At 44.6% G+C, this 65,683-nt stretch overlaps 1 protein-coding gene across 2 annotated transcripts; it reads left to right on the top strand.

Annotated features, from left to right (window-relative positions):
* Positions 1–2,855: 2,855 nt before the first annotated feature.
* Positions 2,856–29,243, top strand: REST (RE1 silencing transcription factor). 2 transcript variants are annotated; one of them, XM_056569621.1, is made up of 4 exons: positions 2,856–3,104; positions 10,154–11,038; positions 14,755–14,838; positions 23,003–29,243. In XM_056569621.1, the coding sequence occupies exons 2-4, from the start codon at positions 10,162–10,164 to the stop codon at positions 24,991–24,993; spliced, it is 2,952 nt and encodes a 983-aa protein (XP_056425596.1). In that variant the 5' UTR covers positions 2,856–3,104; positions 10,154–10,161; the 3' UTR covers positions 24,994–29,243. The 2 variants fall into 2 exon arrangements, with proteins under 2 accessions (XP_056425596.1, XP_056425590.1); XM_056569615.1 differs by having other exon boundaries at positions 2,857–3,072.
* The last annotated feature ends 36,440 nt before the right edge of the window (positions 29,244–65,683 follow it).

The raw sequence follows: 65,683 nt of genomic DNA on the forward strand, positions 1-65,683 counted from the left end.
TATCTACTGCTCTCTATGACCTCATATATACTGCTCTCTATGACCTCCTATCACATATATACTGCTCTCTATGACCTCCTATCACATATATACTGCTCTCTATGACCTCCTATCACATATATACTGCTCTCTATGACCTCCTATCACATATATACTGCTCCCTATGACCTATCACATATATACTGCTCTCTATGACCTCATATATACTGCTCTCTATGACCTCCTATCACATATATACTGCTCCCTATGACCTATCACATATATACTGCTCTCTATGACCTCATATATACTGCTCTCTATGACCTCCTATCACATATATACTGCTCTCTATGACCTCCTATCACATATATACTGCTCCCTATGACCTCCTAATCACATATATACTGCTCTCTATTACCTCCTATCACATATAAACTGCTCCCTATGACCTATCACATATATACTGATCTCTATGACCTCCTATCACATATATACTGCTCCCTATGACCCCACTATCACATATATACTGCTCCCTATGACCTATCACATATATACTGCTCCCTATGACCTCCTATCACATATATACTGCTCTCTATGACCTCCTATCACATATATACTGCTCTCTATGACCCCCTATCACATATATACTGCTCTCTATGACCTTCTATCGCATATATACTGCTCTCTATGACCTTCTATCACATATATACTGCTCTCTATGACCTACTATCACATATATACTGCTCTTTATGACCTCCTATCACATATATACTGCTCCCTATGACCCCCTATCATATATACTGCTTCCTATGGCCCCTTCTCCCATTATACACTGTTTCCTATGCTCCCCACATACTGCTACCTATGACCTCATGTATACTGCTCTCTATGACCTCCTATCACATATATACTGCTCTCTATGACCTCCTATCACATATATACTGCTCTCTATGACCTTCTATCGCATATATACTGCTCTCTATGACCTTCTATCACATATATACTGCTCTCTATGACCTTCTATCACATATATACTGCTCTTTATGACCTCCTATCACATATATACTGCTCTCTATGACCCCCTATCACATATATACTGCTATCTATGACCTTCTATCGCATATATACTGCTCTCTATGACCTTCTATCACATATATACTGCTTTCTATGACCTTCTATCACATATATACTGCTCTCTATGACCTCATATCACATATATACTGCTCTCTATGACCTCATATATACTGCTCTCTATGACCTCCTATCACATATATACTGCTCTCTATGACCTCCTATCACATATATACTGCTCTCTATGACCTCCTATCACATATATACTGCTCTCTATGACCTCCTATCACATATATACTTCTCTCTATGACCTCCTATCACATATATACTGCTCCCTATGACCTATCACATATATACTGCTCTCTATGACCTCATATATACTGCTCTCTATGACCTCCTATCACATATATACTGCTCTCTATGACCTCCTATCACATATATACTGCTCTCTATGACCCCCTATCACATATATACTGCTCTCTATGACCTTCTATCGCATATATACTGCTCTCTATGACCTTCTATCACATATATACTGCTCTCTATGACATTCTATCACATATATACTGCTCTTTTTGACCTCCTATCACATATATACTGCTCCCTATGACCCCCTATCATATATACCGCTTCCTATGGCCCCTTCTCCCATTATACACTGTTTCCTATGCTCCCCACATACTGCTACCTATACCCCCATATATTTCTAAATTTACCCCTATATACAGTTTATATGCCCCTCATCACATGTACTGGTCTCCCCACCTTCCTCACAGCCCCCTCCCCCATGCTTTTCCCTATTACCTCCTCCTCTTTGTACACTGTATGGTAAAGGACCTGCAATGACATCATCAGGAAGGTCCTTTACCATACAGTGTGAGTGTCTATTCTGCCCTGTGTGCTTTCTGAAGCCCGGGGTCCCACAGGGCCACTCTCACTTTACTGTAGTCTGCTGCAATTTGCATAAAACCGCTGCATTTTTGCTGCGATTTCGTGGCAAAATGCAGTAATGTTCCTCTAGAGTTCAGAGGGCCCTGGGAAATTGCCCAGGTTGCCCCCCTAAAACTGTCCCTGGTTCTGGGTAGACAAGTCTTGGCAAGAAGTGAAAACAAGGAAAAATGAAGGACTGACTCAGAGAAGACGTCGCCTGTGATTCACTACAGAACCCTTGCTGGTATCTAGCTCTATACGGTCAGTTGGGGAGATTTATCCAAACTTGTTCAGAGGAAGAGTGGTGCAGTTGCCCATAGCAACCAATCTGATTGCCTCTTTCATTTTCCACAGGCCTCTTTAGAGGCCTGTGGAAAATGAAAGAAGCAATCTGATTGGTTGCTATGGGCAACTGCACCACTCTTCCTCTGCACAGGTTTTGATAAATCTCCCCCAGTATGTGGGAATATTGGCCAATTTTTTGGCCGATTTTTAGGGTGGTCTCACAGTAACCAGAATAGGATATATTAGATTATAGCAGAGTGCAGTAAAGTAAAGTCATTTGCAGCATAGTGTTTCACTGCACTGCATTCTGCTATAATCTAATTAGAAATATAAAATTATTAAATAAAAATCTAATTGGGGGCGGACTCCTGAACAGGCTATTGGGGGGGGGGGAGCTTTGAGCCCTGTAAGGGGCCCCGAAATTTCTAATGGCAGCCCTGCTGACCAGTCATAACTTGACACATCTGTATAACATATCAAACGTTTATGTTCATGATAGTAATTCTACCAGTGTGAGACTATTATAGCCCACTGTTGTGTGCCAATTTGGATGTCTCATAGAAACACCAGCAACCCCATCCAATGCCCCTTCCAGAGGTCTGCAGGTAGAGCTCTGCCACCCAGCGGCGCGGGGACGCGCACGCACACAAGAGCTGGAGACGTGCACGTCCACTGCCGTCGTTGCACAGAAGGGAGGGGGAGTGTGAGTGCGGCGTGTGTAGGAATGTGAGAGTGGAGACTCTCGTACTAGAAGCGTCGAGCAGAAGGCCCCGTCCGTTGTGTGCTGGACGCCGTGCTGAGTGTGAGGTGAGTGCCCGGTGCCCGTACATGGCAGGCAGGTACGTGTGGGCGAGGTTTGGTGACTGCAGAAAACTTCAGCTTGTGTGCGCGGCTCAGAGTCTAGGCCAAGTTTGCCTCAGCCCCTCTCTTGCCCCCCGCGCTCTGGGCACGGGCAGCACTTGGCTGTGAGGGTCGTGTCTGGCAGCGGCTGGAATGGTCGCTGTCCGCTGCTGGCCTTGCTGTTTGTGAGCGGCAGCGCCGAGCTCTCTGGGAAAGGCGCTGTCCAGGGCTGATCTCGGCCTCGGACTTCTCTTCTCTGTAGTCTTTCCACTGGAAAGTGCTGACATTGGGTGTGACCCTAGTGGGGGCAGGGTGGCAGCTCAGTGCCCGCCGGGTGTACTGTGGAGTGTTTAGTGACCGGTGTGGAGGGATCACCGAGAATGTTGTGTGCTCTCCCGCCCCGGTGCTGATCTGTGCCCCCGGGGATGTCGCCTGCTCCCTCCCTCTCCTCCTCCTGGGGGGGGGGGGGGGGTAAAGTTAGGAATACGCCGCTCATGACTCCCCCCTCACCCGCTTCCGTCCTTTGCTGCCCTCCGAAGTTTGTTTGGAGCTGGCACATTGTGTAACTCTGCGGCTTCCTATGTGTACGGGCCATGAGCGAGGCCTGCTCTGCTATGAGTCGGGCATTGTGGGGGAACATGGGCGTGTGTGAAAGTTTACTTAGTGGAGCACAAGGAGCGGAAATGGCTGCAGAACACTTCATAGGGGGAGATCAGAACATGGCCAGAGGAAGAGGGGTGCAGTTGTCCATAGCAACCAATCAGATGGCTGCTTTTATTCTTTTAACAAGGCCTCTGCAAAATGAAAGTAGTGATCTGATTGGTTGCTATGGGCAACTGGGCAACTTTTCCTCTGGACAGGTTTTGATAAATCTCCCCCAAGTGACTAAGAAATGTTCTTAGGGACTAGACATGATCATAGGAACTCATCCAAGGGACTAGGACATGATCATAGGGACTTATCCAAGGGACTAGGACATGATCATAGGGACTTATCCAAGGGAGTAGGACATGATCATAGGGACTTATCCAAGGGACTAGGACATGATCATAGGGACTCATCCAATGGACTAGGACATGATCACAGGGACTAGGGCATGATCACAGGGACTCATCCAAGGGACTAGGACATGATCATAGGGACTCATCCAAGGGACTAGGACATGATCATAGGGACTCATCCAAGGGACTAGGACATGATCACAGGGACTCATCCAAGGGACTAGGACATGATCACAGGGACTCATCCAAGGGACTTGGACATGATCACAGGGACTCATCCAAGGGACTTGGATATGATCATAGGGACTCATCCAAGGGACTAGGGCATGATTACAGGGACTAGGACATGATCACAGGGACTCATCCAAGGGACTAGGACATGATCACAGGGACTCATCCAAGGGACTAGGACATGATCACAGGGACTCATCCAAGGGACTAGGACATGATCACAGGGACTCATCCAAGGGACTTGGACATGATCACAGGGACTCATCCAAGGGACTTGGACATGATCATAGGGACTCATCCAAGGGACTTGGATATGATCATAGGGACTCATCCAAGGGACTTGGATATGATCATAGGGACTCATCCAAGGGACTAGGGCATGATTACAGGGACTAGGACATGATCACAGGGACTCATCCAAGGGACTTGGACATGATCACAGGGACTCATCCAAGGGACTTGGACATGATCACAGGGACTCATCCAAGGGACTTGGACATGATCACAGGGACTCATCCAAGGGACTTGGACATGATCACAGGGACTCATCCAAGGGACTAGGGCATGATTACAGGGACTCATCCAAGGGACTAGGACATGATCTAAGGGACTCCCAAGGGACTTGGACATGATCATAGGGACTCATCCAAGGGACTTGGACATGATCATAGGGACTCATCCAAGGGACTGAGAAACCTTCTTAGCACATCAAAGTGGCTGCCTTTCATGCTGGACCTCGGGTTTAGCTCTTACCCATAGGTAACAAATGTTACTCACAGATGGCTATAGTCTTCAGCCACCATTGATGACAAAAGTCATGTGACCACACCACCCAAAAGCTCTGGTGGTACTGAATGCATATAGACTCTGCTGTCACCTGACACAGTGTCACTGTCATATATTTTACGTCACATGCAATACTATAAAATTGGAGGCACATTGATGTATAGTATGGGCCCATAGCACAGTATTTAGTGGATAAATGTAAAGTTATGCATCTGGGTACTAATAACCTGCATGCATCGTATGTCTTAGGGGGGATTAAACTGTCAGAGTCACTGGTAGAGAAGGATCTGGGTGTACTTGTAGATCACAGACTACAGAATAGCATGCAATGTCAGGCTGCTGCTTCCAAAGCCGGCAGGATATTGTCATGTATCAAAAGAGGCTTGGACTCAAGGGACAGGGACATAATACTCCCCCTTTATAAAGCATTGGTACGGCCTCATCTGGAATATGCTGTTCAGTTTTGGTCACCTGTCCATAAAAGGGACACTGTGGAGTTGGAAAGGGTGCAGTGACGCGCGACTAAACTAATGGGGCATGGAACATCTTAGCTATGAGGAGCGATTAAAGGAGTTACAATTGTTTAGTCTTGAGAAGAGACGTTTAAGGGGGGATATGATAAACGTATATAAGTATATAAATGGCCCATACAAAAAAGATGGAGAAAAACTGTTCCAGGTTAAACCCCCCCAAAAGACGAGGGGGCACTCCCTCCGTCTGGAGAAGAAAAAGTTTAGTCTCAAGGGGCGACACGCCTTCTTTACCATGAGAACTGTGAACTTATGGAACAGTCTACCTCAGGAACTGGTCACAGCAGGAACAATTAACAGCTTTAAAACATGATTAGATACATTCCTGGAACAAAATAACATTAATGCTTATGAAGAAATATAAAATCCCATCCCTTCCCCAATATCGCGCCACACCCCTACCCCTTAATTCCCTGGTTGAACTTGATGGACATATGTCTTTTTTCGACCGTACTAACTATGTAAGTAGCCCTGTATTGGGCAAGCAGGGCCGGACCGACTTCCCTTTATTTTTATTATATATATGTTAAAAATAAATAATAATAATAACTATATTTGGTATTGGTGTAATCAGGCTGACCTAAAGTATTAAAATAATATGTACATTTGACCACAAGGTGAAAAAAACGAAACCCCCCCCCCAATTTTTATTTTATTTTTTTTTAATTTCACTTCACAAAAAAATTTTTGTTTTTGTTTCCGAGCATAAGTTATGGAAAAATGAAAGGTGTCATTACAAAGTATAATTGGTCGCGCAAAAAACAAGCCTCATATGAGTCTGTAGATGGGAATAATAAGAGTTATGGCTATTGTAGGACGAGGAGGAAAAAACTAAAGTGCAAAAACTAATAAAGACCTTTTATTTTTTATTTTTTTTTATTTCCACACCCCTGCACCCATCAGGTGATAGTCTCATTATTATTAAGTTCACAACAATAGGACTGATTCCCTGAATTGTCAGACAAACTGTAAAGTCACATCTCAGGAACGGAAGGGCATATCAAGAAACTGTAAATGTGTGGTTAGGGCACCCTAAGCTATTTAAAGGGGTATTCCATGAAAATACTTTTTTATATATATCAACTGGCTCCAGAAAGTTAAACAGATTTGTAAATTACTTCTATGAAAAAAATCTTAATCCTTCCAATAATTATCAGTTGCTGAAGTTGAGTTGTTCTATTCTGTCTGGCTTGTCTCAGGAACTGCACAGAGTATAAGAGGTTTGCTGTGGGGATTTGCTTCTACTCTGGACAGTTCCCGAGACGGGTGTCATCAGAGAGCACTTAGACAGAAAAGAACAACTCAACTTAAGCAACTAAAAAGTACTGAAAGGATTAAGATTTTTTAATAGAAGTAATTTACAAATCTGTTTAACTTTCTGGAGCCAGTTGATATATAAAAACGCACCTCTTTTATAAGTGGCACATGTTTGGATACATTTGTATGTGTGGGTGCTTTCCAGATGCATATGGCAAGCAGACACTACAAATTCAATGTAAATGTATTCTGAAGGACCAGTTTTAATAAAATGAGTAGTAAATGAATAAAGTGTGGAATACAAGTACCGTAATGTGGAAGCATTTATTAGCAGACTTGGACTCTTATAGACTTCGGTTGCCCTTGAACTTCCCAAGCAGTTGCTGTTCCTTTACTTAGTAATGTTGTTTTGTTTGATATGTTAATTGTGACAGACAACCCCCTACCCCATGAAATTGAATAGAAGACTGACATAGCTCCGGCCCACCTTCCCTGGTAGTTTGGTCATAGACAAAAGCTAAATTGCCCATCAATCAAGAATGATGCTCCAACATGACTTCAGCCTACACTGGTTTAACTGATTTGAGCGTTATGTGCTGGGATGTTTTCCATTGGACAGAATAGTATTTTTACCCCATGGAACAACCTGAAGCTTGCAAGTGTGTTTCTACCTTGACCTGCACAGAACATTATGGAGGCTTTAGGGTACATTCACACGTACGCAGATTTGATGCACAGGGGTTTCTGCTGCAGATTTCAATGTAAACGAAATGACTGAGCACAGCTTCTAATCGGCAGTTTCAAATCCTGCGCATCAAATCTGCGCAGGATCCTGTATGTGTGAACGTACCCTTAAAGGGGTATTCCAGGCAAAAACTTTTTTTTTATATATCAACTGGCTCCGGGAAGTTAAACAGATTTGTAAATTACTTCTATTACAAAATCTTAATCCTTCCAATAGTTATTAGCTTCTGAAGTTGAGTTGCTGTTTTCTGTCTAACTGCTCTCTGATGACTCACGTCCCGGGAGCTGTCCAGCTCCTATGGGGATATTCTCCCGTCATGCACAGCTCCCGGGACGTGACATCATCATTGAGCAGTTAGACAGAAAACTTCACAAGCTAATAACTATTGGAAGGATTAAGACTTTTTAATAGAAGTAATTTACAAATCTGTTAAACTTTCCGGAGCCAGTTGATGTATATAAAAAAAAGTTTTTTGCCTGGAATACCCCTTTTAACCTCTTAAGGATGCAGGGTGTACCTGTACGCCCTGCGCCCGGTCCCGGTATATAAAGCAGGGTCACGCCGTGATCCCACGTCATAGAGGGTCAGTCCTGGCGGCTAATGAAAGCCGGGACCCTGGGCTAATAGCGGCACTGATCGTTGTGCAGCACGCTATTAACCCTTTAGACGCGGGTTCAAAGTTGATCACTGCGTCTAATGTAACACAAATGCACTCCCGACAGCTCAGTCGGGCTGATCAGGACCATCATGGTGAAATCGCGATGTCCCGATCAGGTAGAAAGTGAGCGGAGGGTGCCTTACCTGCCTCCGGCACGTCCGATCGGCGATTGATTGCTCCAAGCATGTTAATGCATGGCAGTGATCTGTGTAGAAGGTAAGTGTATGCAGTATTATAGCCACTAGAGGGGGCTATAACACTGCAAAAAAAAAAAAATATAATAATGTGAAAAAAAAAGTTAATAGAGATCATTTAACCCCTTCCCTAATAAAAGTAAGAATCGCCACCCCTTTTTCCCATTTTAAAAACAAAAAAGTGTAAATAAAAATAAACGTGTGGTATCGCCGCGTGCAGAAATGTCCGAACTCTAAAAATATATCATTAATTAAACCGCACGGTCAAAATTCCAAAGTCCAAAATAGCGTACCGTATATCCCGGCGTATAAGACGACTTTTTAACCCCGAATTTTCTTCTGAAAAGTCGGGGGGCGTCTTATACGCCGGGTATTGGGGTCCGGCATAGGAATGCTTATGATTATCGTGCCGGCTCCTGTGTGCGGCTGCATGCGGGGGCCGGCCAGAGCATGTACAAACTAATAACTGTATACTTAAACTGTATACTGTATACTTATAAACCAGGGTGCCTCCAGCTGTTGTGAAACTACAACTCCCAGCATGCCCGGACCGGCAAAGTAATTAGTTTTTACATGCTCTGGCCGGCCCCCGCCTGCAGCCGCACACAGGAGCCGACACGATAATCATAAGTATTCCTATGCCGGACATCCCCGTGTCCCGAAAATCTTTTCGGGACATAAGGATGTCCGCAGGTCACTTACCATTCCCCGCCCGCCGCGCGTCCTCCTGCGGTCTTCCTCCGGTCCTTCTGCGCTTCTCCACTGCTCTATGGTTGTACGCACGGGACGTCAGTGACGTCCCGTGCGTATAACCATAGAGGCGCAGGAGGACCGGAGAAGGACGAGCGTGGCCGGGGCCTGGTGAGTGACCGGCGGCGCGTCATCTACAGTGTTCCGATCACCGCTCCACTGGTCCTGGGACTGCTGCTATGGTCCATAGGCCATAGCAGTAGATTGTGACCCCGGGCCGGAGGAGCGGTGACCGGAACACTGTGGGGGGCAGTACACAGACATACAGCCTCTAGCCATACACTCTATATGGCTGGAAGTTGTATGTCTGTGGGGGGAGCTGCCTACTATCGTGGGGGGGGGGGGGGGAGAGCTGCCTACTATTGTGGGGGGGGGAGAGCTGCCGACCTAATGTGGGGTGGGGGGGAGCTGCCGACCTAATGTGGGGGAACATGCTGCCGACCTAATGTGGGGGAACTATAAGGTACTGTACATTGCGGTAGGAGGGGTAGTCTTATACGGCAAGTATATCCCAAACTCTATTTTAACTGTAAAAGTTGGGGGTCGTCTTATACGCCCAGTCATCTTATACGCCGGCATATACAGTATTTTTGGTCACTTTTTATATCATGAAAAAAATTATAAAAAGCGATCGAAAAGTCCAATCGATACAAAAATTATGCCACTAAAAACTTCAGATCAAGGCGCAAAAAAATGAGCCCTCATACCGCCCTGTATGCAGAAAAATAAAAAAGTTAAAGGGGTCAGAAGATGACAATTTTAAACGTATACATTTTCCTGCATGTAGTTATGATTTTTTCCAGAAGTATGACCAAATCAAATCTATATAAGTAGGGTATCATTTTAATCGTATGGACCTACAGAATAAACGACTTTTTTTTCTCTCCCCTTTATAGTGTTCACCATGGCTACACAAATGGTTAGCCAGCCTAGTGGCAGCAACTTATTCAACAGTGGCAGTTTTGGCATGGGCGACATGTATGGTTTGCATGATCTTTCTAAAGCAGAAATGGCAGCTCCACGGCTCATCATGTTGGCAAATGTTGCTCTGACTGGAGAAGTTCCTAATGGCTGCTGCGATTATTCCTTAGATGAGGACAGGCAAATGGCTGAATTAAAAACTGTATATGAAAATAGTTTTTCAGACAGTGATGGGGAAAGAATGGAGCTAGAAGAATCAAACATGCCAAGTGAGTCTGACTTGTTTGATACTATGGATGTGGAACCCTCTGAAGCCCAAAAAGAGAAAGTGTGTGACCAACCAGCCACCACCACAGAAACTAGGTTGGAAGTGGAACCAGAAAAAAAAAGTGAGACCCCTCCTTCCCGAACTGAAGAGAAAACAAAATGTGTAAAAAGCAAGCCTTTTAGGTGCAGGCCATGCCAGTATAAAGCCGAATCTGAGGAAGAGTTTGTTCATCATATAAAGGACCATAGCGCCAAGAGGTTCATTGATCATGATTCCAACAAAAATGCGCAAGATTCAGGCTCTTCTTCGCCAGAGGAAGTGGACTTCTCAAAAGGACCTATCAGATGCGATAGATGTGGCTATAACACCAACCGATTTGATCACTATTTGGCCCACTTAAAGCACCACAACAAAGCTTCTGACAATGAGAGGGTTTACAAGTGCACCATATGTACCTATACCACAGTAAGCGAGTACCACTGGAAGAAACATCTTCGAAATCATTTCCCAAGGATTGTTTATACATGCTCACAGTGCTCTTATTTTTCTGATCGCAAAAATAACTATATTCAACATATAAGAACACACACAGGTAATATTTCACAATGTATGCTTTTCAATGGGATGTGTGAATAAACTCTAATGGTATAGCACCACAATACGGCAAAACAGCATACTATGTATAGAACTGCCTTTGTTTTACTGCAGTTGCAGTTTTGCCTGCATTAGTTGTAAAACCATTTTAAAATGTGCAAAAGACATGCAATCTTGCTTACTGTGTGGTAATGGATCTATACCACCCCATGTGAATACACATTGATAGGGGTTTTATGGCAATATAATGTTTAAAAGGGTCTGGGTGTCTTTAAAAATTAGAAAATATTACTCACCAGCCCAATTCCCTGCCCCCGCTTTTCTAATGGTTCCCAGGTCCTGCTGAAATGCCTGCTCGGCCAATTACAGGCCGCTGCATTAATACACAATGGTATTACATCTCCATACAAGCCCAGGGTTTTTATGAAACTGTAAGATGGCACCAATAAATGTCTATGATCATATTGGTCTAGTATGAATCATACGGGTTTCTGATTTTTATACACAAGGATGCAGAATCTCTTTCTTGCCAGATTTATAAGGATTCTGTATCACGAAAGTATGGTCTTCTAGAAGAGCAGATCTCTGAGCATTTGTTAATACAGAGGCAACATACAGCAGCACAAATAATTTCATGGCTGGGAGAGGGGCTAGGAGGGGAATTAAAAAGGCCAGCAAGGGGAAGAAGATACTCGCCTCTCCACAGTCTTTGTGTGCACACAGGGTCGCCACTTTAATAATCTTGCACCTAAGTGGGGTACCAGAACTCCAATCGTGAATGCTCTGAACAAGGTCACTTAAGGCGAGATTTATCAAAACTCATCAAGAGGAAAAGATGCTGCGTTGCCCATAGCAACCAATCAGATCGCTGCTTTCATTTTTCACAGGCCTTTTCAGAAATAACAAAAAATCTGATTGGTTGCTATGGGCAATTCAGCAACTTTTCCACTGGACAGGTTTTGAGAAATCTCCCCTTTAGTCATTTCCCAGCTTTTCTGTCTGAGTCAAGACTCGGATACCTTGGGAAAATTACCCGAACTTGACTGTTTGAATCATTAAATTCGGCCTGTGCCGATTCGAGCACAGATAAGTCAGCACATGTTTTTGAGATTCTGTCTTTTAGGGGTGTGAATCGCCAAGAATTTGGCGATTCGAATCGCGATACCAGTGTGGCGATTCGATATATCCTGATATATCGCGATACCGTCTAGGTGACGATACATCGCGATATATCCCGATACATCGCCCACCTGGGAGCATTCATAGATCCCAATAGACGCCGCTGTCAGCTTTGACAGCGGCGATCTAGTACTCCGGTGCTCACTTTTCTCATGTTATCCCGTCCGGGCTGCAAAATAAAATAAAACGCACTTTATCTTACCTGCCAACGAGCCCCCGGAGCTCCGGTACAGGTGTTGGGTCCCCGGGCTGTATTCTTCTTACTTCCTGTTAGTCCGGCACGTCACATGGAGCTTCAGCCTATCACCAGCGGAGGCGGGACATCGCTGTGGCCAGTGATAGGCTGAAGCTCCATGTGACGTGCCGGACTAACAGGAAGTAAGAAGAATACAGCCCGGGGACCCAACACCTGTACCGGAGCTCCGGGGGCTCGTTGGCAGGTAAGATAAAGTGCGTTTTATTTTATTTTGCAGCCCGGACGGGATAACATGAGAAAAGTGCGCACCGGATACTCCTTTAATAGCCAGCCGCGGCGATTGCCGCATACTGGCTATTAGCGGCGGCCCCCGGCTACTGAAATCAGCCGGGGGTCGCGTAGTACGGAGCGGGCACGAGTCGGAGCCCGCTCCATACACCCAGAGCGCCACCGTGTCAGATCCGGCCTGCCCGGCTCCACAAATGTGGAACTTTTATCTCCTGATGCCCGGGACATGACATGCTGTTCCGGGCGTCAGGAGATAAAAATTCCACATCCCTAAAAGAATCGATTCAAAAATATTTTGAATCGATTCTGTATCGGCAAATGAAAAAATCGCGATTATCGCGAGAATCAATTTTTTTCTTACATCCCTACTGTCTTTTAAACGATTTTGATGAATTGGGCCTTATATCCTGTAAATCCTGTCATAACATTATATAAGGGGGCATTCGACAAAAAAAAAACACTCCCATAATTTTTTTTCTTTATATATTGCATTTTCAGTCTCTGTTTCACCTCTTTTGGAGACCACATGTCTGTCAATAAAGCTTCCCTTAGAGTCTGCTGTATGGGCTGGAAAAAGTTTTGTATATTAGCCAAAAATGCCTTTTTGGCTTGTGATAAAACTTTTTTTTATAATGGCTATACTATTGATCTATGCAAAGTTTGCAAATGGTAATGCCTATTTAAAGTACCTGTCGTTAGCAAAAACTTTATAATGTAGATAATAACAAAGGAAATGTGGGCAGGACAAGCAGGGCTCTGTGCAGGCTCCTGGCTTGTCAATCATCCTGCTGTGTGAGCCAGGAGCGTGTCAGAGTACAGAGCCCTGCTTGTCCTCAGGGTACAGAGCCCTGCTTGTCCTCGGGGTACAGAGCCCTGCTTGTCCTCGGGGTACAGAGCCCTGCTTGTCCTCGGGGTACAGAGCCCTGCTTGTCCTCGGGGTACAGGGCCCTGCTTGTCCTCGGGGTACAGGGCCCTGCTTGTCCTCGGGGTACAGGGCCCTGCTTGTCCTCGGGGTACAGGGCCCTGCTTGTCCTCGGGGTACAGGGCCCTGCTTGTCCTCGGGGTACAGGGCCCTGCTTGTCCTCGGGGTACAGGGCCCTGCTTGTCCTCGGGGGGGGGGGGGGGGGGGGGACAGGGCCCCGCTTGTACTCGAGGGGGGACAGGGCCCCGCTTGTCCACGTGGGGGACAGGGCCCCGCTTGTCCACCTACACTTCCTGTATTTGGTCTCCTCACAGAGACACACAGGCAGTAGATACAGGGAAAAAAATATACACATTTAATATTTAAACATTTTAAAATTGTATATTACAACTAAACAAAATTGTATTTTTTACATTATATAAAACCTTTTTACTAATGACAGGCACACTTTTAAGGTTTATTTATTGTTTAGTGGGTCACACGGGTGTATGGCTCATTGTTGGATTATGTAAACCGAGCCTAATGATACGTCGCGCTTAAATAATCTGCTGCGAGTTACCTGCAACTGAAATTCTGCTTGTAGTTTTTCTGTTGTGGAAATCCACAAGCGTAATTTCCACATCGAAAAATCCGCAAGCGGATGATGTTACTGCCGATTGTAAATGCACCCTTCATACTTGCTTTGTGGCATTTATAATAAGGCTGTGTGTACACCTCATAAAGTAGCATACATACGGCACTCACATCGGCATACCTGTGCCAAGTCCATTTATTTCAGTGTATTCACTCTGAATTGGACTGAAAACTGTCACTACTAGACTGTTAGGTCTATTGAAATGAATCCCCAAACTGTGTGGTCATTACACAACCAAGACAGATTTCATCCTTTGAATGTTAGAATTGAAGTTTATTTATAGAAAAGGGAAAATTGCCTTTACAAGAAAGCGCCCTTACTGCCCATAACAAGCACAGAGCCGTTTCTTTTCTCATTTTCCTTTTAACAATTAGAAGCTGAATGCACACAGCATCTATTTGTTTGTATGTCTTTTGTGCATTGCATCATTAAAGTTTTTTTATTTTCTGTATATTTTAAATGTCTTCAACTGAATTGAGTTCTATTTTATTATAGGTGAACGACCCTATCAGTGTGTTATGTGTCCGTATTCAAGCTCACAGAAAACTCATTTGACCAGACACATGCGGACTCACTCAGGTTGGTAACCGATAAGGCCTTAACCCCTTAAGGACCAGGCCATTTTACACCTTAGGACCAGAGCGTTTTTTGAACATCTGACCACTGTCACTTTAAGCATTAATAACTCTAAGACGCTTTTACCTATCATTCTGATTCCAAGATTGTTTTTTCGTGACATATTCTACTTTATGTTATTGGTAAAATTTTGTCGATACTTGCATCGTTTCTTAGTGAAAAATTCCAAAATTTGATGAAAAAATTGAAAATTTTGCATTTTTCTAACTTTGAAGCTCTCTGCTTGTAAGGAAAATGGATATTCCAAATAATTATTTTTTTTATTCACATATACAATATGTCCACTTTATGTTTGCATCATAAAATTTACGATTTTTTACTTTTGGAAGACACCAGAGGGCTTCAAAGTTCAGCAGCAATTTTCCAATTTTTCACAAAATTTCCAAAATCACAATTTTTCAGGGACCAGTTCAGGTTTGAAGTGGATTTGAAGGGTCTTCATATTAGAAATACCCCATAAATGACCCCATTATAAAAACTGCACCCCCCAAAGTATTCAAAATGACATTCAGTCAGCATTTTAACCCTTTAGGTGTTTCACAGGAATAGCAGCAAAGTGAAGGAGAAAATTCACAATCTTCATTTTTTACACTTGCATGTTCTTGTAGACCCAATTTTTGAATTTTTACAAGGGGTAAAAGGAGAAAATGTATACTTATATTTGTAGCCCAATTTCTCTCGAGTAAGCACATACCTCATATGTCTATGTAAAGTGTTCGGCGGGCACAGTAGAGGGCTCAGAAGCGAAGGAGCGACGAGGGGATTTTGGAGAGTACGTTTTTCTGAAATGGTTTTTGGGGGGCATGTTGCATTTAGGAAGCCCCTATGGTGCCAGAACAGGAAAAAATACCCACATGGCATACCATTTTGGAAACTAGACCCCTTGAGGAACGTAACAAGGAATAAAGTGAGCCTTAATACCCCACAGGTGTTTCACGACTTTTGCATATGTAAAAAAATGTTTTAAAAATGTCACTAAAATGTGTGTTTCCACCCAAATTTCACATGTATGCAAGGGTTAATAGCAGAAAATACCCCCCAAAATTTGTAACCCCATCTCTTCTGAGTATGGAGGTACCCCATAAGTTGACCTGAAGTGTACTACGGGCGAACTACAATGCTCAGAAGAGAAGGAGTCATATTTGGCTTTTTGAGAGCAAATTTTGCTCGGGGGCATGTCGCATTTAGGAAGCCCCTATGGTGCCAGGACAGCAAAAAATACCCACATGGCATACCATTTTGGAAACTAGACCCCTTGAGGAACGTAACAAGAAATAAAGTGAGCCTTAATACCCCACAGGGGTTTCACGACTTTTGCATACGTAAAAAAAAAAAAAAATTTCACTAAAATGTGTTTTCCCCCCCCCCAAATTTCACATTTTTGCAAGGGTTAATAGCAGAAAATACCCCCCAAAATTTGTAACCCCATCTCTTATGAGTATGAAGGTACCCCATAAATTGACCTGAAGCGCACTACGGGCAAACTACAATGCTCATAAGAGAGGGAGTCATATTTGGCTTTTTGAGAGCAAATTTTGCTCGGGGGGCATGTCCCATTTAGGAAGCCCCTATGGTGCCAGGACAGCAAAATAACCCCCACATGGCATGCCATTTTGGAAACTAAACCCCTTGAGGAACGTAACAAGGGGTACAGTGAGCATTTACCCCCCACTGGTGTCTGTCAGATCTTTGGAACAGTGGGCTGTACAAAATTTTTAATTTGCGCAGCCCACTGTTCCAAAGATCTGTCAGACACCAGTGGGGGGTAAATTCTCACTGCACCCCTCATTACATTCCGTGAGGGGTGTAGTTTCCGAAATGGGGTCACATGTGAGGTTTTGTTTTTTTTGCGTTTGTCAAAACCGCTGTAACAATCAGCCACCCCTGTGCAAATCACCTCAAATGTACATGGTGCACTCTCCCTTCTGGGCCTTGTTGTGCGCCCCCAGAGCACTTTGCGCCCACATATGGGGTATCTCCGTAGTCGGGAGAAATTGCATTACAAATTTTGGGGGGCGTTTTTCCCTTTTACCTCTTGTCAAAATGAAAAGTATGGGGCAACACCAGCATGTTAGTGTAAAAAAATTTTTTTTTTTACACTAACATGCTGGTGTAGACCCCAACTTCACCTTTTCATGAGGGGTGAAAGGAGAAAAAGCCCCCCAAAATTTGTTAAGAAATTTCTCCCGAGTACGGCGATACCCCATATGTGACCCTAAACTGTTGCCTTGAAATACGACAGGGCTCCAAAGTGAGAGCGCCATGCGCATTTGAGGCCTAAATTAGGGACTTGCATAGGGGTGGACATAGGGGTATTCTACGCCAGTGATTCCCAAACAGGGTGCCTCCAGCTGTTGCAAAACTTCCAGCATGCCTGGACAGTCAACGGCTGTCCGGCAATACTGGGAGTTGTTGTTTTGCAACAGCTGGAGGCTCCATTTTGGAAACAGTGGCGTACCAGACGTTTTTCATTTTTATTGGGGGAGGGGGGCTGTGTAGGGGAATGTGTATATGTAGTGTTTTTTACTTTTTATTTTATTTTGTGTTAGTGTAGTGTAGTGTTTTTAGGGTACAGTCACATGGGCAGGGGGGGTTACAGCGAGTTTGAGCTGCCGCGCAAAATTTGCTGCATCGCAAACTTGCAGCCTGATACTCACTGTAAGCCCCCTGCCCGTGTGAATGTATCCTGTACATTCACAGTGGGGGGGGACCTCCAGCTGTTGCAAAACTACAACTCCCAGCATGCACAGTCCATCAGTGCATGCTGGTAGTTATAGTTTTGCAACAGCTGGAGGCACACGGGTTGGGAAACACTGAGTTAGGAAACAGACAATGTTTCCCAACCAGTGTGCCTCCTGTTGTTGCAAAACCACAACTCCCAGCATTCTCAGGCATGCTGGGAGTAGTAGTTCGGCAACATCTTTAGAGCTAGATGTTGCCGAACTACAACTCCCAGCATGCTTGGAGTTGTAGTTTTGCAACATCTGGAGGACTACAGTTTGCAGACCACTAATACAGTGGTTCCCAATCTGTGCCCTTCCAGATGTTGCAAAACTACAACTCCCAGTATGCCAAAACTGTCCAGGCATGCTGGGAGTTGTAGTTCTGCAACATCTGAAGGGCCAGATGTTACAGAACTACAAATCCCAGCATGCCTGGACAGTAAGGGCATGCTGAGGATGTGTAGTTTTGCAACATCTGGAAGGGTACAGTGGTCTCCAAACTGTGGACCTCCAGATGTTGCAAAACTGCAACTCCCAGCATGCCCAGACGCCAAGGGCTGTCTGGGCATGCTGGGAGTTGTAGTTTACAGGGTCCCTTTACAGCAATGCATGTCGCTTTACGGCGACGTGCATTGCTGTAAAGGGCCCGACCGCGGCTGAAGATCAACTCACCTGTCTCCTCCGCCGCCGTCTTCATCGTCTGGATCCGAGTCTTCAGGGACGAGGTAAGTACCAGGGCCGGTCCCCAGCACTCCCCCGTCCCCCGCCGCGTCCTCCGGTCTTCCTCCCGTCCTCTCCGGACTTTCAGGGGCCGGGCAGGGCGGGAGGAAGTAACCGCCCCCCCCCCCCCCTGCGATTGGTCGGTTAACTAACCGACAGATCGCAGGGTATAGGAGGAGGTGGCAGGCTTGCCACCTCGCTCCGATACTCCAGCATGGTCCTGGCTGTCTGTGACAGCCGGGATCATGCAAAACTACCGGGCGGTCGGGTCCCAGAGACCCGATCAGCCCGGTATCGCCGCAAATCGCAAGGGCGATTTCCCTTGCGATTTGCGGCGATCGCCGACATGGGGGGCCTACATGGCCCCCCTCGGCGTATGCCCTGGATGCCTGCTGAAGGATTTCAGCAGGCATCCAGTTCCGATCTCTGCCCGGGGCGCGGCAGAGACCGGAAAATGCCATGACGTTGTGGAACGTCATTGGTCCTTAAAGCCCAGGGTGCCATGACGTTCCACAACGTCATTGGTCCTTAAGAGGTTAATATATTGTTTGTGTATCCTTGAGATTAAAAGTAACATATTGACCAGCTATTGTACTGATATCTGTTTTCGAATTTGTAAAAAGTGCATAACAGTACACAGGTACAAGTTGTGTCCTATATATGTTACCTCCTTCCAGGTGCACAGAACAACACACAGCCGCACTCAGGCAGTTAATCCACGGATAAGGTTTCTCCCATCAGAAGACAAATCCATATATATATATTTTTTTTTAAACGAACGTGTTGGTGTTTTATTGCATTTATGTAGTCCATGACGACCTTTTAATGGATTTTGAATAAAGCTGGATATCTTAAAAAATTCTCCAAGTGCCGTCTTTGTCTTCTGATGGGAGAAACCTGATGTATCTTTTGACTTCTCTTTTGTACTTTCTTTTATTGGAAGTTATCTCTGAAGCAGGATTATACTAAGCCAAAGTGGACAGTTCTTCCTTCTAGATTCTGCCTGCTGAACAGTAGGTAAAATGGCTGTTTAATCCTGTTGTTCTGATCTCTCAGCAGAGTTTGGTGCAGAAATGGGATTTTACATGCATCATTCAGTAGTTGCTACTTCATGTAGTTTTTGGTGAGCGGAGTGTAAATAGTAGAGGTGTGCTGTAAGGAAAGCGTGTACAGTGGTCCCTCAAGTTACAATATTAATTGGTTCCAGGACGACCATTGTATGTTGAGACCATAACTATGCAAACCTAGTAATTGGTTCTGAAGCCCCCAAAATGTCATCCAAAAATAGGAAAATGTGAGGATTAAAGAAAAATAAGTACATAATAAATACAGATAAAGCAAGATCGTACATATAAAAGTAAGAAAGAGCTGCTGGGAGCTGTAAATCACTGTCTGTCAGTGTTTCCCAACCAGGGTGCCTCCAGCTGTTGCAAAACTACAACTCCCAGCATGTCCGGGCATGCTGGGAGTTGTAGTTTTGCAACAGCTGGAGGCACCCTGGTTGGGAAATGCTGGCCTATGTAGAGAACAGGAGCTTCTTCAGGGTTCTGTACAAAATACACAATGTCCTAATAAAAAAAAAAGTAACAAGAAGCCGCCCTCACCTGGTGTCCAAAGGAGCAGCTATCCCTGGTACAGGTAAAGAGTAGTACAGAACATGTAATGCCTCCCTGTACTGCAGGGGGCGCTACCAGACAGTCAGTGCATTCACTTCAGTAATACATGGGTTTTACCAGTAAAATGTCCATTCTAATTGGTTTCTTCTTCCGGGTATTGACATGTTTCACAGATCTGGACTGTTCGTAGCATTCTATGTTGAGTCTGGTTTCACGTTACAATGGTCCAGAAAAGACAATTGTATGTTGAAACTATTGTATGTTGAGGCCATTGTAATTTGAGGGATCACTGTATAATGGTTGTAAAATCTCTTTACACCACATTTGGTTTAGCTGTCAAGATGGGTTTTACAGTACAGAGAAACCACCTATTGGTGACACTAGGGAGACAGTTCTTCCTTCTAGAGAAGATTTTTAGCACTTGAACCAAACTGAGATGGCTAGAAAGTTGAACTGGAATTGAGTAACCTCACTGGACTCAAGTTTTTTTTTTTTTTGTACTTCTGGTTAAACTAGATTTGATGAAAGCCATATAGTTCCTTAACTAAGGTGTCTCGCAACCAGTGGTTTGCCTCCAGCTGTTGCAAAACTAGAACCCCCAGCATGCACGGACAGCGAAAGGGCATGCTGGGACTTTTAGTTATGCAACAGCTGGAGGTACACTACTGCAACTCCCAGCATGCCCTTTGGTAGTTTGTGCATGCTGGGGGTAGTAGTTATGCAATTGCTGGAGGCACCCTTTTTATAGAAAAAATGTGACACTTGCTGTTGCATAATGACAACCCCCAGAATGCACAAACTACCAAAGGGCATGCTGGGAGTTGTAGTAGTGCCTTCTGCTGTTGCATAACAACAACTCCCAGCATGGACTTTTGTGCATACTGGGAGTTGTTGCTGAGCAACTGCAGGAGGCCAGCCTTACCTCTTGCTGCTACTCTGCCAGATCCTGCCTGCCTGCCACCGCCGCTGATTCTGCTCTGGGGGCCCCGATCCCGACGCCGGGGATCGGGGGCCCCCACTCCAGGTACATACTCCCGGCACCCGCTTTCGCCCTCCGGAGTAGACACCCCCACAACAGGAGTCCTGGTTCCCGGTAACGGCCAACGAATCGGGACGATCGTGAGGTGGCACCAGTGCCACCTCACTCCTGCTGCCATAGGGTGATAGATGCCGTGATGGACGGCGCCTATCACCCTTTTTTTCTGGGTCACCAGGGACTCAATTGACCCGAAATTGCCACAAATCGCCAATCTGAATTGATCGGCGTTTTGTGGTGATCGCTGAAATGGGGGGGAGGGGTGTCTCAGGAAATCCCGGTCTGGTCCCGGTCTTGGCGGGGACCGAAATTACCACAGGCGTAAAAGTACACTCTTGGTCCTTAAGTGCCAGGATGTCAGGGTGTACCCGTATGCCCGTGGTCCTTAAGGGGTTAATTTAAAAGAAAAAACGAAAAGTTGCTGATTTGCTTCTTTAATGTTTCAAAAATGAAAGAAGCGATCTGATTGGTTGCTATGGGCAACTTTCCTCTTTTCCTTTTGGACAGGTTTTGATAAATCTCCCCATTCTGTCAAAAAGTACCTGTTAGTTTGTTCCTTTTAGACTCTTTGCAATGTGGCTACATTGCTGTTTTACATGTAACTCCTGCATTTATATTGTATCTCAATACTACTAAAAGATATTCTTTTTCCTGCTTTCTCTATAATTGCTATAAGTGTTGTGCATCAGACTGTCTTTTAACAGTAAATCTATATTTTTTTCTTACGATTGCCTTCATTGGAGCAGTTGGGTATGGATTTCTTTATTCTTATGTGATGTTTGCATGTTTTTTCATGATGCATTTTGTTACCTTCATTTTAGGTTTTTTTTTCTTTCCCTTGTTTAACATAAGACTATGGCTAAACATGTATAGCACACTTTGCTTTATGCAACATAAGTAGTTGTATCTGTCTGTGAATGTTTAGTTTCCAATGTTTCCAGGGCAGATAGACTACTTGGTGCTGTTGTGATGTGTCCCAGATAGACCTGTTGGGGGTCAGTGCAAGAGTGTTCCTCCCAACTAGAAATCTGTGCTGATTTGTAGAAAAACCTGCTACAGAGCTTTTGATAAAATGAGACTAGATTAAATTGGTCAGCAGTGTCTTCTGATTGTCACACATTTAGCCCTAGCCTTAAAGCTATAAAGTGTAATCTTTTAAGTGTTACTGTCATGAAAAACCTTTTAAAAAGGTTTTGATTGGTTGAGGCCTTAATAGTAGGACCCCTCCTTCCCCACTGATTCTTAGATTTAGTCAGATGAAAAGCACGGCAGCTCGCTTCACTTCCAGGCTTGAAGCTCAATGCAGGTGACAGGCTTCATTATAATCTGTGGAGTCCGTCATCTGCATAGTGAGTGCTGAGCTGAGAAATGAAGTGTGCTTTACACAGCTGTAGCTAGGGATTGTTGGGGCGGGTCTCAGGCCCTGGCAAATCAAAACTTGATTTTTTTTTTCTTAAAGGACAACTGTAGTGGTACACATTTATATATGCCCGTGCCTCAAAAATAAACAAAATAAACTTATACATACCTTCCTACGAGCCCCCGTTGGTCCGGCACAGGCCTTATGGTCCGGCAGTGCTGACCTCATTCCACTTCCTTGGGATGGGGACGCCGCAGAGCCGTCAGCGTATCACCGGCCAGTGATAGACTGAGCCCACTGTCATGTAAGAAGCCGGCCAAAGCTCCTTACATGACAGTGGGCTCAGCCTATCACCAGCCGGGGCGGGACATCACTGCGGCCGGTGATACGCCAACGGCTCTGCGGCATTCCCTGTCCCCAGGAAGTGGAATGACGTCAGCACTGCCGGACCAGGAGGCCTGTGCCGGACCAATGGGGGCTCGTAGGAAGGTATGTATAAGTTTATTTTGTTTATTTTTGAGGCCCGGACACGGGAATATATGTGTTCCACTACAGTTGTCCTTTAACTATAACACTTTAATGTTGTTTGTGCCAGTTTTTTTTTATTTTTTTATCTTGTGTTTACCATCCTAAATAATTTTTCTTTTTCTAGGTGAAAAGCCTTTTAAATGTGAGCAGTGCAGTTATGTTGCATCTAACCAACATGAAGTGACACGACATGCCAGGCAAGTCCACAATGGACCAAAACCTTTAACATGTCCTCACTGTAACTATAAAACTGCTGACCGCAGCAACTTTAAGAAACACGTTGAGTTGCATGTTAATCCAAGACAATTCCTGTGCCCGGTCTGTGATTATGCTGCATCAAAGAAATGTAACTTGCAGTATCACATCAAATCCAGACACTCTGGCTGTGCTGACATCACAATGGATGTTTCCAAAGTCAAACTGAGGACAAAAAAAGGAGATGCAGGAGGTTCAGATGTCAATTCAAATAAAAGAGAAGCAAAAGAAAGCTCTGCTCCTAAAAATGAGCCTCCGGAAAAGAAATCTGAATTAAAACCCAAAGTGGACAAGGAAAAATGTGCAAAGGTTAAGCAAGCTGCCACTCCTCCTGTTGGTCAGATCACCACACGGAGCCACAAGCCTCCTTCCTCTAAGACAGAAGAAGATGCAAACCCTGATAAAGGTAAATGTGCAAAGAGAAAGTCAAGTGTGCTATCTGAAAAGCCACTTAAAAAGAATGACACACAAATTACAAATGTAAAGAAAAGGAGGTTGGCACAGAAACGTAAGCATACCCAGGATGTCCGTAGAAAAGTAAGCAAAGCTGGTAAAACTGAGAAACGAAAAGCTGCCATGAAAAAAGCTAATCACAAGAAACCTTTAAAAAATAAAACCAAGAAAATGATATCACATAAAACTGCTATTTCAAAAAATAAATCTAAAAAGTCAACAACGAATAAGGATGCTGAGACTAAAAAGTCCAAGAGCCCTATAGACGACAGGGTCGCAGACGACACGGTCGCAGACGACACGGTCGCAGACAAGGTCGCAGACGACACAATTTCAGACGACACAATTTCAGACGACACGGTCGCAGGCGACACGGTCGCAGGCGACACGGTCGCAGGCGACACAATTTCAGACGACACAATTTCAGACGACACAATTTCAGACGACACGGTCGCAGGCGACACGATCGCAGGCGACACGATCGCAGGCGACAAGATCACAGACGACAAGATCACAGATGAACCACTGGCAGAACAAAATCCTGAATCATCAACAGAGCCTATGCAGGAGGAAGGGACATCACTTGCCCCAATAGATGGCAGTGACCTGGGTGCAGAAAATAAAGTAGAAGAAAGTACAGTTAGTGATGTACCTATACCTGACCCCAATAATGATCTCTGTTCATCTACCAGCGAAATTACCCCAGAGTCTGATCAGTTGCTCTTGGAGAAGGACTCCGACATAAATAAAGATAGTGATCCTGACCGTAACTCAGTAACAAGCCCACTTCCTGTTGAACCAGTTTTGGAGTCTCCAATCACACTTGATACACAGCTCTTAACCATTACACCTCCAGCAGAAGCACCTGAGTCCATTCCTGAAGTAGCCTGTAGCCATGAGGTGAGTGGCTTGCACTGCAGTGACTCTCCAAGTGAGGAATCTGTAAATGAGTCTACATCGAACAATAGTAGTCAGGAAGAGAGTGGAGGATTAAGGGAAACAAACCCAAGTGACACAGAACAATGTCTCTCTACAACAATCACACAAAATATAAATGATTGTGACCCAAAAGAAAGTGTGCATACTCCATGTGAGGCTACCAGTCATGAACCTGTGGACATTGAGGAGGACGAAGGAATCCATAGCCATGAAGGCAGCGATATTAGTGACAATGTTTCAGAAAGGAGTGATGACTCTGGCTTAAATGGCTTACAGTCCCCTCAAGAGACCCTAGAATCCCAGCCTCTTCTTGAAGTGCCTTCTGTGTCCACCAGTGTCTCTAATGAAAGCTTTGTGTGCATTTTTTGTGATCGTGTGTTCAAGAAAGCAGAAGAATATACAAAGCATCTGAAGCGCCATTTGGTCAATGTTTATTACCTTGAGAAAGCAGCCCAAAATCAATTGTAAGTTAAGAGATACAAGTGGACTCGTTGCATAAACCTATATTTAATTATTGAGTTCTTCCAAAATGTTACAACGTTCTGCAGGACAGCTAACAAAGCACATAGTATTTTCTTCTGGTGAAAGACTTTTTCCAATTAACAAATTTGTTTACTATATGGATTTAAATGTTATCCATAAATGTTTTTTCACAGAGTAAGGCCTGTTATCCCAAGCTGAGCTTTTTATGTATATATCTAGCGATACAATAGAATCATTAATGCCTAAATTGTTTGATCAGGCTTCACAGAGGGGAAAATGTTGTTTTTCTCATTTCTTGGTTTTGTTTACTACATGAAATGAGATACAGTAAGGGACCATTCACTCTATGCATTTTCCAAGCAGCGTTCTGCTCATAAATTACAATGCAGCAGCCTCTCACACAATGGTTCTGCAGTAGAAATTCCAGATCCCAGAATTCGCTGAAAGAACGAACATGTTCATTCTTTTGGCGGAATCCACTCTGAAATGCATTGCCTCCCTGCACCCGCTACAGATGGACTCTCCTCCCAGAATATCTCTGTGCAAAGGTTCTGTAGTGTAAATGAGCCCTAACTGTTAGGTGGGTGGGGGGTATTTTCAATAAATAATTGCAACAGAATTTCCAAAACAAATTATATACAAATATACTATGAAATAAGGGCTTTTTTATTTTTTTGTCCCTTCTGTGACTGGCTCATTCATGTGTATCTGGTGTGCAGGCGAAGTATGTGAACAAGCCTTTATTGAAACGCACATGGCAGCAGTGAATACATTAACAATTATGTGAATCACAAGCACTATTGGTCAGAGATTCCCTGGCAATTGCGGGCTGTATATGAACGTAGCAGTGTTTTAAAGTTCAGATTAAGATCAAGATCACAAGTACTAGTTGCGGCCATTAGCACTGCATGTGACTGTACTCTTGTTTGTTCTGAATTATTAATGAAAGGGGCTATATACAAATGGTGTAGTGAGCAAGACAACAGTGTTGGTTACACAATGTAATAGGACTTGCTTGTTGGTCCTGTTCAAAGGCTCATACGGGGAGATTTATCAAAACCAGTGGACAGGCAAAGTTGCCCATAGCAACCAATCAGATTGCTTCTTTCATTTTCCACAGGCCTTGTTAAGAATGAAAGAAGCGATCTGATTGGTTGCTATGGGCCACTCTGCCTGTCCACTGGTTTTGATAAATCTCCCCCATAGTGTATAGGTTGGTTACCAAATGTCTTGACTGAAATCACCTGCAGTTTTTAGGTTTACATAGCATTGTAAGACATGTAATTTAAAGCATGATCATCAGGTTTGCTTCCTCAACAATAAGGGCTCGTTCACTCTCTGGATATTCAGCCTGTGGAATTCCATCGGCTCATTATCTGCTTGCAGCAGATGCTGCCAAATTAATTGGTGGTTAGAATGCGCAGACCTGCACCGTCTCATTGGCAGCAATGCAGTCCGGTGGAATTCCGTCCAAAGCATGAAAAGGTTCATTCCACCAACGGATTTCCACAATATCTCCAGGAGGAAATTCTGCAGTGCGGCTGCGCCCTAACAATTCTGCAAGAAAATGTGTTCTTGCCAACTGCAGAATGCAAGCATCCTTAAAGGGGTACTCCAACCTAGACATCTTATCCCCTATCCAAAGGATAGGGGATATGATGTCTGATCTCTGCTGTGGCACTCCAGACATCCGGTGCATGGAGCGAACGTGCTGTATGTCTGGCGATGCGGGGAGGAGGCTTGTGACATCATGGTCATGCTCTGATTGTGAGATCACGGCCATGCCCGCTCAATGCGAGTCTATGGGAGGGGGCGTGATGGTCATCATCCCCCCCTCCCATAGACTTGCATTGAGGTGGTGTGGCTGTGACATCACAAGCGGGGCACGGCCGTAACGTCACAAGCCTCCAGCGCTGAACCCAACGTTCTAAATAAACGCCGGGTGCAGCATGAAGACTGCGAATAAGGGATAAGATGTCTAGGAGCGGAGTACCCCTTTAACATTGTATTGTTTCTGGAGATCTACAAGCAGTGTTAATAGCCCCAGTAATTTTTTTTTTAGTTCATTACACATGGCATAAATATTGACCTCTGTCCATTAGCCCAGATCTCTGATGAAGTTCTACAGAGCAAAACATGTCAGAGAGGCTAGTTGTTCTGGAATTTTAAATGTAATTATTGCCTGAGGGTTGCTGGTGAACTGCAGACACCAGTTTGTTTATTCCTTACACTGTGTGGCACCACGATGGATACACAGGCCCTGATTTGCTAACATGATCCTGACTCTTTTTATCGGGTTATGCGACACAATTTGTGTCGCACGTCTTCTGCGAGACTTGTGTGACACATTTTTAATGGTAAAAATCCAACGGTTTTCAAATTACCCGGAGTATTTTTATTTTTTTTCTTAACCCAAATAAAGGGGTGTGATTTGCATAATTAGGGGCATTTTCCTGACAGTTGTATTTAAAAACCCACCAGAAAAATTGTGAATTACTGAACTTGAAAACCCGACTGCCTTGAGGTGTGGGGAATCTGTTTAAAAAGTGAGGGTCTTTTGCAAATCCTGTTACTTTGTCCCCTTAGTAGCTTTTTATATTACATTTTTTTTATAAAAAAAAATATATATTTTCATTTCTTTTTTTTTTCCTTTTACTTTTTGTTTGTTAACCCATTAACGACCATGAATGTGAAGTGACGTCCTAGTACAGAGTTACTTCGCTTTATTTATTTGCTTAACGCTTTATTTTTCCCGTGTGACAGAATTTAATATAGTGCAACAGAATTTTCCCGAGACATGTGCGACACATTGATAAATGTGTGAGAAAAAAGTTGGGGGGGAAAAAAACTCTGCAAATAACCAGACACTCTTAGTAAATCAGGGCCACAGTGTACTGTCTACATCATAAGGTGTTATTAAACTAGTTTATACTTCCTTTTTTTACCTCTGGCAATATTGGTGTTTTTACCTTTTCCTTTCCTATAATTCTTAGATAATAGGAATAAACCCGATGTTTTAGTTGGCGTTTATAGGTGGGGTTCTGTCCATTTGTTTAGTGTTAACATTTTCTGCAGAGTAATGGTTAGTTGGCATAAGACTGGAGGTATAGATTGCTTTAGTTTTTATTTTATTTTTTTCTCTTTTATGCATTTATTATGTATACATCTTTAGAGCTTGGATTTGTTGGAATGAACTAATACTGAATATAGAGTTTGTTGCAGTCATATTTATGTAACTTTTTTGAGGTTGCAATGAGCATCCTGACCCTGACTAAGGTTACTGCATTTGTCATAGCTTAATTTAGGACTCTTCATTATAATGCTTTAAGGGTATATGATGTTGCACATTACGGTTTAACTTTAACTATGCAGTTTGTACAGTTTTTTATTTTTTTTTTAGTCGTTATATGTTTAGCTCACTGAGGCCAAAGTCTTTTTATTCCGTTTACCCTTTCCTGCCATGTATATTTAAAATGTAGCTGAGCATTCTTCTCTTTCACAGCAGAGGGCACTCACTGTAAGGGCTCATTCACATTGGCGAATTTGATTGGGAATTTGCAGCGTGGGGGGGAAGGGGGGGGGGTGCGTCTTACCCACGGAAAATTTTTGGCAGCATACGTTTTGCTGCAGAAAGTCTGCAGTAAACCCCATTGAAGTCAATGGGGTCGGAGGTGGATTATCAGCAGCAGAAATTCCGCTGCCAAAATCCACCTTCTAACTCGCATCAGTAAATGTGTGAACGAGCCCCAAAACATAATTTTAAGGTATGTTCAGATGCTGAAGAGTTTTTGCAGGTTTGTTGCTGACTTTCCCAACTAACTTCAGTAGTAAAGACAACATGTGCAGCCCTAAAAGAAATGTAGTACCGTATATACTCGAGTATAAGCCGACCCGAGTATAAGCCGAGGCCCCTAATTTCAACCCAAAATCCCAGGAAAAGTTATTGACTCGAGTATAAGCCTAGGGTGGGAAATACATCATCCCCCCCCCCTGTCATCATCCAGACCCCCGTCATTAACATCCTCATCATCATCACCGCCTGTCATCATCCCCTTGTCATCATCCCACACCCCCCCTTCATCATCCCTTGTCATCATCCCACACCCCCCCTTCATCATCCCTTTGTCATCATCCCCACCCCCCTTCATCATCCCCTTGTAATCATCCCACACCCCCCCTTCATCATCCCCTTGTAATCATCCCACACCCCCCCTTCATCATCCTCTTGTCATCATCCGCCCTCAGTGGTTTTCAACCTGCGGACCTCCAGAGGTTTCAAAACTACAACTCCCAGCAAGCCCGGGCAGCCATCGGCTGTCCGGGCTTGCTGGGAGTTGTAGTTTTGAAACCTCCGGAGGTCCGCAGGTTGAAGACCACTGCGGCCTTCGACATCATCCAGCCCCCTCTCACCCCCTTTAGTTCTGTACAGTACTCGCCTCCGCTCGGCGCTGGTCCGGTGCTGCAGGGCTGTCCGGTGAGGCGGTCGTCCGGTGGGATAGTGGTTCCGGGCTGCTATCTTCACCGGGGGCGCCTCTTCTCCGCGCTGCGGGCCCGGAATAGAGGTGTTGCCTGGATGATGACGCAGAAGTACGTTGGTAATGAACGTACCTCTGCGTCATCGTCAAGGCAACGTGACTATTCTGAGGCCGGGCCCGAAGCGCTTAGAAGAGGCCTCCCCGGTGAAGATAGCAGCCCGGAACCACTATCCCACCGGACGACCGCCTCACCGGACAGTCCTGCAGCACCGGACCAGCGCCGAGCGGAGGCGAGTACTGTACAGAACTAAATCGTGCTGAAAAACTCGGCTTATACTCGAGTATATACGGTATATATTGGCACAGAGATCTACTTGTGCTTTAGCTCTCACATAGGAAAAATATATACGTAAATATTTTTTATTTTTATTTATATAGGCCAAAAACATGGCAGCTAGGCAGCCTTTACTTTTCCTGAAGAAAAAAAAAAAAAAAAAAACTCCAGAAAAACAGTTTGAGCTGCATTGATAAATATTACACAAAAGATATACAAGATTATGAGTGTATTTGTTTAGGCTGATATTCCAGGACACGTCTTCATATATACATTACATTTTCAACACTTGCATTAGAGGGAAAAATGTTGTTTGTTTTTGTACAGAAGAGTCCTGGGTGACTCTCCGCTTCATTGTATTTATGGACCCTTAATTATTAGTCTATAATGTCTATTTACCCATCATCCTTTTCATTATTGGCAAGTTTCTGGATACGGACAGTCATTGTAAACAACACTTATGAGCTGTGTCCTTTCATTTTTTCTTTTATTTTTAGCTTCCTTTTTTGTTATCCTCTGCTCTGACAATCATTGCACACCCAGACTCTGTGAGCCTTATCCATGTCACGGTTTTAGTCAGGATAGGTTCAAAAGAAGAAAAATAAAAGACATGTAAATGATTAATACATAGACAAGGCATGCAAGGTCCTAATGTGGCATTCTAGATAAATCTTCTGAACACAGCACTCTTAAGCATAGGTTTTCTTCAAAATCTATTCCAGAAATTTGTGCACTTTTGATACTAATGTTTCAGGCACTTCTACTTCAGGCGACAAGTTTTCTTTTTTTTCCCTTATACTTCATTATACTACCTGGAAGTATACTTAGGACAATAACTCCTTCAGACTGGCACGATTATATTTCAGAAGTGCTGCTGGCAAGCCAGCTCAGTGAAATACAATATACTTTGTGTACAATGAACAAGCTAGGCATAGATTATTTTGTAGAGATGCCAATGTCCTAGTTTGTGGCTGTTTTTTTTTTTCCTTTTTCTGTTGGTACAGACTTTATCCAAAGAGAAGTGGGGAAAAGTTAAAATGTATAGTTTAGGCTCAACCTTTTTGTTTGTGTTTGTTTTTTGTATACAGTTTTCTATAAGCGAGGGAGAAAAAAATATTGATTACAGATGGCAGATAGTAAGAATCATGGTAACCCAGTAAGATTTTGTCACATTTACTGTCAATTATTGCATTCTAGCAATTAAAGTATCAAATTCACTGAAAGTGTTAATATAACCATGAGATGAATTTTGCTTACATTTCTAGTATGTAATATTTTTTCTCCGCAGGTTACATTTTTTATAGACTAACAAATCAAGTTGTAAAAAAAAAAAAAAAAAAAAAAAAAAAACATGGAGAAAGCTTCAATTGTATCTAATTGTGAATTGGGTAAGCATAAAATTAGATGCACAAAGTGTCTTCCCTGGTTTGAGGAGGTGATGGGGGTTGTTTTTCAGGCATCCTGCAAGTGTCCTTATCGATATTTTATCATTAATTTGATCACTGTGGTGCCACTATTTGCATCTTGGCGCAAAGTTTAATTTTCTTAGTTGTATGATCTAAATGAATCTTTTATGCAGTTTTTGTAAGTATATTTATTTCTATGCATGCAGATTTTCCATTGTATAGTGATTTTAGTGGTGCATGTTTATCACCCTTCCTTTGCTTTTGTAAATTATACTGAGTGCAATATATATACTTTTTTTTTGTTTTTTTTTGTTTCTTAACAAACCAAAGGTAATTATACTTTGTAGCCATCTGTGCTAAGCAAACGTTTGGGTGCAGTCTGTAAAACTGTCCATGTAATCCTATTAGGGTAAACACTATTGGCATTAGCAGAGATTGAAATCATTCTGGTTTCTTGTAGCACAAGTGTTTAAAGATCATGTGCATTTACATAGTCAATAAAAGATTCCTAAAAAGAAACAGCGTTTTTTTGGTATTTTATGTGTAATTTTGTTCTGATTTTTTTTTTTTTTTTACAACACTTTATATCCTGCTTGGGTGAATAAATGGCTTCTTTCATTTTTAAAGGCCTCTGAAAAATTAAAAGATTAAAAGTAGCAATCGGGGTGCTATGGGCAACTGCACCACTTGAATCCTGAAATGTAGCATTAACTGTAAATTCACCTTAATCTATTGATGGAAAGGCCAGTGGCCATTCACCTGAGAAAGTGATTAGTCAATATCCTTCTCTTCACACTTTCAAACATCCTCTACCTCCTTCTATTATTATTGCATCTCCATAGAACATCTACAGTATCTCACACAAGGGAGTACACCCTTTAATTTTTGTAAATATTTGATATCTTGTGACAACACTAAAGAAATGACACTACTTGTCACGTCGGGCAGGGATAGCGTGCAGCCGTCTGTCCCTGCCTACTTGCTTACCTGCCTGAGACAGCGGGTCCACAACCACGGTGCCCGTCACTTCCTGAATAAGTGAGGGGCAGTCTCAGGTCAAAACAACAAACTACAAAAACTGACAAAGGTTGGGAAACAGCTGGAGGCACACAAAATTAACAGAAATAAACCTAAACACACACTGAATGCGAAGTCATTGAGCCAAGTCAAAGCCAGGAGGGAACGGAATACAATAACAGAGAGCCAAAAAATGGTCAAAAGCCAAGCCAAAAAGTCAGAGCCAGATAAGACAGTATGAGTACAGAGATTGCTAGTTGCAGTTACAAGAACTTTCACAGGCAAAGCATGACTGAGAAGGACTTCCTTAAATATGCCTGTGCTCAACGGGTTCTGGCAGAACCAGTCATCCTACTACTACAATGTAATACAAAGTATTGAGTGCACAACCTGTAAATTCCCCTTAAAATGACTCAACAAACAGCCATAAAAGTCTAAAACTTGTCTACAAAAGTAAGTGCACCGTAAGTGGAAATGTACAAATTGGGCCTAATTAGCCATTTTCCGTCCCTGGTCCCACATTACACGTTAGTGTTACAAGATCGCAGGTGTGAATGGGGAGCCGGACCGGGGTGACTGCTGATATCTATCAGCAGTCACCCCTTGCAAATGCCCAGGGGGGTCATCAGACCCCCACATGTCGGCAATCGACACAAATCGCCAGTGAATTCACACCGGCGATTTGCGCGATTCTGGGTCATACGGGTCTTTGGTGACCCGGAAAATAAGGGACAACCCCGATCCCCCTGAAGGGATAGGACAACTCCGATCCCCCTGAAGGGATAGGACTAAGGTGGCAGGGGTGCCACCCCTTCTATTCCTGCTATTGGTCGTCAAGAAGCGACGACCAATAGCAGATCGGGGGCGGGAGGGTTAACACAATAGGTGGAGCAGAACGGGGAAATCGAAGGGGACTGGTGCCGAAGTCCACTTACCGATTGGCGGCATAAGAGGATGGCGATGTGGCTCACTGGATCCAAAAGAAGCCGGTGAGTTGTCTAGCAACATCTGGAGGGCTACAGATTGGAGACCACTATACATTGGTCTCTAAAGTGTAGCCCTCAAGATGTTGCAAAACTAGAACTCCCAGCATGCCCAGACAGCTGTTTGCTATGTGGGCATGCTGGGATTTGTAGTGCAGTGGTCTCAAAACTGTAACCCTCCAGATGTTGCAAAACTTCAAGTCCCAGCATGCCCAAACAGCTGTCTTGGCACGCTAGGACTTTTAGTTGTGTACCTCCAGCTGTTGTATAACTATATCTCCCAGCATGCCCTTCGGCGATCAGTACATGCTTTGAGTTGTAGTTTTGCAACAGCTGGAGGCACACTGGTTGGAAAATACTGAGTTAGGTAACAGAACCTAACTGAAGGTTTTCCAACCAGTGTGCCTCCAGCTGTTGCCACGGTCTGTCAGTACTTGCTGGGAGTTGTAGTTTGGAAACAGCTGGAGGTTTGTTTACACTAACATGTTGGTGTTGCCCCATACTTTTTATTTTCACAAGCGGTAAAAGGAAAAAAAGCCCCCCAAAGTTTGTAATGCAATTTCTCCTGAGTACGGAAATACCCCATATGTGGGCGTAAAATGCTCTGCGGGCGCACTATGTACCTTTGAGGCCTAAATTGGTGATTTGCACAGGGGTGGCTGATTTTACATCAGTTCTGATGTAAATGCAAAAAATACCCACATGTGACCCCATTTTGGAAACTACACCCCTCGCGGAATGTAACAAGGGGTATAGTGAGCCTTAACACCCCACAGGTGTTTGACAAATTTTTATTAAAGTTGAATGGGAAAATGAAGAGAACATTTTTTCACTAAAATGCTGGTGTTATCCTAAATTTTTCATTTTCACAAGGGAAAATAGGATAAAAAAGCCCCCCAAAATTTGTAACCCCATCTTCTGAGTAAGAACATACCCCATATGTGGATGTAAAGTGCTCTGCGGGTGCACTACAATGTTCAGAAGAGAGGGAGCGCCATTGGGCTTTTGGAGAGAAAATTTGTCCAGAATTGAAGGCCACGTGTGTTAACAAAGTGTGTTTATAGGGCCAGAACAATGGACACCCCACATGTGACCCCATTTTGGAAACTACACCCCTCATGTAATATAAGGGGTGCAGTGAGCATTTATGCCCCACAGGTGTTTGACAGATTTTTGGAACAGCGGTCCGTGAAAATGAAAAATGTAATTTTTCATTTGCACAGCCCACTGTTGGAAAGATCTGTCAAACGCCAGTGGGGTGTAAATACTCACTGCACCCCTTATTAAATTCTGTGAGGGGAGTAGTTTTCAAAATGGGGTCACATGTGGGGGGGGGATCCACTGTTCTGGCACCACGAGGGGCTTTGTAAACGCACATGGCCCCCTACTTCCAATCCAAACAAATTCTCTTTCCAAAAGCTCAATCGCGCTCCTTCTCTTCTGAGCATTGTAGTGCGCCAGCAAAGCACTTGACGTCCACACATGGGGTATTTCCATACTCAGAAGAAATGGTGTTACAAATTTTGGTGGTCATTTCCTCCTATTACCCCTTGTAAAAAAAATAATTTGGGGAAAAACCAGCATTTTAGTGAAACTTTTTTTTTTTTTTTTTTTTTTCATTTATACATCCAAATTTAACATAAAGTTGTCAAACACCTGTGTGGTGTTAAGGCTCCTTGTACCTATTATGCTCCTTGAGGGGTGTAGTTTCCAAAATAGTATGCCATGTGTGGTTTTTTTTTTTTTTTTTTTGCTGTTCTGGCACCATAGGGGCTTCCCAAATACCATTTCAGCTAAATTTGCTTTCCAAAAGCCAAATGTGACTCCTTCTCTTCTGAGCATTGTAGTTTGCCTGCAGAGCATTTTACATCCTAAAATGGGGTATTCCCATACTCAGAAGAGATGGGGGTTACAAATTTTTGGGGGCATTTTCTCCCATTACCCTTTTGTAAAAATTGTAAATTTGGGGGAAAAACTGCACTTTAGTGGAATTTTTTTTTTCCATTTACACATCTGACTTTAACGAAAAGTCGTCAAACACCTGTGGTGTATTAAGGCTCACTGGACCCCTTGCCTTGAGGGGTGTTGTTTACAAAATAACCTATGTGGGGGGTTCTGCTGTTCTGGCACCATAGGGGCTTCCTAAATGCCCCCCAAAATCTATAAAAAAAAAACTCTCTCCAAAATCCCATTGTTGCTCCTTCCCTTCTGAGCCCTCTACTGTGCCCACAGAGAACTTTACATCCACATATGAGGTATTTTAGTTACAAATTTTGGTTTACAAATTTTGAGAGGATTTGTCTCCTTTTACCCCTTGTAAAAATTCAAAACTGGGTCTACAAGAACACACACTTACTGAACGTCGTTTTGAATACTTTGAGGGGTGCAGTTTTTATAATTGGGTCATTTATGGGGTATTTCTAATAAGAAAGCCCTTCAAATCCACTTCAAACCTGAACTGGTCCATGAAAAATTCTGATTTTGAAAATTTTGTGAAAAATTGGAAAATTGCTGCTGAACTTTGAAGCCCTCTGGTGTCTTCCAAAAGTAAAAACATGTCAACTTTATGATGCAAACATAAAGAAGACATATTGTATTTGTGAATCAAAATATAATTTATTTGGAATGTCTATTTTCCTTACAAGCAGAGAGCTTCAAAGTTAGAAAAATTTTACACTTTTTTTACAACATTTTACATTTTTTCAAAAAATTTTGGAATTTTTCACCAAGAAATGATGCAGGTATCGACAAAATTTTACAACTAACATAAAGTAGAAAATGTCACACAAAAACTATCTCTGAATCAGAATGAAAGGTAAAAGCATCCCAGAGTTATTAATGCTTAAAGTGACAGTGGTCAAATGTGCAAAAAACGCTCTGGTCCTACAGTGAAAATTGGCCTGGTCCTTAAGGGGTTAATGGGAGTTCAACATGGCACTTCACAGCAAAATTCTCTGAGGATCAGAAAAAAAGAATTTTTGCTCTGTATAAGGATGGCCTAGGCTATACAAATTGCCAATACCCTGAAGCTATGCTACAGCACAGTATGTAAGAACAAGCAGTGTTTTCACAGGACAGATTCCACTCAGAACAGGCCTTGCCAAGGAGTTAAATTCAGGTGCTCAGCTTAATATCCAGAGTTGTCATCGGGAAATAGACAGATGAATGCTGCCAGCATTACTGCAGAGGTTGAAGTGGTGGGGGGTGTCAGCCTGTCAGTGCTCAGACCATACACCGCACACTGCATCAATTTGGTTTACATGGCTGTGGTCCCAGAAGGAAGCATCTTCTAAGGATAATGCACAAGAAAGTCTGCAAACAGTTTGCTGAAGACAAGCAAAATATGTACATGGAGAGGAATTTATCAAGGGTATTGTATGTAAACAAATTTTCTGCACCTTTTTAATTTTTGTGGTGGTAATGTGTACTTGCACCAAATTCATTAAATGGTGCAGGGCATGTTATAAATGTGGTGTTGCTACACTTTTTTTTTTTCAATTGGCATTTCAGTACATTACTTTGGTTCCACCTTTGCAAATTTTTCTGCAACATTTTAACCAGATTGTGCCAAAATGTGCAACTTTTTACAAATGCTGTCTACTGCTAGTTTAGTAAGACAGGTCTGGGCCTGTGTAGATTTACGATCAATTGAGGGCTTTGCGACATATTGTGCGACAAATCATTAGTGATAAATCCATAACCACGTCTCAACAGCAACAAAAGTATGGACACCACTATCAATATTTCAAATTCAGGTGCAACTACCTTGCAGGTAAATTATAAAAATCAGAAAGGAAAAAAGATTTTCACAAGAGTGCCAATATCTGTAAAAGTACGTAAACATAATGTACAAATACAGTGCCTTGTAAAGTATTCAACCCCCCCCCATCCTCCTTATGTTTTTTGGCACATTACAGCCTTAAGTGCAATGTTTTGTTAATCTGAATTTTATGTTATGGATCAGAGCACAATAGTTTAAGTTGGTGAAGGGAAATGATAAAAATATATAAATAAAACTATTGTTTAGAAATGGAAAACAGAAAATTAGCATGTGCGTATGTATTCACCCCCTTTGTTAGGAAGCCCATAAAAAGCTCTGGTGCAACCAATTACCTTCAGAAGTCACATAATTAGTGAAATTATGTCCACCTGTCTGCAATCTAAGTGTCACATGACCTGTCATTACATATACACACACCTTTCTTAAGAGGCCCCAGAGGCTGCAACACCTAAGCAAGAGGCATCAGTAACCAAACACTGCCATGAAGACCAAGGAACTCACCAAACAAGTAAGGGACAATGTTGTTGAGAAGTAAAAGTCAAATGTCAGAGTTAGGTTATAAAAAAAAAAAAATATCCAAATCTATCATAACCAAAGGGAAAGAACATGGCCACGACAGCAAACCTGCCAGGAGAGGACCGCCCACCAAAACTCACGGACTGGGCAAAGAGGGCATTAATCAGAGAGGCAGCACAGAGACCTAAGGTAACCCTGGAGGAGCTGCAGAGTTCCACAGCAGAGACTGGAGTATCTGTACATAGGATGACCACAAGCCGTACGCTCCATAGAGTTGGGCTTTATACAGAGTGGGCAGAAGAAAGCCATTACTTTCAGCTAAAAACAAAAAGGCACAGTGTGAGTTTGCGAATAGCCATGTGGGGGACTCCCAAAATGTACTGAAGAAGGTGCTCTGGTCTGATGAGACTAAAATTTTACTTTTCAGCCATCAAAGAAAAACGCTGTCTGGTGCAAACACCTCATATCACTCAAAGAACACCACCATGTTTTTCAGCAGCCGGGACTGGGAAACTGGTCAGAGTTGAGGGAAAGATGGATGGTGCTAAATATAGGGATATTCTTGAGCAAAGCCTGTACCACTTTGTGCATGATATGAGGCTAGGACGGAGGTTCACCTTCCAGCAGGACAATGATCGCAAACACACTGCTAAAGCAATACTTTAGGGGTTTTAAGGGGAAATATGTAAATGTGTTGGAATGGCCTAGTCAAAGCCCAGATCTCAATCCAATATCTGTGGTCAGACTTAACCCCTTCCCGCTATAGGACGTATGCATACGTCCCAGCACCCGACATGTTCACGCGCTGGGACGTATGCATACGTCCTAGAAATCCTAGAGATCAGCGGCGGGAGCTAGCTATCAATCACAGCCGGGGTCCCGCTGCAGCTGTTAGGGCCGCGATCTTGCCGTTCCTGGCATCGTTAACCCCATAGATGCTGTGATCAATCCTGATCACATCATCTATGGTGTTCACCAACGGCGGGGTCGCCGTTGGTTGCTATGGCCGCAGGAGGTCAGATGATGACCTCCTGTATGCCTGCTACGGAAGCCTGTGCGATCCAGCCAGAGGATCGCTCAGGCTGTACTGTGTGCAGCTGATCAGGTCATACTGTGCTGCAATACAAATGTATTGCAGCATAGTATAACCTGTAAAAAATAAAAAATGCCCCTTTCCCAATAAAAGCCCTGTATTATCATCAAAAAAGGTAAAAAAAAATACACAAATCATATACATAATAGGTATTGCCACATCCGTAATGACGTGTGCTATAAAAATATAATGTAAATTATCCTGCATGATGAACGCTGTATAAAAAAAACTGGACAAAAACACAAAATTTGCCAATTTTGGTACAAAAAGCTGAATAAAAAAGATCGAAAGGTAGCATGTATCGCAAAAATGATACCAATAAAAAGTACAACTCATCCTGCAAAAAAGAAGCCTAACTCAATGGCGTCGGACAAAAAATAAAAAAGTTACGGCTGTTGGAAAATGAATAGCAGAAAAGGAATTTTGCTCAGAAAAGGAAAAAGAACATAGAAAGCTATTTATTTTGGAGTTTTTCACAAAAAAGGCTGCATGTGTCAACAAAAATGCACCACTTATATAAAGTACAATATGTCACGTAAAACTATCTCAGAATCGCTTCGCTCAGAAAAAGTGTTCTAAAGTTACTACCATTAATAGAGACCCAGTCAAATAAAAAAAAAAAGCCTGGTCATTAAGGTAAAAAAAATGGGTCCGTTCCTAAGGGTTAAAGATTGCTGTACACAAGCGCAAACCATCCAACTTGAAGGAGCTGGAGCAGTTTTGCAAGGAGGAATGGGCAAAAATCTAAAGTGACTTGGAGCTGTGATTGCCGCAAAAGGTGGCTCTACAAACTATTGACTTTAGGAGGGGTGAATAATTATGCACATTGACTTTTTCTGTTATTTTGTCCTATTTATTGTTTGCTTCACAATAAAAAAAAATAAAAAAAAACATCTTCAAAGTTGTGGGTATGTTCTGTAAATTAAATTATCAAAATCCTCAAACAATCCATGTTAATTCCAGGTTGTGAGGCACCAAAATACGAGAAAAAAAAAAGGGGGTGGGGTGTGTGTGTGTGAATACTTCTGAAAGGAACTGTATCACAAAAAAGACCAGACAAATATGTAACTCCATGACCCAGCGAATTTTGATTTCTGGCTCTGTTTTTTTTCCTCCTTGCCTTCTAAGACCCATCATTTTTTGTTTCCACGGACAAAATTATATTATGGCTTATTTCTTGTGCTTTTTTTTGTACTTTCATTGACACTTTATTTTATCATATAATGTATTACGAAGCCATGAAAAATTATATGTAGGATGAAAATGTAAAAGAAATATTGAATTGTGCAATTTTGTGGGGCAATAATTTTTGTTTGGCAGTCAGAATACGGTAAACCTGCCACACACACTTTTATCTATGGGTCAGTATGATTCCAATGATACCAAACATTGATCATTTTTTTTGATGTTATGGTTAAAAAAATAATAATTTGGAAACTTGAAAAAGAAAAAAAAATTACCCCTATAACTTTATTTTTCCACCTTACGGAGCAGAGTTAGGGTTTATTTTTGGCGCCACGAGCTGTGGTTTTCAATGGTACCATGTTTATGTAGGTCCTGATGATCACTTTTTTTCCCATTTTTGGGGGGGTATAATGTGACAAAAAAATCAGCAATTTTGGCATTTTGAATTTTTGCGTTTATTTTGTTTCCCATACAGGATCAAGAATGTAATAATTTAATAGTGCAGACAATTACGCACGATGATACTAAATATGTGTGTGTGTTTTTATATATATATATATATATATATATATATATATATATATATATATATATATATATAATATATATGAATTGTAGAGCAGCACTCCCAGGTCAGAGTGGAAGTAAATGGGTGCAAGCGGTCTCAGGGATCCCGGTCCTGGATCCAATAATTGTAGATACAATAGAAGGCAACTGCAGCACACCAACTTAAAGTGCAAGGAAGTGATTTATTCCAGAAAATACAGGCAACGTTTCTGTGGCCTCACACCACCATTTTCAAGCCAAAATGGTGGTGTGAGGCCACAGAAAAGTTGCCTGTATTTTCTGGAATAAATCACTTTCCAGCACTTTAAGTTGGTGTGCTGCAGTTGCCTTCTATTGTATCATATATATATATATATATATATATATATATATATATATATACACATTTATTTATTTATTCTTGCAGTGTTTTATATGAAAAATGGGAGGGGGTGATTTAAAGTTTTATTAGGGGGGGGGGGTGTTATTATTATTATTATTTTTGAGGCGAGCTCAGGGAGGACAGAAACCTCCCGTGGAGCAGAAGGGCATAGACCAATTTGCACGCATTTGCCAGTTATGACGCGGACCAGACTTAAAGGGGTACTCGGGCGCTTAGACATCTTATCCCCTATCCAAAGGATAGGGGATAAGATGCCTGATCGCGGGGGTCCCGCCGCTGATCTTGCACGCCGCACCCTGTTTAAAATCAGTCCCCGGAGCATGTTGGCTCCGGATCTGATTACTGTCGATCACGGGGCCGGAGCTGTCACGCCCCCTCCCATAGGCTTGCATTGAGGGGGGTGGAGTGTGACATCACACGGGGTGGAGCCTTGACGTCACAACGCTCTGGCCCCGTGATCGACAGTAATCAGACCCGGAGCCAACACGCTCCGGGGACTGATTTTAAACGGGGTGCGGCGTGCAAGATCATGGGGGTCCCCAGCGGTTGGACCCCTGCGATCAGGCATCTTATCCCCTATCCTTTGGATAGGGGATAAGATGTCTAAGCGCCAGAGTACCCCTTTAAGGGCCATATTGCCCTTACCAGACCCATGACGTACATGTTTGTTTTCTTTCTGGGCCAAAAAAAAACACCAGAAAAAACGTTACAGCATTTTCCTGCCTTTTTGGGCGTTTTTTTTTTTTTCCTTTGTGAGAAAATTGCATTTTTGGCCCCTTTGGCTTTTTTTTTTTTTTTTTTTAAAGAATTTTGTTGGATACCATTAGAAATAAAAAAAAGATACAGTAGGGATGGAAAAAATTGTATTTAATAAAATTTTTATTTTTTACAACAAAATTTTTTATTTTTAACCCCTTAAGGACTGAGCCCTTTTTCACCTTAAGGACTCAGCCCTTTTTTGCAATTCTGACCACTGTCACTATATGCATTAATAACTCTGGGATATTTCGATGAATATTTGTCCAATGTTTGCGAAATTCGCATATTCGCTATGTTCGTTCTCTTTTTTTTATGCAAAAATTCGTAATGAAATTCGCATAGTGCGCATGCACAATTATATTTTTCACATAAAATAAGGGAGGGATCAGTGTCCAGTCTGGAAGTGCCAATATTCGCATAAATATTATTTTGCATAAATTTGCATAAAAATCCCCGAAAATTTATCATTATGAATAGATATCACTATATTCTAAATATTCGCGACATCACGAAGTGCCGATATTCGTGGTAAAAATTTGTATTTCGAATATTCATGCTCAACACTAGGTTCAGACAGCTTTAGAATGTAAAACAAAGATTAACCACACCTCAAGAATACTACCCTAGGGTACACAGTGAATAATTGTTTGAGACATAAAGTTTTGAAAAAAAGTGCAGATTTTATTAAAACAATAAAAACCTAAATGGTTAAAAATATCAGAGCAATGTCAATGTTATCTTAAACTGTCATTGGGCCCTAATGACAGATTTAGAAAATATGAATATATGTATAGCAACCACCTAATATAGAATAATCTATAGATGTAAAAAACAAATGCAATTTTTCAACGATATATAATGATCCGGAGTCGACTATTAGTCCGGCACCTGTGATGAATAAAAAAGGGCTGATAGTCCGGCACTTGTAATGGAAAAGGCAAAGTCACTTGATGGACTGATGTATAGGTGTATAAAAAGCTGCCCACAGTTGTTAGACAAATGCAAAGTTCAACCTCACCCTGGCTGCTGGTCCCGTACTGCGACGGGCCGATAGTTGAAATTCTTGTGTTGGCTGCAGCAATCCTGGCGTGAGAGCCTGGATGGATATGGGCTCCGGCAGGAGACTCTCTCGGGAACGGTCCGTGGTATCGGCAAATACCAGGATGTGTATCGGACCTTCGCTGGAGAGATCGTGGCTGGGTTCTGGTAGTGCAGGCAGCAGGTTGGTAATGCGCTCAGTGGGAGAAGATGTTTGATGAATGCAGCAAGTGGTGCACAAAGTTCTGGTCCGGCTTCAGTCTAGGTGGTGCGTGCAAATTGTGCTCTGTTCAGATTAGATATCAGCCTAGACGCGTTTCAGGGTGCTAAAAACGACCCCTTCCTCAGTAGGCGAATGAGGAAGGGGTCGTTTTTAGCAACCTGAAACGCGTCTAGGCTGATATCTAAAAATCTGCACAGAATTCCACGTGGAATTCCGCCTAACTTTATTGCCCATCAACTTTATCAGGATTCCACAATGTCATTCACACAGCAGAATTTCTGCTGCGGAATGATTGATGCAGAAATCCTGATTTCCGTGGTCCAGAAAAATATGAGTCTGGTATATTTTTCTGGACATCGGCTGCGGAATCCAATTGAAGTCAATGGGGCTTGATTTCTGCGGACAATGAAAGAAGCAATCTGATTGGTTGCTGTCAGAAACTCAACAACCACAAATAAAAACCTTATCAGGGAAGGCAAATTATAAATCACAAACTCAAGTGCCAAACAGCACACAAAAGCCAAATAACCCCCAATAAAATTTAAAGGGAACCAATCATTAGATTTTACCCTATATAACGCTTGGCAAAGCGTTAAATAGGGTAAAATCTTTATTTTCACCATTCCCGGGGGACGCTCCTGCCCCCAGAGATGGTGAAGATATGAAGTTATAAACTAGTCACCGCCGCCGCCGTAAGTAGTCACCTGGGCAGGGAGCTCTTCTCATCTACTCCCGTTCTTCGGCCGGGAGCGACGCCCCCTCCGCTTGATTGATGGGCCGCGTCATCGCTCTGCTCTGTCGGTTCAGTGAGCGGAACAATGACGCGGTCCATCAATGAAGCGGAGGAAGAACGGGAGTAGGTGAGAAGAGCTCCCCGCCCAGGTGACTACTTACGGTGGCGGCGGTGACTAGTTTATAACTTCATATCTTCACCATCCCTGGAGGCAGGAGCGTCCACGGGGATGGTGAGGAAGACAATTTTACCCTATATAACACTTTACCAAGCATTATATAGGGTAAATCTGATGATTGGTTCCCTTTAACTTTTAATAATAACTACTAAAAGGGCATAAGGTTAAAATCTCCTATATTGCCACAGTGAGTATATTATCATGTGAGTGAAAATCTGTATTATTAAGCATTGGGTTTATATTCCACCCAAACCATCAGCTAATGATGGTTTGGGTGGAATATAAACCCAATGCTTAAAGGGGTACTCCGGTGCTTACACATCTTATCCCCTATCCAAAGGATAGGGGATAAGATGCCTGATCGCGGGAGCTGGGGACGCCTGTGATCATGCACGGTTTGTAATCAGTCTCCGAAACGTGTTCACTCAGGGTCTGATTACGGTCGACCGCAGTGCCGGCGGGGTGTGACATCACGCCTCCGCCCCCGTGTGACATCACGCTCCGCCCCTCAATGCAAGCATACGGGAGGGGGCGTTATATTCGTCCCATATTCGTGAAATTCGAATATTCGTGATATCCGTAGGTTTTTTTTCCATTGCGAAATTTCGCCATTGCGAAATATTGCTATTGTGAATTTTCGCTATTGCGAAATTTCGCTCGACTGCGCATGCGCGCTATTACATCATGTGAGAACGGAGATCATTTCCTGGATCTTTGCCAGTTGCTTTTCGCATTGCGATTTTCTGCTGCCCTGCGAAGCGAAGGTGGTGGGGAGTAACTTTTCACCAAGTGAGGAAAAACTGCTGATTTGTGTAAGTAATTTCACCACTGTTATTTCATTATATTTAACTGCATTTTAGACTAGTTTAAAAGTTATGATACAAGATCAGATAGCAGTGTTTCCCAAACAGTGTGTCTCCAGCTGTTGCATAACTATAACTCCCAGCATGCACTGACAGACCATGCCTGCTGGGAGTTGTAGTTTTGCAACAGCTGGAGGCACACTGGTTGTGAAACAGTTAGGTAACAAACTCTCAGAGTTGCGCAACCATTGTGCCTCCAGCTGTTGCAAAACTACAACTCCCTGCATGCAACTCGCTGCATCCCCCCCCCCTCTCCCCCAATGTGAATGTACAGGGTACATTCACATGGGCAGGGGCTTACAGTGTGTTTGTAGCTGAAGCAAATTTTGCGCTGCAGCTCAAACTCTCAGCGGGAAACTACTGTGAACCCCCGCCCGTGTGACTGTACCCTAAAAACACTACATTACACTACACTAACACAAAATAAAAAGTAAAAAACACTGCATATACACATACCCCAACACAGCCCCCCTCCCCAATAAAAATGAAAACCGTCTGGTACGGCACTGTTTCCTAAACGGAGCCTCCAGCTGTTGAAAAACAACTCCCCAGTATTACCGGACAGCCATTGACTGTCCAGGCATGCTGGGAGTTTAGCAACAGCTGGATGCACCCTGTTTGGGAATCAGTAGCGTACAATACCCCTATGTCCACTCCTATGCAATTCCCTAATTTAGTCCTCAAATGCGCATGGCGCTCTCACTTTAGCAAGTCACATCTACTACATTATCTGTACTCAGAGAGTTATCACTGTTATCTGTGGTGTTACATAGAACTGCAGGTCACATCTATACATTATCTGTACTCAGAGAGTCATCACTGTGTTATCAGGGGTCACATGACAGATTTTAGACCAAACATTTGCATCATATGTCCATAAGGGGTTAAACAAAAGTGTTATAATATACTTGTATCTTCATCTTGCAGCGTTTCCTCCAAAGAGGATATGACTCCACAAGATCCCAAACTGACAAACAGCGGATCGTAAGCTCCCTGAGAAGGGAGCTACTGAAGGTCCATGGACGCAGCCATGAAAAAATGGCAATTGTAAAAAAGTGGTCGGACCTGAAACGCCGGAACATGGCTCAGGTCTGACATCTCCGGGAAAAATTCCACCCAGGTAAGATATTGGTGACAGTTATGTAAGGGCAGATGTAATTGTGGTAGGCCTTGGGGGGTGGAGTGTAGTTGGGGTGTTGCTTCAGTAGATGAGGGGTTAACTTAACCCTTGTCACTCGTGACGCCAGGGTGAGGGCCAACATGCTGAGGTAAATCTTCGGCCTATCGACACCCTTCCCAGAAACGATAGGTGCGTGCTTAAATAGATGAAGGTCCACAATAGAGATGAACTTGAACTTAAGTACTTGCAGTACATCCAATTAACAGCAACAGTCTTATCAATACAGTCTCTATGTAGTACGGCAGTGATTGACAGATGCCGCGGACCATTAGGTTATTGGAATTAGGGATGATGCAGAGATCCGTCCGGATTTAGGGGTCTGTTTAGGTCCGTTGATCTTGCAGACTTAAGAGGGATTGAAATAACTCACAGTTCTGTAAGATGGCCGTTGCCGCAAGGCTTGGGCCTAGTCACTGCTGACGACAACTGCGCAGATCCTCCTCTATCAGCAGCCCACGAGGAAAGAGAGCGATTAATGGCCACCGCTCCCTTATATGGGCAGGGCCGTTTTGGATTGGTCCGAGTAAGCTGTCACTCACCGTTACAATGCATGGTGGGCGATCACCTGACTTCCTCCAATGGTCCTTGAACCTTTATTTAATTATTTAGTCTTAGAATTTGAATAGTTTTAACTATTTAAGGGGTGACAAGGGGCTAACTATAGATGAGGACCCCACCTGTAACTAGGGACTCTGACTTTGGGGACCTCACCACATAATTCATCTTAGGGCAGATGTTGTTAACCATTTTTGTTTGTGAGTGTGACCCCAGATTGTGGTAATATATATCACCACCCAAGGTATTCATAGTACGGTTGAAAAAAGACATACGTCCATCAAGTTAAACCCGGGAATTTAGGTGAAGTGGTGTGGTGGGTTAAAGGGGAAGGGGTTGTATTTTATAACTCAATGACCGCTTAATTCCTGTGCCAGGCGTGGGGTTGTCATAGTAATTGTTACGCCGAGCGCTCCGGGTCCCCGCTCCTCCCCGGAGCGCTCGCTTCACTCCCTCCGCTGCAGCGCTCCGGTCACGTCCTCTGACCCGGGGCGCTGCGATCCTGCTGCCAGCCGGGATGCGATTCGCGATGCGGGTAGCGCCCGCTCGCGATGCGCACCCCGGCTCCCCTACCTGACTCGCTCCCCGTCTGTTCTGTCCCGGCGCGCGCGGCCCCGCTCCCTAGGGCGCGCGCGCGCCGGGTCTCTGCGATTTAAAGGGCCACTGCGCCGCTGATTGGCGCAGTGGTTCCAATTAGGGTTTTCACCTGTGCACTTCCCTATATTACCTCACTTCCCTTGCACTCCCTTGCCGGATCTTGTTGCCTTAGTGCCAGTGAAAGCGTTCCTTGTGTGTTCCTTGCCTGTGTTTCCAGACCTTCTGCCGTTGCCCCTGACTACGATCCTTGCTGCCTGCCCCGACCTTCTGCTACGTCCGACCTTGCTTCTGCCTACTCCCTTGTACCGCGCCTATCTTCAGCAGCCAGAGAGGTGAGCCGTTGCTAGTGGATACGACCTGGTCACTACCGCCGCAGCAAGACCATCCCGCTTTGCGGCGGGCTCTGGTGAAAACCAGTAGTGGCTTAGAACCGGTCCACTAGCACGGTCCACGCCAATCCCTCTCTGGCACAGAGGGTCCACTACCTGCCAGCCGGCATCGTGACAGTAGATCCGGCCATGGATCCCGCTGAAGTTCCTCTGCCAGTTGTCGCTGACCTCACCACGGTGGTCGCCCAGCAGTCACAACAGATAGCGCAACAAGGCCAACAGCTGTCTCAACTGACCGTTATGCTACAACAGTTGCTACCACAGCTTCAGCAGTCATCTCCTCCGCCAGCTCCTGCACCTCCTCCGCAGCGAGTGGCCGCTCCTGGGATACGCTTATCCTTGCCGGATAAATTTGATGGGGACTCTAAGTTTTGCCGTGGCTTTCTTTCCCAATGTTCCCTGCATCTGGAGATGATGTCGGACCTGTTTCCCACTGAAAGGTCTAAGGTGGCTTTCGTAGTCAGTCTTCTGTCCGGAAAAGCCCTGTCATGGGCCACACCGCTCTGGGACCGCAATGACCCCGTCACTGCCTCTGTACACTCCTTCTTCTCGGAAATCCGAAGTGTCTTTGAGGAACCTGCCCGAGCCTCTTCTGCTGAGACTGCCCTGTTGAACCTGGTCCAGGGTAATTCTTCCGTTGGCGAGTATGCCGTACAATTCCGTACACTTGCTTCAGAATTGTCCTGGAATAATGAGGCCCTCTGCGCGACCTTCAAAAAAGGCCTATCCAGCAACATTAAAGATGTTCTGGCCGCACGAGAAATTCCTGCTAATCTACATGAACTTATTCACCTAGCCACTCGCATTGACATGCGTTTTTCTGAAAGGCGTCAGGAACTCCGCCAAGATATGGACTCTGTTCGCACGAGGCGTTTCGTCTCCTCGGCTCCTCTCTCCTCTGGTCCCCTGCAATCTGTTCCTGTGCCTCCCGCCGTGGAGGCTATGCAGGTCGACCGGTCTCGCCTGACACCTCAAGAGAGGACACGACGCCGTATGGAGAACCTCTGCCTGTACTGTGCTAGTACCGAACACTTCCTGAGGGATTGTCCTATCCGTCCTCCCCGCCTGGAAAGACGTACGCTGACTCCGCACAAAGGTGAGACAGTCCTTGATGTCTACTCTGCTTCTCCACGTCTTACTGTGCCTGTGCGGATGTCTGCCTCTGCCTTCTCCTTCTCTACAGTGGCCTTCTTGGACTCTGGATCTGCAGGAAATTTTATTTTGGCCTCTCTCGTCAACAGGTTCAACATCCCAGTGACCAGTCTCGCCAGACCCCTCTACATCAATTGTGTAAATAATGAAAGATTGGACTGTACCATACGTTTCCGCACGGAGCCCCTTCTTATGAGCATCGGATCTCATCATGAGAGGATTGAACTTTTGGTCCTCCCCAATTGCACCTCGGAGATTCTCCTTGGACTTCCCTGGCTTCAACTTCATTCCCCAACCCTGGATTGGTCCACTGGGGAGATCAAGAGTTGGGGGTCCTCTTGTTCCAAGAACTGTCTAAAACCGGTTCCCAGTAACCCTTGCCGTAACTCTGTGGTTCCTCCAGTAACCGGTCTCCCTAAGGCCTATATGGACTTCGCGGATGTTTTCTGCAAAAAACAAGCTGAGACTCTACCTCCTCACAGGCCTTATGATTGCCCTATCGACCTCCTCCCGGGTACTACTCCACCCCGGGGCAGAATTTATCCTCTCTCTGCCCCAGAGACTCTTGCCATGTCCGAATACGTCCAGGAGAATCTAAAAAAGGGCTTTATCCGTAAATCCTCCTCTCCTGCCGGAGCCGGATTTTTCTTTGTGTCCAAAAAAGATGGCTCCCTACGTCCTTGCATTGACTACCGCGGTCTTAATAAAATCACGGTTAAGAACCGCTACCCCTTACCCCTCATCTCTGAACTCTTTGATCGCCTCCAAGGTGCCCACATCTTCACTAAATTGGACTTAAGAGGCGCCTATAACCTCATCCGCATCAGAGAGGGGGACGAGTGGAAAACGGCATTTAACACCAGAGATGGACACTTTGAGTATCTGGTCATGCCCTTTGGACTGTGCAATGCCCCTGCCGTCTTCCAAGACTTTGTCAATGAAATTTTTCGTGATCTGTTATACTCCTGTGTTGTGGTATATCTGGACGATATCCTAATTTTTTCTGCCAATCTAGAAGAACACCGCCAGCATGTCCGTATGGTTCTTCAGAGACTTCGTGACAACCAACTCTATGCCAAAATTGAGAAATGTCTGTTTGAATGCCAATCTCTTCCTTTTCTAGGATATTTGGTCTCTGGCCAGGGACTACAGATGGATCCAGACAAACTCTCTGCCGTCTTAAATTGGCCACGCCCCTCCGGACTCCGTGCTATCCAACGCTTTTTGGGGTTCGCCAATTATTACAGGCAATTTATTCCACATTTTTCTACCATTGTGGCTCCTATCGTGGCTTTAACCAAGAAAAATGCTGATCCCAAGTCCTGGCCTCCTCAAGCAGAAGACTCCTTTAAACGACTCAAGTCTGCCTTTTCTTCGGCTCCCGTGCTCTCCAGACCTGACCCTTCCAAACCCTTCCTATTGGAGGTTGATGCCTCCTCAGTAGGAGCTGGAGCTGTTCTTCTACAAAAAAATCCTTCCGGGCATGCTGTCACTTGTGGTTTTTTCTCTAGGACCTTCTCTCCAGCGGAGAGGAACTACTCCATCGGGGATCGAGAGCTTCTAGCCATTAAATTAGCACTTGAGGAATGGAGGCATCTGCTGGAGGGATCAAGATTTCCTGTTATTATCTACACCGACCACAAGAACCTCTCCTACCTCCAGTCGGCCCAACGGCTGAATCCTCGCCAGGCCCGGTGGTCTCTGTTCTTTGCCCGATTTAATTTTGAGATTCACTTTCGTCCTGCCGATAAGAACATTAGGGCCGATGCTCTCTCTCGTTCCTCGGATGCCTCGGAAGTTGATCTCCCTCCGCAACACATCATTCCACCTGACTGCCTGATCTCCACTTCTCCTGCCTCCATCAGGCAGACTCCTCCAGGAAAGACCTTTGTTTCTCCACGCCAACGCCTCGGAATCCTCAAATGGGGTCACTCCTCCCATCTCGCAGGTCATGCGGGCATCAAGAAATCTGTGCAACTCATCTCCCGCTTCTATTGGTGGCCGACTCTGGAGACGGATGTTGGGGACTTTGTGCGAGCCTGCACTATCTGTGCCCGGGATAAGACTCCTCGCCAGAAGCCCGCTGGTTTTCTTCATCCTCTGCCTGTCCCCGAACAGCCTTGGTCTCTGATTGGTATGGATTTTATTACTGATTTACCCCCTTCCCGTGGCAACACCGTTATTTGGGTGGTCGTTGATCGATTCTCCAAAATGGCACATTTCATCCCTCTTCCTGGTCTTCCTTCTGCGCCTCAGTTGGCTAAACAATTTTTTGTACACATTTTTCGTCTTCACGGGTTGCCTACGCAGATTGTCTCGGATAGAGGGGTCCAATTCGTGTCTAAATTCTGGAGGGCTCTCTGTAAACAACTCAAGATTAAATTAAATTTTTCCTCTGCATATCATCCCCAGTCCAATGGACAAGTAGAAAGAATTAACCAGATCCTGGGTGATTATTTGCGACATTTTGTTTCCTCCCGCCAGGATGACTGGGCAGATCTCCTTCCATGGGCCGAATTTTCGTATAACTTCAGGGTCTCTGAATCTTCCTCCAAATCCCCATTTTTCGTGGTGTACGGCCGTCACCCTCTTCCCCCCCTCCCTACCCCCTTGCCCTCTGGTCTGCCCGCTGTGGATGAAATTTCTCGTGACCTTTCCATTATATGGAGAGAGACCCAAAATTCTCTCTTACAGGCTTCTTCACGCATGAAGAGGTTCGCGGATAAGAAAAGAAGAGCTCCCCCCGTTTTTTCCCCTGGAGACAAGGTATGGCTCTCCGCTAAATATGTCCGCTTCCGTGTCCCTAGCTACAAGTTGGGACCACGCTATCTTGGTCCTTTCAAAATTTTGTGTCAAATTAATCCTGTCTCTTATAAACTTCTTCTTCCTCCTTCTCTTCGTATCCCTAATGCCTTTCACGTCTCTCTTCTCAAACCACTCATCCTCAACCGTTTTTCTCCCAAATCTGTTCCTCCCACTCCTGTTTCCGGCTCCTCGGACGTCTTCTCGGTCAAGGAAATTTTGGCTGCCAAAAAGGTCAGAGGGAAAAATTTTTTTTTAGTAGACTGGGAGGGTTGTGGTCCTGAAGAGAGATCCTGGGAACCTGAGGACAACATCCTTGACAAAAGTCTGCTCCTCAGGTTCTCAGGCTCCAAGAAGAGGGGGAGACCCAAGGGGGGGGGTACTGTTACGCCGAGCGCTCCGGGTCCCCGCTCCTCCCCGGAGCGCTCGCTTCACTCCCTCCGCTGCAGCGCTCCGGTCACGTCCTCTGACCCGGGGCGCTGCGATCCTGCTGCCAGCCGGGATGCGATTCGCGATGCGGGTAGCGCCCGCTCGCGATGCGCACCCCGGCTCCCCTACCTGACTCGCTCCCCGTCTGTTCTGTCCCGGCGCGCGCGGCCCCGCTCCCTAGGGCGCGCGCGCGCCGGGTCTCTGCGATTTAAAGGGCCACTGCGACGCTGATTGGCGCAGTGGTTCCAATTAGGGTTTTCACCTGTGCACTTCCCTATATTACCTCACTTCCCTTGCACTCCCTTGCCGGATCTTGTTGCCTTAGTGCCAGTGAAAGCGTTCCTTGTGTGTTCCTTGCCTGTGTTTCCAGACCTTCTGCCGTTGCCCCTGACTACGATCCTTGCTGCCTGCCCCGACCTTCTGCTACGTCCGACCTTGCTTCTGCCTACTCCCTTGTACCGCGCCTATCTTCAGCAGCCAGAGAGGTGAGCCGTTGCTAGTGGATACGACCTGGTCACTACCGCCGCAGCAAGACCATCCCGCTTTGCGGCGGGCTCTGGTGAAAACCAGTAGTGGCTTAGAACCGGTCCACTAGCACGGTCCACGCCAATCCCTCTCTGGCACAGAGGGTCCACTACCTGCCAGCCGGCATCGTGACAGTAATCCTGTGTACCCCATCAGGCCCTTTTTCAACTGTGATCGTCAGAATCATACAAAGGAAACACACCCAGCTCATTCTACCATGGTGACAGCCCAGCTCACACTCATTCCCCCGTAGTGCCAGCCAGGCCCTTTTATTTATATAGACAGTTAACCAATGGGATGATGGTATATTAATTTGTATCCATATACAATACAGCAGAGTACACAGAATTGGCAAAGGTTATAAGAAATAATTATTAACTTTATGAACATTGTGTTATTATAGGAGCTCCTCAACCATCTTTGTGCCCCAAGCGTACGAGGTGACAGGCCGAGGAGGAGGAGGAGGCGCAGGAGCAGGAGGAAGAGGCGCAGGAGCAGGAGGAAAGGAGCGCATGGGCAGGAGGAGGAGGCGCGGGAGCAGGAGGAGGTGGTGCAGGAGGAGGAGGCGCAGGAGGAGGAGGAGCAGCCAGGGCCCTCCCACGGTAGCCAACACCACTCACCACCACCACCACAGGATGAAGAGGAGGGGGATTCCTCCACAAGTTCTGTGGCCTACACTCCAATTCAGGAGAGTAAGTATATGCACACATCCTTAGAATTTTGTATGCATAAGATGTAAAGAATAAAGAGGGCAACATTCAAGGTGAAACAACACAATACAGTAATATCTTTTAAAAATTTTATTAACAATATTTGCTGAATATTCTCCAAAACTTTGTTTTGCTCATAATTTTTTTTATGTAGTAGCAGCATGAGGAGACAATTTAGTGGTGGCAGAATGACTACGGTTTTATGTGACAGCAGCATAATCAGACATTATAGTGGCAGAATGAGTCAAGTTTTACGTGACAGCAGCATAATCAGACAATATAGTGGCAGAATTACTCAGCCTGATGGCAACAGCAGTAGTAGTAAAATCTAATGTCATTATCACTCAGGCAAGAGTAACAAGCAGTAGTGGTAATAGTACTAGATAGCTTCCAAACACTCGGGCAAGAGGTGACAGCAGCAGTAGTGGTAAGAGTAGTATATAGTGTCAAAGAGCATCAGCAGCAGTGGTAATAGTAATAAATAGTGGCAAATCACTCTGGCAAGAGGTGCCATCAGCAGCAGTGGTAATAGTAATAAATAGTGGCAAATCACTCTGACAAGAGGTGCCAACAGCAGCAGCAGCAGTAGTAATAAAAAATGGCAAATCACTCGGGCAAGAGGTGCCATCAGAAGCAGCAGCAGTAGTGATAGTAATAGATAGTGGCAAATCACTCTGGCAAGAGGTGCCATCAGCAGCAGCAGTAGTGATAGTAATAGATAGTGGCAAATAACTCTGGCAAGAGGTGCCATCAGCAGCAGTAGTAGTAATAGTAATAGATAGTGGCAAATTACTCTGGCAAGAGGCGCCTTCAGCAGCAGCAGCAGTAGTAATAGTAATAAATAGTGGCAAATCACTCTGGCAAGAGGTGCCATCAGCAGCAGTGGTAATAGTAATAAAAAAATGGCAAATCACTCGGGCAAGAGGTGCCATCAGAAGCAGCAGCAGTAGTAATAGTAATAGATAGTGGCAAATCACTCTGGCAAGAGGTGCAATCAGAAGCAGCAGCAGTAGTGATAGTAATAGATAGTGGCAAATCACTCTGGCAAGAGGCGCCTTCAGCAGCAGCAGCAGTAGTAATAGTAATAAAAAATGGCAAATCACTCGGACAAGAGGTGCCATCAGAAGCAGCAGTAGTGATAGTAATAGATAGTGGCAAATCACTCTGGCAAGAGGTGCCATCAGCAGCAACAGCAGCAGTAGTAATAGTAATAAATAGTGGCAAATCACTCTGGCAAGAGGTGCCATCAGCAGCAGTGGTAATAGTAATAAAAAAATGGCAAATCACTCAGGCAAGAGGTGCCAGCAGCAGCAGTATGAGTACTTTATAGGTACATAATCACTTAGCCTTTTGGCATCAGCAGTAGGAGACCATATAGTGGCAAAATGGCAAAGGCTTGAAGTTGCAGCAGCATGGGGAGTACATTGGAAAAGCAGAATGACACAGGCCTGAGGTTGCTGTAGCCTGACTAGACCATAGGGCCTCAAAATTTCAAAGTTTAAATAACTTTTTTTATATGCAATACATTTCCTTTGTAAATAGATGAGCAATTCAATTTTAAACTAATGTGCCAGCAGCATGAGGACAGCATATAGCGGCTTAATGGCACAGCCTGGACATATTTATGCCCTTTAACACTAACTGCCCACTATGAGTTTAAATGTAAATAATAAAAAGTCCAAAGTGCAAATTAAATAAATAGATACATCTCAAAAACCTCACCAGTGTTACTGGTGCATGATTGTGGTATTGTAATAAAATATTTAATTTTTATAACAATATGAGGAAACTTAAAAAAATGTAATATCATAAAAGAAAAAAGAAAAAGAAAATAATACACACAATTACTGGAATGGGAATGTCTATTATGGTTGTATGTTGCTATCGGCCTTAAAACTTCTCACTCACAGACACAAAATAGAAGTCTAAATAATGTTAGATAGAAGTAGGTAAGTTGTGGAGGTCCTGCATAGGGTCAGCTCTAACGGGAGGACGGTGGGCACCGTTCTGCGACGGGCCGTATGATGGATTGAAAAACACCATCTCCACTGTCCCACTCCGTTTTGGTTTGTTGCTACAGTCGGCAAGACCAGAGCTCCAGCAGAGTGGCGTCTGACGTCAGGATAAGTTGAAGTTAGTGCAATTGAATGTATATTCTGGTAAAAATTATGTGCATAGGGTCAGCTCTAACAGGGGAGGATGGTGTGCACCGTTCTGCGACAGGCCGTATGATGTATTGAAAAACACCATCTCCACTGTCCCACTCCGTTTTGGTTTGTTGCTCCAGTCGGCAAGACCAGAGCTCCATTGGAGTGGCGTCTGACATCATGATAAGGTCAAAATAGAGTGAGATGTTGGTAGCAAAGGCCGACTGATTGAAAGTGCATTAACGGGATTGTACTATTCAGTCTGGGCTAAAGAAAAATAGCTTTCCTAAAAATGGAAAATTCATTGCAGTAGTAGTGTGTATTCTAAAATCGACAATGTAATCACTTTTCTGGTCAAAAAATAAAAAAAATCCTCATATATGTTATACATTTTATTATAATACCTCAGTCATGCACCAGTATCTATGGTGAGGTCCTGAAGGTTTATGATTATAGTTTTATTTTTCTTACATAATGGTGTGGATTTCAGGTGAATTTATTCACAGCTGATAAGATATTTTTTGTAAATGAATAAAAAAAAATTATTATTTGGACAATTAGATTCGCTCATCTATTTAAATAACAAATGATTAGTTAATGTTATTTATAAAGCATTTATACTTGATAAGTTATAAATTAGTTTAATAAATTGTCATTTAATGTATTGTAAGTGCTTTTACATATACTATACACAAATACATGTTACTCTTCATTAATCGTAATTCTAATTTTTTTTCCTATGAGTTGGCCAACAAATTAATAAAAAAATAAAACTAATGAAGAGGGAGCACAAGGAGGACATTTGCGACATACATCGCAAAATAAGAGTTATGGAGCAGAAACATGAGAGAAGAATTGCCGAGATTGAAAATCTTCTCAACAAGTTGGGATAGTCCCTTTTCTTTTTATTTTGTTCTTATTGTTAAGTTTTATTTAAAATTGATACTGTTTAAAACAAACGTGTGGTCTCCTTTTTTTATTAGTGTTTTCGTTGCTTAGAACTGCTGACTAAAAATTTCCATGTGAGCTTTTCATAGGGAGGAGTTAACAGCAATGGTCTAATTGGCCTGCCTGAGTTACCTGACATTGATAGACTTATAGAACACTTGACTTATAAATTATACATCATTTTAAAAGTAGAACACTACTTTTGCACACAAGTTAAGGTATTAAAAGACAAATTAAAAACCTGAGAAACATAAAAGGGGGCCCTGGGGTCACCCCAGGGCCAGAGAGGACCCTAAGGACAGAAATATACATAAATAAATAATTAAAATCAAATGTACAGATGTATTTACATAATTTCATGATTATAAATTATAAATTAATTCAACCATAATTATAAAATAAATAAATTCGTATATACCGTATTTATCGGCGTATAACACTCACTTTTTAGGCTAAAATTTTAAGGCTAAAGTCTATATGCGTGTTATACGCCGATACACCCCCAGGAAAGGCAGGGGGAGAGAGGCCGTCGCTGCCCGCTTCTCTCCCCCTGCCTTTCCTGGGGTGTAGAGCCCTTCTCTCCCCCTGGCTATCGGCGCCGCTGCCCGTTCTGTCCCCCTGACTATCGATGCCGGCGCCCCATAATTACCTGTTGCCGGGGTCGGGTCCGCGCTGCTGCAGGCCTCCGGCGTGCATTCCCTGCGTCGTTGCTATGCACGGCGCGGCACACTGACGTCATGCGCCGCGCCGTGCAGCGCATTGCAATGACGCAGGGGACACACGCCGGAGGCCTGCAGCACCGCGGACCCGACCCCGGCAACAGGTAATTATGCCACCGGGGATGGGGGAGGCAACGGGGCAGCGGCGCCGCTAATGGGTGCCGCTGCCCCTTCTCTCCCCCTGGCCGGCACCGATAGTCAGGGGGACAGAACGGGCAGCGGTGCCGATAGCCAGGGGGAGAGAAGGGCCGGCAGCAGGGCTCTAGACCCCAGGAAAGGCAGGGGGAGAGAAACGGGCAGCGACGGCCTCTCTCCCCCTGCCTTTCCAGGGGGTGTATCGGGGTATACACGCTCACACACACACCCTCATTTTACCATGGATATTTGGGTAAAAAACTTTTTTTACCCAAATATGCTTGGTAAAATGAGGGTGCGTGTTATAGGCCGGTGCGTGGTATACTCCAATAAATACGGTATATATACACACACATACAAACAGAAATAAATAAATATAAATACAAATAAATAAACTATTAAAAAGTTAAAAAACAACGGATTTAATGGAGGGAGAGCCAAGGAGAGGGAATGAATGACAAGGGTCCTTCAGCATCCTGAACCGACGGCGGGTGCCACAAAGTTGCCGCCGATCCAGGACCCGTATGTCCACGATCCAGGAGTCTGTGGACATACGGGTCCTCTTGTCCGTGACCACCCTACCTGCCGCGCTGAATGTCCGCTCAGATAGTACGCTAGAGGGGGGCAAGACAATATCTCCAGCGCATACTGAGCGAGCTCGCGGCAGGTGTCCAATCTGGCAACCCAATACTCCATGGGGTCGTCAGTGATCATACTGCCAGAAGCACCAACGGACCCCATGTAGTCTGCCACCATGCAGGCCAGCCGCTGGTGGCGACTGCTGCTTCTGGGTCGCTCAGATTGGAAGAACATCCCCATCTCACCCATTAGGTCCCCTGCTCGGCTGCTGCTGCTGCTGGGTGCAGCCACCTGCTGGGTGAGATGGGCGGGGACAACTGGAGGCCGGGGAGTTGCCTGCTCCAACCGGCTGACAATGCGTGCTTGCAGTTCCCCCATCCGGTGCTGCCTCCGGCTGGCTGGGAGGAAATGCTTCAGTTTCCCATTACATCGTGGATCTAAAAGGGTGGCCCTCCAAAATTCATCCCTCTCCTTGATAGTATTGATCCGAGGGTCCCTCCTGAGGCATCGCAGCATGTGGGCAGCCATGGGGAAGAGCACAACCCGCTGTGACTCTTCATGGCTGCCCGGGTCCATGATCTGTAGCTCCTCATGCTGCAGGCGCTGCTGCTCACGCTCAGAGATGCCCCACCCCCGGACTATCGGTGCCCCCAACACCGGCTCTCCCTCCTGACCAGGCCCTGACTCCGGGACATCAGCAATAACATCCTCCTACTCCTCGTCCTGGGCCTGGTCTTGGTGGAGCACTGTTGCCTCCTTCTGCTCCACCAAGGCCCTATCCCCAGCATCGAGCAGGCGATCTAGTGCCCTGTCCAGCAGGAACACTATGGGGAGCACGTCATTGAGGCCGACATGCTCCCTGCTGACCATCTTGGTCGCCTGCTCGAAAGGGGCCAACACATGGCAGACCTGGTGTATCTGCCCCCATTCCACATTGGTGATGTACGGGAGGGTTTGTGTTGGCCCGGAAGTGCCTTGCTCTAGCAGGTATTCTCTCACCGCCCTTCGCTGATCCCACAACCTCTCCAGCATGTGGAGGGTGGAGTTCCACCGCATCACACTGTCCACAATCAGCCTGTGAGGGGGCAGGCTGTTGTGCTGCTGCAACTTGGACAGGGACCCTTCCTCGGAGGGAAACCCAATGGGCCGTGAAGCTGATGTATCGCCCCTGCCCATGTCTGCTGGACCAGCCATCCATTGTGAGATGCACCCTGTCATTGATAGCGTGATCCGGCGACAGGGATACATTCTGCACAATGTGCTGGTGTAGGGCAGGGACACCAGTCCTAGCAAAAAAAATGGCGGCTGGGGACGCGCCATCTGGGTTGGGCCTGCTCCAACATCTGCCTGAAGGGGTTGCTATCCACGATGTTGAAGGGCAGCAGATCTTGGGCGATAACCCTTGCCAGGAGCCCATTGAGGGAATGCACAAGTCGGTCTCCAGGGGGGAAGGGAGTGGTGCGTTCAAATGCGTCGGAAACCGACTGCTGGCGCTGGACGGCAGTGCAGGACACAGAAGAGGAGGGTGAAATGGAGGAAGAGGTCTGGCTGCCGGTACCAGTACCTCTACCAAAGGGAGCGGGGGGGGGGGGGGCATGAACTCATGGGAACAGGTGAGGGTGTGGCAGGGGCTGCTGTAACCTGCACACTGGTGGTGGCACTGCTACCACCACCCCTCATCCGCTCATACTCCTGCCAGTGGTTGACTCGGAGATGCTGGGTCAGAGCTGTGGTACCCAGCCGAGCCAAGCACTTCCCTCTCTTCACCCTGGCACGACAAATCTGGCAGATGGCTATGCTGAGATTATCTGGTGAAATAGGCCCAGACAGGTGACTTCAGCACCGTCCTCCTATCAGATGGGGGGATGCTGACTTGCACCTGCTCGGGCTCGGTGCGCACAAGTGGAGGTGGCTGCTGCTGACACCTCCTGCTGCTGCCATCACCAGGGTAGACCCTGACACTGGTCTCCCTGGTGACCTGGCGCACCGTTTCCCCAGGGTGCCTACCTTACTCGTCACTGCTGCTGTGAACTGACAAGGGAGGTGGCACCCATGTTGGGTCACCCTCCTCTTCGCCCCCGGGTATGTCAGACCCAGGGCTAAACTGTGGTGGGCTGAGGGAAACAGCTGACATGGAGCCGCTAACCTGGCTCCGCTATCCCCTCACTGACGCCTGGGTCTGACTAGGTGCGGGTGTTTCTTGCCCAAAAACACCCGCACCACTTGGAAGGGATGTCTCTGGGGTACTGACAGCAGGTACCCCATCCTCCTCCATCATCCCTTCCAAAAGGTCCTGAGCATCAGGACAGAACTGGATGTCTGCCTGATGCAGGGCCTCCCCCAAGATATCCCTCTCACTGTCGCTGTCAAACAGTAAGAGGCTTGACTCTTGGGGGCTGGGGGCGGGTCCTAAAGGCATCGGTGTACTGGTGGTGCTGCTGTGGGGGCTGCTGGGATTCGGGACTAGTGTTGCTCGTGAATATTCGCAATTCGAATTTTAATCGCGAATATCGCATTTTCGCGAATATGACGAATATAGCACTATATATTCATAATTACGAAGATTCGTTTTTTTCGCATATACTAAATTTTATGCGCATATGCGAAAATATATGCGCATATGCGAATATTCGCGAATATTGAGGCCTCCCTTATTTAATGGTATAGGGAAATGTGACTGGTGCATTAACTCTGTGATTTTTTACCTATTGAAACCAATAGGCTCATTGTGGTCTATGGGGATCTCATGGCATGTAAAACAGTAAGCTAAGCATGACCGTCTCGGCAGCACAGTGAATGGGAGACCACCACTGGTTTGAGTCCCGGGGTGGGACAAAGTGTTACAGTGCTGTGGTTTAACTTTACTTTCCTGGAAAAGCTGCTGAGTTGCCCATAGCAACCAATCAGATCGCTTCTTTCATTTTTCACAAGGCCTCTGCAAAATGAAAGAAGCGATCTGATTGGTTGCTATGGGCAACTCAGAAACTTTTCCTGGAAAAGTTTCTGAGTTTCCCATAGCAACCAGATTGCTTCCTTCATTTTTCAGAGGCATTTTCAAAAATGAAAGAAGCAATCTGATTGGTTGCTATGGGCGACTGCACAACTCTTCCTCTACACTGGTTTTAATGAATCTCCCCAAAAGAGGGAGATTAATCAAAACCTGTCCAGAGGAAAAGTTTCTGAGTTGCCCATAGCAACCAATCAGATCGCTTCTTTCATTTTGCAGAGGCCTTGTGAAAAATGAAAGAAGTAATCTGATTGGTTGCTATAGGCAACTCAGCTGCTTTTCCAGGAAAGTAAAGTTAAACTACAGCACTGTAACACTCTGTCCCACCACAGGACCCGAGGTGGTCCTGCTTAGCATACTGTTTAACATGGTGTAAGATCCCCATAAACCACAATGGGCCTATTGGTTTCAATGGGCAAAAAATCATGGAGTTAATGCATCACTCACAGTTCCCTATACCATTAAAGAAGGCACGACTCAATATTCGCGAACATGCACATGTGCGGAAAACCAGTGTAGAGGAAGAGTTGTGCAGTTGCCCATAGCAACCAATCAGATTGCTTCCTTCATTTTTGAAAAGGCCTCTGAAAAATATAAGAAGTGATCTGATTGGTTGCTATGGGCAACTCAGAAACTTTTCCTCTGGACAAGTTTTGATAAATCTCCCTCTATGGGGGAGATTCATCAAAACCAGTGTAGAGGAAGAGTTGTGCAGTTGCCCATAGTAACCAATCAGATTGCTTCCTTCATTTTTGAAAAGGCCTCTGAAAAATAAAGGAAGTAGTCTGGTTGCTATGGGCAACTCAGAAACTTTTTCCAGGAAAAGTTTCTGAGTTGCCCATAGCAACCAATCAGATCACTTCAGATCAATCATTTATCAGAGGCCTTGTGAAAAATGAAAGAAGCAATCTGATTGGTTGCTATGGGCAACTCAGCAGCGTTTCCAGGAAAGTAAAGTTAAGCCACAACACTATAAAACTCTGTCCCACCCCGGGACTCGAACCAGTGGTGCTCTCCCATCCACTGTGCTGCCGAGACAGTCCTGCTTAGTTTACTGTTTTACATGGCTTGAGATCCCCATAGACCACAATGGGCCTATTGGTTTCAATGGGCAAAAAATCACAGAGTTAATGCACCAGTCACAGTTCCCTATACCATTAAAGAAGGGAGGGCTCAATATTCGCAATTATGCGCATATATTTTTTGCATATGCGCAATAAAACGAATATAACGAATTTGCCAATATATGACGAATATTCATCCATATATTCGCAAAATATTGCGAATTCGAATATGGCCTATGCCGCTCATCACTAGTCGGGACTGAGGACTCTGTGGCACTGCTGTGCCCCATAAACTCCACTACTACTGGAGCCTGAGATGGTAATATCGGGCGGCTGCCCAAGGAAAAAAAATCACGGATCAGGCGGACTCCCCTTCCACCTGATCCACTTTTACACTAACTGACGCAGACACGGACGAAAACAACAAATACTAAACTATAAGTAAAGTACAACTAACTGTTTTTTTTTTTTTTTTTTACAAGGACAAAGACGTAGACAAGGACACAGACAGCTACTAAACTAGAACAACTAAACTACTACAGCTAAAACTTTTTTTTTTCACAAAGACAAGGACACAGACAACAACTACTAGAACTAAAACTAAACTAACAGCTAAAACTAAACTTTTTATTTTTATTTTTTTTCAGCTAACAGACAGACGCTGACACGGACGATGAAAACAAATACTAAACTAATATAAACTAAACAATAACTCTACTTACACAAACTAATATATGACTAAACAAAACTAAACCTAATTTATTTTTCTTTTTTTTTTTTAACACAAAACACACAAACTAAACACACACTAAATTAACCTACCTTAAAGGGGTAGTTCAATGGTGAAAAACGTATCCCCTATCCTAAGGATAGGGGATAAGTTTGAGATCGCGGGGGGTCCGACCGCTGGGGCCCCCTGCGATCTCTCTGTACGGGGCCCCGGCTCTCGGCCCAGATAGCGGGTGTCGACCCCCGCACGAAGCGGCGGCCGACACGCCCCCTCAATACATCTCAATGGCTGAGCCGGAGATTGCCGAAGGCAGCGCTTCGGCTCTGCCATAGAGTTGTATTGAGGGGGCGTGTCGGCCGCCGCCTCGTGCGGAGGTCGACACGCCCCCTTCCCGCGGGCTGTCGGGGCTCCGTACAGGAGATCGCAGGGGGCCCCAGCGGTCGGACCCCCCGCGATCTGCAACTTATCCCCTATCCTTAGGATAGGGAATAAGTTGTTCACCACTGAGTCACCACTGGACTACTCCTTTAAAGAATGTACAAGTAAACTAACTACACAGAAATCTAACACTAATCTACACTAACCTAGACAAAAAACAAAAATATGTGCTTTGAAAAAAGCAGTTGGGTCTAAGGTAGTACTATGAAGCACAAAGCTGAAAGCTCAAAGGACGCTGGAAAAATGACAGAAGCACTCCACTCTCAAAACCACCATGTGAATCTGCAAGGAAATACTGCTGGCAGTGATCTTATATACTGGTCGTGCCAACAAGTTTCTATTGGTTGCTAGGGAGGTTGCTAACCTTTGACAACTGTGGTTGCAGAACTCTCATTGGCTCAGAGGCATAAGAAGGGCGTGGAAAATATTTGCGAATATTCGTAATGCGAATATTCGCAATGCGAATATTTGCATGCACAAACTAATCGCCTCAGATTCTCGTCCCAGGGTTTCTAATCATACCAGCAATGCATTTATCCGTTGATGGAGATCACTATAATGTGATCTGTGTTTAAAAAAGTTTGGAAAAAAAACGAATATTCGTGTTCGCAAATATTATTCGCAATATTCAAAATATTTGCGAATTATCGAATATGCTATATTTGCGACGAATATTCGCATTGCAAATATTCGTGAGCAACACTAGTAGAGACATGTTATGGCCATTTGATTACAGAATTTTGTGATTCATTTTGGCAACGTAAACTCAAGTGATCTCGAACATGTGATATCCGTGGATGCATATCACATTAATTGTGTAATTGTGGTATAGTATAAAAAAAGCTGATGTCACTACTTCCACTTGAGCATATGACTCCAGGCTCTTATGTTTAATTCTTCACTAGCCTTTATTTGGAGTACAATGTATTAAATTTCAGTAAACAATGCCATGCTAAAAAACAAATATGTCTGTTCTACACTGTCTGAACAGGCACTGTAATAGAATTAGCTCTAACATAAGGCTTCATATCAAACAACTCATACAGTTGCCATAACTAATTAACATCTTTAGTTTTAAAAGAAGAACAAAACAACAATCAATGATCCAAACTTTTTTATTTTTTATTTTATTGATAGTTTATAGTTCCCCCACATTAGGTTGTAGTTCCCCCACATTAGGCTGGCAGTATAGTTCCCCCCTCATTAGGTGCAGTATAGTTCCCCCCACATTAGGTGCAGTATAGTTCCCCCACATTAGGCTGGCAGCATAAATCCCCCACATTAGTTTGTAGTTCCCCCCACATTAGGTGCAATATAGTTCCCCCACATTAGGTGCAGTATAGTTCCCCCACATTAGGTGCAGTATAGCTCCCCACATTAGGTGCAGTATAGTTCCCCCACATTAGGAGCAGTAGGTTGTAGTTCCCCCCACATTAGGTGCAGTATAGTGCCCCCACATTAGGTTGGCAGTATATTTCCCCCACATTAGGTGCAATATAGTTCCCCCACATTAGGTGCAGTATAGTTCCCCCACATTAGGTTGGCAGTATAGTTCCCCCCTCATTAGGTGCAGTATAGTTCCCCCCACATTAGGTGCAGTATAGTTCCCCCACATTAGGCTGGCAGTATAAATCCCCCACATTAGTTTGTAGTTCCCCCCACATTAGGTGCAATATAGTTCCCCCACATTAGGTGCAGTATAGCTCCCCACATTAGGTGCAGTATAGTTCCCCCACATTAGGAGCAGTATAGTTCCCCCACATTAGGTTGTAGTTCCCCCCACATTAGGTGCAGTATAGTTCCCCCACATTAGGTTGGCAGTATAGTTCCCCCACATTAGGTGCAATATAGTTCCCCCACATTAGGTGCAGTTTAGTTCCCCCACATTAGGTGCAGTATAAGTCCCCCACATTAGGTGCAGTATAGTTTCCCCACATTAGGAGCAGTATAGTTCCCTCACATTAGGTTGTAGTTCCCCCCACATTAGGTGCAGTATAGTTCCCCCACATTAGGTGCAGTATATTTCCCCCACATTAGGTGCAGTATAGTTCCCCCACATCAGGTGCAGTATAGCTCCCCATATTAGGTGCAGTATAGCTCCCCACATTAGGTGCAGAATAGCTCCCCACATTAGGTGCAGACTAGTTCCCCACATTAGGTGCAGTATAGTTTCCCACATTACGTGCAGTATAGTTCCCCCACATTAGGTGCAGTATAATTCCACCACAATAGGTGCTGTATAGTTCCCCCACATTTGGTGCAGCATAGTTCCACCACATTAGGTGCTGTTTAGTTCCCCCACATTAGGCGCAGTATAGTCCCCCCACATTAGGTTGTAGTTCCCCCCACATTAGGTGCAGTATAGTTCCCCCACATTAGGTGCAGTATAGTATCCCCACATTAGGTGCAGTATAGCTCCCCACATTAGGTGCAGAATAGTTCCCCACATTAGGTGCAGTATAGTTCCCAACATTAGGTGCAGTATAGTTCCCCCACATTAGGTGCAGTATAGTTTCCCCACATTAGGTGCAGTATAGTTCCCCCACATTAGGTGCAGTATAGTTCCCCCACATTAGGTGCAGTATAGTTCCCCCACATTAGGTTGTAGTTCCCCCACATTAGGTGCATTATAGTTCCCACAAATAAGGTTGGCAGTATAGTTCCCCCACATTAGGTGCAGTATAGTTTCCCCACATTAGGTGCAGTATATTTCCCCCACATTAGGTACAGTATAGTTCCCCCACATTAGGAGCAGTATAGTTCCCCCACATTAGGTTGGCAGTAAAGCTCCCCACATTAGGTGCAGTATAGCTCCCCCACATTAGGTGCAGTATAGCTCCCCCACATTATGTGCAGTATAGCTCCCCCACATTATGTGCATTATAGCTCCCCATATTAAGTGCAGTATAGTTCCCCCACATTAGGTGCAGTATAGTTCCCCCACATTAGGTGCAGTATAGTTTCCCCACATTAGGTGCAGGATAGTTCCCCACATTAGGTGCAGGATAGTTCCCCCCATTAGGTGCATTATAGTTC

The sequence above is a fragment of the Hyla sarda genome, chromosome 1, assembly GCF_029499605.1.
Source record: "Hyla sarda isolate aHylSar1 chromosome 1, aHylSar1.hap1, whole genome shotgun sequence".
NCBI classification, from domain to species: Eukaryota; Metazoa; Chordata; class Amphibia; order Anura; family Hylidae; genus Hyla; species Hyla sarda.

Bases quoted from the DNA above. Each gene is read 5' to 3' on its own strand.
- REST (XM_056569621.1), top strand. From the start codon at position 10,162: ATGGCTACACAAATGGTTAGCCAGCCTAGTGGCAGCAACTTATTCAAC. The intron at 11,039-14,754 runs GTAATATTTCAC...ATTTTATTATAG, and splicing joins ACATATAAGAACACACACAG to GTGAACGACCCTATCAGTGT. The intron at 14,839-23,002 runs GTTGGTAACCGA...TTCTTTTTCTAG, and splicing joins ACACATGCGGACTCACTCAG to GTGAAAAGCCTTTTAAATGT.